Here is a 72,089-nt window from a genome sequence, read left to right as displayed (position 1 = left end):
ATTGTTCTGTTTGCTTGTTTGATAGGATTGAAAATTCTTTTGCCGAGAACAGCTGTAAGAGGCCACTGAAGCTCACTGATCCAACCCTCTTTTACCTGGCAAGCTGATGACTGGGCAGGACAACAGCAGTCACCTTATCTCAGCACATCCTGAATTTAGCCAGGTGCTAAGTATGGCCGAGAAAGGAAGGGGCAGAGTTAGATCGGGAAGCCAAGCTTTAACTGGCAGAGAAGCACGGAGTCAAGGGACCAATCCAGGCTGCAGAAGCTCACACAAATCATTCTCCTCAACAGGAGAAGGGGAATGGGCAGGAACAGCCACGCCTGGCTGAAGGAGCACATTTCATTTCTTCCACAGAAGTACCTATGGGTAGCTCTTCAGATTTTTGGACTATAGTTCTCACATCCACGGTCAGACCTGAAATTAGATTTGCTGCAAAAAAAAGTGTATCGCTTTGTGTAAATTTCTCATTCCCTTGGCCTGCTTCTTGTAAAGGCACTCTTGGGAAACGATTTGAATCAGCCAGGTTTCAGGGCATACTGGCTGGCAGTTATAGGCTAGAGCCGGGCCAGAGACAAAAATATTTGTGTCTTGAGAAAACTATTGCACTTATTGTACTCAGGAGGTAGAAAGTGCTCTTCCCTGTCCTAAATAGCTCTCTATTACATTGGAAGTCTCAGCCAGAGGATATCAAAGAACCTTATTATTCCTCTTCCCAAACCCAGATCAGTGCTACCTTGGCTCCATCTGTGATTCCACAAGTTTATTATTGCATTAAATGTAGTAGTAATTTCTGTCATTCTTGAACTTGCAATCATGCACTGTCATGGGAAGTCCCTGAGTTCTATTGTTTTGAGTGAAGGAGACAGTATTATTTTCTGGTAGGTCATCCCTTCTTTTCCTAAACCTTTCTCCCTAGGAAGTGCTTAAAGATGGTGGCTCTTCTGATCAGAGCTTCAAGTTTGGCTTGGGTGGCTGCCTGCACGGTTGGAAGTAGAGCTGAGCCTTGCCAACTCAGCCTGGATTCTGGCTGCTGCTGCTGCTTCCAGAAGATCTGAGCATTCCTGTGTTTTGACATGTTAATTTTATATTTCTTTATCTAAATGAGTCACTGACAGTCACTTTTAGAAGATGCCATACAACCAAGGCATCTTTTCAATACTGTAAACACAAATTCCTTTTGTTGTATTATGGCTTTTGGTCCAACAGGATTTTACAGCACTAACCCACTCTGCAAAACCTGCAAACAGATTATAAAAGTCATCTTCACCTCTCGCTTCTGATGGGTACCTGTAATTGTCCTAATAGAAATAATAAATAGATAAAATAGAAGCCTATTTTAATGAAATATACCAAGATGGAATTCATACCAAATATATGTTGAGTATATGATGAATGCAAACACAACTTATTCATAGAACAAAATAGTGTGCCCAGGTACACTCAGAAATGAAGAAAAGAGGAGCTTCAAAATATTACTCAAAATTGTATAGCAAGGACTGATATTTCTTTTTTAATTAACTAAATACAAAAAACAAAGAAAAAATACACAAAATTATAAAGGAAGGAAAAAACCTGAAACAAAAAGAAACAAAAACAAACCTTCAAAACATATACTTAGAGACACTCATATATCAATAAACTGAGGCCATGATTCATTACAGAGAGAGAAAGAGAAAAGGATGACAACAGGACTAATATTTCGAGCCAGAGGGCTGTTCTTCAGAGGGCAGCTGAAACAGCTTTCTCAAGGGAGCAAAGGCAGCATGCCTGCCAACTGATGAAATTTCTGTGGCGCAAGCTTTCCTGACTTCCTTGTGCTTTTTCACTGGCAAAAAGAAGTATCAAAGGATACTACACTCCCCCACTCAATAAAATAAATTAAAATTAATTAACTTCATCTCATTGACTTCTTGTACCATATACACCCCATGAGCCTTGTTTTTCCCTCTTCCCACCTGGCTTTGGCTTTCTTTTTGGCCAAAATATATCCCCCCCCAAAAGCCCCCCCCCAAATTCCATTCCACCCCTTCCTGCTTTGCTGTACTAGAAGTTGCAGCTGATATATGAGGGACAAGATTCTCCCTGCAGAAAACCACAGTATAATTAGTGAACATAAAATACTATACTCCCCCTTGAGACTCTGTCCCCAAGGGGATATTTCTAGCCTCTAGAAGGCTATAGTTTCTTTCAGTAGACACTCAGTCCCCTGCATGATTGGAACATGGTTAATATTTTAAGAGTGGGAGGAAATCACACGCTGCTTTTCCTTTTCTGGCAGGGCTTGTTTTGAATTTGGGGTGTGGACTGTGCTCTCTGCATAGTCTTCAGTTGATGTTTCCCCCTTCCCTGAATTCTAGCACAGTCTTGCAGCAGGGTCACATTCCAAGAGAAAGACCCAGAGAAAGAGCAGATGTTGCAGTCTGAAATGTTTTAGCAGACTGCATGGATAGGAGAGGGACAGGGAGACCAGGAGATCGGTGGGGATGGGTGGGGGGGGGGAGCTCCATAGCAACTGCCCAAGTCTTCCCACATGCCAAGTGCCTTCTCTCAGGACTGTCAAGCACTGGTGGAATCTACCCAGCAGCAAAGTGATAAGTCACGTCAGGGATGCTGCAATATGCTGGGCACCTTTCCAGATCTATCTTCACCTCCTGGGGTGAGAGAAGCTGTTAGTCAAGCACGAAGTGTGTATTGCTCACCACCCACTGATTCTTCAGGCTTTTGAATCAGGGGGCACTGCAGAAGGATGAGTAACAAATGCTTCCCCCTTTTTTAGGCCCATTGGCATCATCTACCCCATAGCCTTAAAAGGAGGTAGTGATCCTTAATCACTTCCCAACAGTGCTGTCCAGTCGGACCAGGCAAGCATCAACAATGTGGCTCAGTAGCTAGGGTGGAGGTAGAGGGCAGGCATGAGAAACAGTCTGTTGCAACTTGTGCTTCTGTTTACAGGAATCTGGGATGGAAGAACAAGAGACAAAGGTGCACCACAACAGAATGTGTGTGTATTTTCACAGTCCTATTCATGCCATGGGTGCTTGTGTGCTTGCATATCCTCATGAGTTTACATACAACGTGTGGGACATGTAGGATACCTAATTCCTAGACAGAGAAAGAATTTCTGCAGTATATTGAGAGGCATACAAATAAAATTTGTTATCTCAATGTGCCAAAGATGTTCTTGTACAGGTAGTCCTCATTTAACAGCCACAATTGGGACTGGCAACTTGGTCATTAAATGAAGTGGTTGCTAAGTGAAACATCACAACTGTATGATCTTACTTCAGCTTTCCTTTGCTTTACAGACCTGTGAAGGTTGTAAATGCAAGGATTGGTCATAAAGTTACTTTTTCATCACCATCATAACTGCAAATGGTTGCTAAATCAGGTAGTTGCTCAATGAGGACTACAGGTTATTCTTGGGTTGCAACCACTCATTCAGCGACCATTAAAAGTTACAACAGCACTAAATAAGTGATACTTAGAACTGGTCTTCTAAGTTCCAGCCATCGCAGCACCTCTGGGGTCATGGGAGGGAGAATGGATCATTGTTCCAGAATTCTTGATGGTGGAGGGAAGGCAGTTGGGAGCTCACAAATAGAAGGAGCAAATAGTATAAATAGGAACAGGGGAATTATGTGAGAGAAGAGAGGAGGGGGAGGAACACACTGATATCCCTCCTCCAGAGAGTAAATATGGAGGTAAGTTTAGCAACTGTGAGCAAACAGAGCTCCAAACTTGGTAAAAGCAAAACACTGGAACTAGATTTTAGGTCAAATAGTTCCTAAAGAAGAAAAAAGCTAAGCTTGCCAAAAATTAGTGTAAAGGTAGCAAGCCAGCAAAAGATGCTTTCTGGTTTATTACATAGAATGGCAAACATTCAACTATTTGCTTATTGGTCATAAGTCATGGGTTGGTGTTTGGTGCAGCGATGTTCTGGCTGCCAGGGAACAAGCCTGTTCTCTTGAGATGAAGGTGGCTGAGCTAGAGATGCTTAAGGAAGAAGAGTAGTGTGTAGATGAGACCCTCTGGAATGGGACAGCTTCATCAGAATCCCAGGACAATAGCTCCCTTCCTGTCAGTGAAAATGGGAGTCTTGGGGAAGGGCATCAGTTCAAGAATGAGGGAGAAGTTCTCATAGAAGGAAAACAATCCTTTGAGATGAATCCACACCTTCTCATACTGAGGGTGCTTTTCCAGGACTGAGGGTAGAGGGCTTTGGGTTGTGGGTACATTAAAAACACAGAAGGATGGATTTGTGACAGACGTGTAAGTGCATGGTGTCTCTCCTGCCTAATGTGAAGGTTGCAGACATCACGCAAGGCCTAGCTAAAGTACTGAACAGTTCGGGGGAGGAGGCAGTGAGCATGATTCAGGTTGGAATTGTACTGGGAAATGAGGTCAGGCAGACCCGGAAGCCAAATTTAGGTTCTAGACAGCAGAATGAATGAAGCCCAGGATGACCAAGGTAGCATTTTCCAAAAATGCAGAGTTCATATGCAGAGTCACCTAGACAGGCAGAGTCTCAATGTTTGGAAGAAATAGGGGTGCCGGGGGGAGAAATTTAGATTTATTAGGCACTGAGGAATTTTGGAGATAAACCAAAACTGTAAGAGAAGTGGGATTCACTTGAATCCAAAATGGGACCCAGGTGTCTGCCCCTCTAGGTAGAGCAGAACAGGAAATCAACTCCACAGGAAGACTAACACTACTTTTTTTGAGACTGGTTATAATAATAGAATCTTGCAAGTCTGATTGTGCTTTACCTCCTCCTCCTTCTTATCGTTCGGGGAATTAGGGAGGCATCTGCCTGAGCTGCTTCCAAATGTTATCTCATATTTCTGGACTTAAAAAATGTTTCAGCCCCTTTTGCCTAGGTAACCATTCCTGCATATCCCCAGCAAGGTAATCTTCGTTACTCCTTACACCAAGCTGCTCTATTACCAAAAAGATGATGGAGCAAATTTTAAATTACTTCTGTTGGGCAACATCCAATTCAAAGAATATAGACTTGGATGTCCAGTGGGAATGAATAGGGTTGAATGACAAAGCATGTATCACAAAGTTCAACACATGTATGAAAGGTGTAGAACTTGCATTGTGACATCATGATACACGTTTCATGATTTTGATGAAACCTCCAGATTCTTGAAATGACATTTTAGCTTGTATACATGTAAATAAGAGATTTTGCAGACATCACTAGGTGTAGACATTTCAGAAAATACTGTGAGGGAAAGAGACAGTGTTAGAAGTGGATTAGTGGTGGACAAGACAATCTGACCATGAAAGATGGAAAGACCAAGACCATGAAAAAAACTCAAGCCAACGACATTTGAAAAATGACACAGTGCATAGGTGTTTCTATACCAATGCTAGAAGTCCTTGAAGCATGATGAGGGAGTTAGGTGCTTGGTTGTGAATGAGTAGATAGATACGGTGTGTACAGTATAACAATACTGGTGAAATGGAGAGAATAAATGGGATATATCATTCCTGGATACAAATTCTATGGACAAACTGGGAAAGATTGGGCAGGGAGGGAGATGTTGCTCATTATATCAAAGAGAATATAAGGTCTAATATTTCAGGAGCTATTAGAAGACCAAATTACTTCACAGAGTCACTATAGGTGGCAATAGCTGGCATAAATATAAATTAAACCTATACATATGCCATCCAAATGTTGAGGATGATCTTGGGATGATGAAAAAGTATAGGAAGGCATTGCAAAGAAGAAAAAGGTTTTATAATGGTGATCAATTGCTCTCACATTAACAAGATTTATTCATGATTTTTAAAAAGCTAAAATTCTAGATACCCTAGGCACTGGCTTAGGACATTTGTTGTTATTTATTTATTTATTTATTTATCATTCATTCATTCATTCATTCATTCATTCATTCATTCATTCAATCATTCATTTACCAATGCTTGGACCCAGCCATGTTATCATCTCCCAGGACACCTTAATTAGTCAAGAGGAACATGGATCTAAAATGCAGATGGGTGTACTCACGGACCCCTGTCTAGTTCCTCAGGACCAACAGGATCAGCTTCTTCCCATGTCAGATTCAGTCAATTCCCCAAGACCTGCATAATCAGAGTCCAATTCTGAGTGAATTCAAGTGATTTTATCTAATAGATGCCATGAAAAATCCTCATAGCAGCCTTCCAGGTGTTCTTCCAACTCAATCCTACCCAGTTAGACCAAGTCACCTTAAAAAGGGCTGCCAATAGACCCACTTATTACCACAATGTACTCTTTAGCCAAGGTTTTTACACATGTCCGATCAGATTCTCTCATCATTTTCCTCCAATGTTCCTCTAAGGTTGTCAGAACCTGCATCACCCAACTGTTGTTGGTTTCCATTATATTGCAGTCGCTGGGAGTTGGGGTGATTTGTTTCTGCCACTTGTAACTAAGGAGGGGGGGGTTGCTGTTAATGGTTGAAATGGGAGCTGGGAAGCAGCTTAACCATATATGGGCAATTTAGACTGGCCTGATTGCCGGCAAGGCAGCTGGGGCCCAAAGAGCCAGGAAGGGGCTCGGGTTGGAGGGGGAGGAAGGAAAGAGGTCACCACCAGGTGGAGAAGATTCGTGATGCCAGGCAATAAGGGGAGGGGGGATAAATAGAGGGAAGTTTACCCAAGGCTTTAGTTTTAGCAATGTTCTATTTACAAGCTACATGTACCACATAATAAAGAAGTATTTTTCTGAACCAAGCCTGGTTGCGTGAGAATGCTTCAGAACAGGGAGTTGGACATTGTGGACTTGACAAAGGCTTTTCTTCCATTGTTACATCTCCCAGAGCCCCTCTGAAAATCAGGGAACCCTCTGGGATCTGCAAACAGAGAGATGCCACGCAGGCACAATCTAATCTAAGGCTATCACCCCCTTCTCATTCCAACTGAGGACTAAGGCCTCTGGCCGAGCTTCTACCAGATCCTTGGGAACTCCACCAAGCACCCTCTGAAACCCAGTCAGGTCTCTCAGGTGCCTGAGGAAGACCAGATGAACAGGTCCTACTTCTCTGCAGTGAGGAGCAGGTAGGAAGAACTCCAAAGAAATCGAAGAGTGACAAGGACCAATATAACAAGAGACAAACAGAAACGGCCCCTGAGTCCAGATCATGTTGTACTGCTGTAAGACAAAAAAATAGATCCAACATATGACCCCCTCATGTGTTGGGTCAGGTCTATGATTGTTATTGCACCCAAGAACTCCCAAGCCACTCCAAACTCACTACCCAAGGATGGCAGATTGAAGACCATAAGCCTGGGAGACTCCACCACCAGCTGAGCAACCAAACTGAGTAGCTCAGGCAGGGATACACCTCTGCAGGGAGGCAAGTACAGAAGCAGCAATCCAATCTGTTCCCAGACAACAACCTCACAAATAAGATTTCAAAACCAGTTATCTGCAGGGCAACGCCTCTGAAAGCTGCAAGAATCTCCCAGATAATCCCCACACCATAGGTGCTCCACCACCCTACAGTCCTAGTCCTTTACCCAAGACGGTAAACTCCTCAGCAATTTCAGTATTGAGAATGATACTCACATTGATCAGACTGACGCTCATATTGAACACTGGACTGTTGCTGCTGAACAGCTGATCGCTCATGTCTCTGCAGCTCCCCACTGCTGGGCTCTCCATTGCTTCTCCACTGGTCCTGGCCAGATCTGGAGCGAAATAGCTGGTTGCACAGCTTTCAACCAGGTGGCTGAAATGCACCAGTTGCTGCTGTGATTACCACCAATCTTGGAACCAACCAGAAGGGAAGTAACCTTGGATTTAATCCTAAGTAATGACCATGATCTGATACAATATATAGTAAAAGTGTTGTAGACCTGATAAGACCCAATGATCATAATACTATTACATTTAGCGTACATGCAAGTAGGAAATTGCTAGCATGTCCCACAGAGTCATGCCTGACTACAAAGTGGGAAACTTCTAAAAAATAAGGGACTGGTGAAAAAGAAGCTGAAAAATTAAGAGGGCCAGATCTTTCTCTAAGACATGGAGGCTATTTAAAACCACAATAGTTGACACTCAACTGGAACGAATTCTATGATGTAAAAAAACAAGACCAGGAAGATGCCAGGATGGGTCTCTAGCAGTCCAGAGAAAGCAGTAAAACTTTAAAGTTTCATTCAGTTATGGAAAGCCAGTTCTAATGAGAACAAAAAAGAGCACAAACTGTGGCAGAAGAAATACAAGGTGAAATTAAGGACTGGAGAAACATATGGCAAAATACAATCAATATGAATTTTAAAAAATATTTGAAGTAGAAAATTGATCACCAAAGTTGTCGGGGCATTAGTTGACAAAGAAGTAAAAAAGACGCTCAAGGCAGATGTCAAGACTGTAGAGAAACTGAATTCTTTGCATCTATCACTTCTAGAGAAGATAGAGGACAGATATCTGAGCCAGTAATCAGCTTTTCAGTAAGGGAATAGGAAAAGCTAAAGCAGATTTAATAGCACAAAAATACGTTCTGGGACATCTTGAGAGACTACAGAGTAACATATTATCAGAACCAAAGGTATCCATCTAGAGATCTTAAAGAAATTATATGTGCAAGCTCTCCTTCCTAGTGGAAAATGGTAACTTATTCCTCAAATCAGGTTCAGTGCAGGAGAAGTGGAAAGAAGCCAGTGCAACAGCCATTTCAAAAAGGGTCCAGGAAATTACAGGGTGCTCAACTTAATATTTGTTCTGAGCAAATTGATGAAAATAGTAATCAAAGAATAAAATAAGCATACCGAAGAATAAACTTTGCTGAAGGAAGATCAGCATAAATTCTGCAAATGCAAATCCTGCCTCAATAACCTGATTGAGTTTTTTGAGCGTCAGCAGCTATGTAGATAGAGGTGACCTGTCGATGCATATTTGGACAAAATGCTTTTGATAAAGTTCGTTGTCAAAGGTTCTTGAAGAAACATTGCAGAGGTTTCTGCAAGCAAAAAGTAGGAATAATTGGACCATTTTCTCAATGGAAGGAAGTAAGAAGTGAAACCTCTCAAGGATCTTTACTAAGGCCCTTGCTTTTAATGCATTTATGAACATCTTGAGTTAGATGCAAGCAGTGAGCTTGCAAAATTTGCAGCTGATTGAAACTATGCAGTGTAGTGAAAAGCAAAAGTGATTATGAGGGGTTCTAGAAGGAAGTCTTTAACTGGGTGGATGGTCAACCAAGTGGCAAATATAGTTTAATTCAAATAAGCATAAAGTAATATTCACTGGGGCAAAACCTCCAAAGTTCACTAAAATCTTGATGAAGTCTGAGATGTCTGTAACTACCCAGATAAAATATCTTGAGGTCATAGCAAATATTTCAGTAAAGACATTAACTCAGCATGCCGCAGCTGCAAAAAAGAAATTCCATGCTAGAGGTCATTAAGAAAGACATTAAAAATAAAACTGCTGACACTGTAGTGCCATTATACAAACTATAGTATATCTACAATTGGAACAGTGCAGAAGAGGACAACCAAAATTATTGGAGGCTCTAAAACCTGCCCTAGGAGAATTATTTGGGAAGCGTAATAAAAATGGCAACTATGGTGGGTAACAAGATTAAGGTCTACAAAATCATATATGGGAGAGAGAAAGAGGGCAGGGAAAAGTTTTTCTCCAGAACATCCAATGAAGCTGACTGGAAGAAGATTTAAAAGACATACAAGAAAATACCTCTTCACACCCGTGGAATTCATTATCATGGGGGTCACTAATTTGGATGGCTTTAAAAGGGCACTGGAATAGTTCATGAAGAACAGGATGGTTCAATTCAATTTAATTCAATTCAAGGGCTGCTACTCTTGAAAACTCAGAGTTACCATCTGATTGGGAGCAGCAGGGAGCAATGGCAGGAGAAGCTGTGTCTCCATCTTCCATTTGTAAATATCTGTTGGCCATTATGAGAAACAACATCTTCTTCTTCTGTTCTAATCTGGTTCTCAAGGGAAGTATAACCCAATACAGTGAATTACCCACTAACAACATTTCTACCTTGTCTGGTTGTTGTTTTAATGTATTGCCTTTCATTTAGTCAATTATTGATTCCAGTGACTGAGTTGCTACTTCCATTGCTTCCTTGAATATGATGAAAGTAGAGCTGTAAAATAGGTCTGTGCACCAAATTCAGACAAAAATCCAGTTCCAAGTAGATTGGGGTAATTTCTGACAGATCGTCATTTCTGTAAGGAAAATCAGACAGCTCTATTCTACCCTGTCCCAACTCAAAACAATCTGCAAAGCTCCAGCATGCTACAAGTGGTATCACACCACGGGAGAGGGGACTTCTATGGTATGGAAGTTTGAGATGGATGGTAGCTTTTAGCCAAGGTTGCTTGATCTTGAAAATGTAATCAGGGTGAGATCTGGATAGTACTTGGACAGGAGACCACCAAGAAATAACTAAGGCTTTAGACTGGATTGGAAAATTGGGGGAAAAAAGTATTACAGAAGTAATACACACATATCCATGAAGTCACTTGGAGAATTTACTTTGACTTTTTTATAGTATGGGAAAAACCTGACCATCTCTCCTCCCTCTTTGATCTAATTATTTTTTCCTTCCTTTTTCCCTCCCCCAAACATTTGCAACATGTGTTGCCGCCACATGGAGAAGAGAAATCGGAAAACACACAAGGGGCCAATCTGTGATCATCTCTTGTCCTTGGCAAGGCAAGAGGGATCCCTTACTATAAAGTTAAATAGTCTGCTTTTGGCAACCTTCTGTCCAGAAGGTTGCACTGCCCTGCAACAGGAAAGGAGGAGAACAACAGCGAGCAGCAGCAATCGGTCTAATATCGTATCACCTAAAGTATAGCAGCCCCAGAACAGGGGAAGGGCAGAGATCTGCACTGAAGTCGGCACAATGTGGAATGATTTTGAAACTGCAGTCAGTCCCACTACGTTTCCTGTACCTACACGACCCTGGGCTGGGGAATGAAGCAGAGCTTTACAGTACTGGAGGTGTGATGATACAACCAATCTACTTTGCTAGTGACAGAGGCAGAGCAGTCCAGCGGTAGAGCAAGAATCCAGCAGGCAGAGAAAATGTGTGCAGCCCTCTTCTCAGCTTCCTGTTCTCTGCACCCCTCCCCGAAGCAAGATGCTAGTTTGACTGAATGGTGGAATCTACCGAGTTCTTTCTGATCCAGACTATTCAGTGCCATCATGCACCATCTGCATCCACTCAGTAGCGCCCTCCCTGTAATAGGCAGCCAGGAAAAACATTGATGACCTAGCTTCAGAAAGCACCAAAGCAGATAGCGCATTTCTGATTTTCTGATAGCGCAATTTCTGATATTTGGAGCAGCCAGAATGCAGCGCAGTCCATCTCAAGGGACACAAGTAAGAAGACAGCAATGTTTTGATCATGAAGGCTGGGTATCGATGATCATCCCCCCTATGAAGGTCATGGACCAGTCTGAAACAGCAAGAGAAATCAGGATGCCTAACAACCAGATGGCATATGGCTGGGCAGCGGCTCACTCAATTACAGTATATGTTCAGCAATGGGGGCAAAAATATGCTGAGCTGGATTTGAGGCAGGATTTGTGAGCATCAGCTGCATTGCTCACAAGCTTCACTCAGTATAAAGGATGTGCCTGATAAATACACACTGGAAGTTTGTAGGTCACTTCTACCATAGTAACAAGAGCAATCATCTATTGCAAGAGAAGCAGCAGAGTTATGCCTCCTGCAGCACTGTCTTTTCTAGGATGCAGGAGAGGCACTAGGTGAAAATCCACAGATCTAATGCTGGAGCGGCTGAACTGAATGAGATAAACCTGAGTTGGCCACTTACCATGCACTCATGGGATATCTTCCCCCAGATGCTGTGGTGCTCAAACCACTGAAAAATCCTCATCCTGAGCATTTGTTTCCTTGCCAAGTGATTCCAATGTTCAAACATTTAGGGAGATAAGTGAGTATCTCTCCAAATACAGCGTCCACTTTGGGGGGAAAATGCATGAAGTTGTCTACTAGCTGAGGACCAGCGTAATGGAGCATTCAGAAAGAACGTAAATATTGGCCTCTCCAGGATGGATATTTGTGGGCCTACCACCAGTACCAGATTATGCTAGCAGAGAAGGTGAGAGATTATCACATCAAGAAGATGACAGCTGCATCCCATCCCAGAGCCATGGCCCAACCGGGACCCACTCTTCCAATCAAACCAGAACTCCCCTGGGAGAGGATGGAGCTTGTAGGTTATGGCCCTATATTGTGGGCAATTGTGATATTGCACTGTAGCTGCTTCAATCAGACTTTGTGGAAAATTTCATAATTTCTTATGGTTTCTGCCCATCCCACCAGATCTGATAGGATGGGCATGCTCCGGATCCTCTCTATGAAACAGTGTCATCTAGTGGGCCCCAGGAGACATGCCTTCTCTGTCATGGGAATCTCCTCCTCCTAAGACTAGAGGGACTCGCAGAAGATCATGAAGACCTGGTTTTTCCCCCGAGCATTAGAGCCGGGATGCTAGTGGAGCCCTCTGTATATGTTCTGGTGCTGTGAACTGGTTATGCAGTGCCTCAGTTATTCTATCATGTTTATTTTTTAATTGTATTTTCATTTCATTTGCAGGTATTTTATCATATTGGGTTTTTTCCCCTTGTATATTGATTGTTAGCTGCCCAGATTTATTTATTTAAGATGGGTAGCCATGTAAATTTTCTACATAAATAAATGCATAAATTTAAATAAATAGTTTCCACTCCTTGGGCTCCCTACCCTGAGCCCCTCAGAGTGAAACTTGCCTCATCCATGAAGTTCACCCATAGCTGCCTACACTCTCCTCTAATACTTTGTCATCTGCTTCTTCCCAGGCCGTTCCCGCATCCAGCTGTCGGCAGCCTCAGGTGGTCTATGCATTAATCTGGATTCAAGTCCATGCATGACAAACCCTACTACATTTTCAAGAATTTAGAAATTACTTTTTGTTTTTAATAATTCTGAGGGAGCTGGGCAGGTGGATCTCAATCAAACTGTGGGTGTTAAGGATTACCTGGAGTTTGGGAAAGGCTTCTGAAATGGTCTGAGCAACAACAACAAAAAAAGACTTCTGAGGTCTGAAGATGAAAGTGAAAAGTGCAGAGCAGGAAGCCTGTGATGAATCACACTGGACTTGAGCAAGGGATTGTGGTCCAGTGTGGGGAGACAGTGATGTCACAATGAACAGAAGGAATGGGTTGGGGCGGGCAGGCTTTAGAAGTGGAATCTTGGAGCAAACAAAGCTCTTCCCTTTAGGCAGTGCCAACTCTCTGGAGACTTGAAGCAAAACCTGCATGATAATGCTCTGACGCTTTGTGCACTGTTTTTCTATAGAACTGTTCAAGCTACTGTGAATAAAGTGAAAAGAGGTGTGGCTGCAGGTGGAGGCCAGACTATAGGTATCCTACCCTTTTTAGTTAAAGAGCAGATGGGGGTACAAGGGAAAGGTTTGCTCTTTTAACTCTGCCACTGAATAAATTATTACAAAAACAAGTAGTATTGGGGTGTTGTTAAGCAGATGACCGAATTCCTCCAGCCTGTTCCAGAGATGCAGGATCATAAAACACAGAACAAAACAAAAGGGAGAGAGCATGTTTATTTCATAAGCCAGTTAATCTCCAATGTTCTAGAGGGTGGATAATATGGATATTCTCCATTTTCTTTTTACAGTTGATTTGACTCTTCAAGTTTTAGATAATCCATCAGCTACTGCCTCTGGGCAATTTCGGTTGAGGAGTTATATAAATAGGCCAAGCTATAATCGAACTCCTCTGCTCAGTTAAAGAATAAATGAATGAACATTTCCCTGAAGAGGAAAGGTTTTGTTTTTGTTTTTAATTTCCGCAATTGGATTAGTATAAACAGGTGGTCATTGGTGGCGCCCATTACACAGATGATCAGATTTATACATCTTTGGCTACACTTTTTGTTTATATGGACCAAGCCAGGGTCAACCAAATGGTTCCTGCAAGTATTGTGGTCCCTTGATCCTCTCACACAACATCTGCAGGACTCCAAAAAAAACCTTTATATAAATAAATGAATTAATAAAACAATCCAAATCTCATAAGTTTGCCAAATCTCATCAGATTCTGCCTTGGACTCTTGAGACTTTGAGTAAGGACCTCAAAACCTTGTGAGACCTGGTGATCTCTTGGGTTTTTGATAATTTTAAAGGATATTTTAATTTTGGTATGTGCGCCAGAATCTACGGTACCCTAATTTCTTCTGTCTGACCAGGACTCTGATGACTTTTCCAGGTTGCCCAATTTTGTGCCACCATTTGTGCCATCCATCCTACCTATGATGAAAATACGAATTTTATTGTATATTTATTGTATTGAATTTTATACAATTTGTTTTATTTTATATAATTTTATTGTATAATCACCCATTGTTATCTGTATTATTGTTACTTTATTTATTTTATGTAATTTTATTGTATTTTATGTCTACTTTTTTAGTTTTATTAATTTTAGGTTTGATTGATAGTACCCTCATAGACCACAGGTTAAGAACCATTGCTCTGGAGAAATAAACAGGACCAGTATGGTCATATGTGAAGCTGCTGTGCTTCGATGTAGAATATCTTTGGAGGAGCCACATCATGTGATATAGCATTTCAAATTAAAAATGAGTCCAGCCACTGTTCATTCAACAGCAAGTCATCAGGTGTCCAGTATAGAAATAGATGACAGAATAAAATGAGAGACTGAAGCACATAACTGTTTCTCCAGATATGGGTTCCCAATCTTTTGTATCATATTCCTTTGCTAGTGTTTTAGACACTCTCTGATTCTTCAAGTTCTCAGAAGATCCTTATTCCATATTTTTTTTAAATGGAGGATCCATCAAAAGGCATTCAGGGAACACCACTGTTCTCCTTTATATTCGACATGTATGTATGTGCATGTATGTATGTGCAATGTTCAATTCACCTAAAAAGCAAAACTAAGCATAACCTCATATATGAAGTCCAACTTATTAAATAATCCTCCATATAAGGCCCTTAGCAATATAATGCTTATTCAAATAGAAAGAGAAGTTCTTCAGACCATTGTCTAATTGTCAGAGAAGTATCCTTCTAATCCAGAAGTATCCACTTTTTTCCAATCATGCAAACACTCTGTATTTAGTTTTGCTATCTACTCATTCCCCTTCAAGATGTTAATTGGATTTAGCAGCATGGCACAGTCTGGTTCCTTACTCCAATTGATTACAGGCACTTCTACACATGCACAGCACATGCACAGAAGCTACTGTTTGCATGACAGATCTGCTAACTAAGATTCCATCCTGACTCTCTATAGAAGCAGATCATGCAACTTAGTAAGCTGCCTTGCAGTTTTGAGGCAATGCAACACACTTCTGTGAGGCTAAATACCTTCTCAAACGCTTGCCCGTGATCAGCTCACTTTGTAGTACACAAAATGTAATAGTTTGATTGAATCAATCATTCAAATCTATAGAAATATGACAGAGAGATGGGGAAATGGTTTTCCACTGATGTTGATGTATCTGACATTCCAGTTCCTTGCTCCATTGTTCCCTATATTCTTGAACATTACAACAACCATTTATAAGTAGGCATATCATTTCGTAAAAGACAAAAATCCCGCATATTTAAATATTCTATTGCTTAATAGGACTCTGAGCCATTTAGGGCTGCCTGTTCATATACAAACATCAAAAGATATTTTATCTGAAGATGTCACTCTGCACTCTGTGGCAATTAATACTTAAATTTCTTGAATAGCAAAAGTTAATAATCTGGTCCTATTAAATGAATGGAAATATACACTCCACATTCTGCCCAAAATCTGTGATGTTTATCAACTACAGGCAGATTTCTGGAGCCCTCGTTTATAGCTTTACTTAAATCCCTGGATAATCTCACTTGTTTCTTGTGGAATTTCACCATCAAGGAAAACAGTGTATAACTCTGCAGGACTCCATAGAATAAATAGCACAAGACCAAACAGTAATCTATCTCGGTAGCTAAAGAAAAATGCAAAAAACATGTCTTTAGTCCCCAACCGTAAGATCACATCCATGATACTAGAGGCAATGGCAAAGAAATCCAGAAGAATAAATATGTTCACAGCCCCCTGTCCCTTTCCAAGCTCATCCATTTTTCAATAGCTCTGTTGCAGTTTTAGCAGAATAAAATGAATAGTTGGGGAGAGGAGAGGGGAGGGGTATACAAAGGAATGTCTCAATATGAACAGTGGATAGGGCAGTGATGTTGGTTGGACCACCTTTCAAAGGAAAAAAGACAAATATCTAAAAGTTTTTCTCCCATTTTTCCCATTCTTCCATTGTTTATAGCACCTGCTCTACCAACTAGTTTTCCTATATCATGGTAATGCTACTAAATACCAGGCAGTCTAGAATAAACAAGTGCCTGGATGAAAGAGCCAACCTAACTACCAATACGTTGCTCTTCTTCAACTCTTTTCACTTATGTTCTCAGTGCAGCACACCAATGCAAACCACATAAAGAAAAGGAACAAGAACGTCCTGCCTACAAACATTTAAGCAGGAGGCCCAGATGATCTCTCTTCAGGTGCCTTCACTGCAGTGAACATGTTCTGAAACCAACATGCTCCTAATTTGAGGAGGTACTAAGTAACTAATTAACTTAGATGAGTTATTGATATAATTTGGAATTATGTGTGAATCATTGTTCCCCTATATTTCTTCTTTCTCAATAAATTCCTTTTTAATATCTAGTTATTTTGTTTCATTAGTTTTATATGGAAAATTCTCATTAAAGCCTCTCCAACATGCAAGGCTGCATGGTTACACAATTCCCCCTTGTTCAGTTCTGTATTTCTGCACTTTGGATGGGATGATCCAAAGCACCTCCCTAGAACTGGGCTGAAAGAGGTCCTGGACAGAAGGACTAAGAACTTCCCAGCTAGAATGACTAGCAAACTGCTGAGGAAGTTCCACCTAATTGGTGGCTCTGAAGGAACCCTTGGAAGAAGGTATGTTCTAGGGAGATGTTCAATTATTCCCTCTCACAACTTCTTATAATATTTTGGTTCTCTCATGGCTGATGCTCCAAGAAAAACAGCTGCTTTCTTATTGCCACACTTGCTCATACAAAGCACAACTTCTCACTAACCTGTATCTTTACATCTTCAAGGCCTCCATCTTAGCACGGGCCTTGTCTCTGCATACACTACCAGAGTGGGGATTGTTGGTGTCCCTTTTTGCAAGCATTACTGTTGAAAGAGCTGCTTTTTGCCTCATCTAGTTGTTTGCATTTCTTCAACAGCCTTCGTTTACTCTTTGACAGAGCTTCAAGAACTAAGGAATGTGATTTGAAATTATATCATTAGAAAGTTAAAATATTTTTTCATCTGAGATATTGCAAAATTCTTGCTCTTTGCCATTGCAAGCTATTCCTAGATATAACATTATCAGAAATCTATAAAATAATCCATCTTTTTCCAGAATCCCAGAATTAAATACAGCAGATGGACCAATTCATAGCATCAAATAAACTACAGGTGGTCCTCGCTTAACTACCACTCATTCAGCGACCATTTTAACTTCGGATGACACTGAATGAGTGGTACTTATGACTGGTCCTTGAAGTTCTGGCCATTACAGCATCCCTGCAGTCACATGATTACAATCTAGGCACTCGGTGTCCAACTCATGATTACAATGTTGCGGCATCTTGCAGTCTCATGGTCACCATTTGCAACCTTCTTTGCCAGCTTCCTACAAGCAATGGGGAAGTTGGCAGGAGGTCGCAAATGGCAACTGTGTGATGTCCTCATTTAATGACCAAATAGTGATTGACTTAATGATGGTAACTGGGAAGTGCGAGAACTGCCACTGCTAAGCGATACGGTCATGTGACATTGTGCTTTACAACTACGTCACTTAGCGACAGAAATTCAAGTCCCAATTGCTGTTGTTAATTGAGGATTACCTGTATTTCAAAAGCAGCTTTGTTTTCTTTGTGTCCCAGACACTCCATCAGTTTAGTGAGATTAGTTATATTCAAAGAAGAATTGTCACATTCAGCATGAAAAGGAGTGTAGGGGCTGGGGCAGGACAATTTTAAGACATAGGAATTGGTTTAATAATATTGGTACCTGTGGTTCAAGAAGAACAAGTTTCCCTCACCTTTTCCAAGTACGGTTACTTTGGGATGTTGCAATTTTAATTAGCCTATAAGCAGAGGTCTCTCAACAAATATATCCTCAATAAGATTTATGAGTGGATAAATTTTGCTTCTAAACAAAGAACCACCTTCAACTGTGAAACTTAGCTGAATTTTGTGCATGACTAGATTTCAAAATCCACCTTAAAATGACGATGGGCCCTGAAATATGGGAGCCTGTGTGCATGTGTGTGTGTGTGTTTGTGTAATTAATATAGTTATTTAGCTGGCTAATAAGCATAAAACTACTGCCCCCCCCCCAAAAAAAGCCAAAAATCAATAGTGGTATCGTAATCACATAGATTTAAATGGCAGAGAAGGAAAATACATACATCTCAGCAAACTCAACTAATTTTTGGTGGCCCGGAAAAATACAAAAGCATTTTTCTTCATAATGAGAGGGTGCCAAGAGAGTCTTCATGAGAAGGATATTTGAATGGCAGGCTGCCACAATCAAGGAAGATCCTCTCTGTTGAATTCTTAGGGCAGAGACACCTAGACAAAGTTCTCCTAATGTTACCAGACCACCGCAAAAAACAATACTTTATTAATGTTATTTATCATTCTCCTTCCAAAAACATTCTAAGGGACCTTCAGGAAAAGGCATAATGCCACTTAGCCCTTCTGAGAAGCATGCCATACTGGAAAAAGAAGTTCATTCTTTTGGCTCTTTCTTTGACCTTCACAATGTTGATCTAAAGTTCTTCTTGAACTTTGACTTCAAGGGGATGTATTCGGCTCAGTCCTCGGCAGGATACAATTTTAATCAGCCACTTGCAAACTAGTTTGGAAGTACTTCTAATTACACCTGCTCTTTCTCTTACCCAGAGAATCCATACATGCCTCCAATGAATGGGGAGAGAGAGGAATAGCTTCCCACCATATCTTACAGCAAATGAAGCACTCTCTACAGACCAGTACCTGTTTCTGCTTTTTTCTTAATACCGTCTCTTACTCTGCATTCAGATAATCTTGCTGACATCATAGATTCAGGCTCTGCACCAAAATGCTAGTGTGAATGTAGACTGTCTTGATGTTATAGAATGTAAAGTGAAAGATCAAAGTGTTATGTTGTTTATGACAGTTTCCCCCCCCCCCCCCACATGCCTTTTATGGAGTTTAAAGATGGTTGCTCCAGCTTCCGGTGTTAGAGGCCATAAGAGATACAATGGAGCAACATCACCACCTAGTGATACATCTCCTAGCTTTTTTTTTTTTTTAGCTTTCATTTATTTTGCATCACGGTAATACCTGGAGCACAAAATTTCCAGCTATTTCTAAGCAAGTTGCTTGAGCTTGTGACCATGTCTCCTATGGGATCCTGGATGAAAGATAATTTAAGATTCCTTTCAATCTTTTCAGTCTTGATGAATCAACTATGCCACAGGAACTAAAAAGAGGGGATACGCCCAGAGTTGCTCTCTGAGTGAGTTGGGCAGTGACTAAATTTGAAATATAAATAAATAAATAAATAAATAAATAAATAAATAAATAAAATATAAATACAAATTTGTATTTATGCTGCCTTTCAGTGGCATTTGATATTATCTATTATGGTATCTTTCTGGCATGCTACGGGATGAAGATGAGACTAGAAGGTAAGGATAGGAATACTATTCTATGTGGCTTTGTTTGTTCCTCACAGTCAGTTCTAGAAGGAGATGCTGTTTTATACCCTTTCATTGTTGTGGCAAGTAGTTCCTACTGTCTTATCTGAGTTTACACAAAATTTCTGGAACAGATAATCTAGAGATTTGTAATACATTCTCACAGATACGCAGTTGCAGCTCTTGCCCTCCTGTTATGATCATGCCCCAGATAAAAGCTGTCAAACTCAGCACAATTCTACTTATTCCTATCTTGGCCAGAAGGCACAAGAGGATGCCAAGCCTGGTGGTCTGAAAAACTCTCAAAAATTCCAGAATTAATAAAATCATACATCCTGTTTTTCTCCTACCTTAAATCATAGAGGCAACTGATAAAGGCAGTCACAGTGCTAAACAAGTCCTAAAACTTGTATAATTAAATAATCGTCAAAGTTGACTGACTAGTGTTTGTTCAACTACTTTGCCCAAGAAGTTTTTTGTTGTTGTTTTTTTGCAATTGACAGATAGCTGGAACAATTTTTCAGGAACAAATAGCTGTCTTGAAAAGTGACCAAATGATCACCTCTTTAAAGATAGTCAGGGCCACCTCTTTTTTCAGTGAAGCATTAATTACCATACAGATTATAATACAGTGGTACCTCGGTTCACGAACTTAATTCGTTCCACGATTCTGGTTGCGAACCGAATTGGTCGCGAACCAAATCAAATTTCCCCATAAGGTTCAATGTAAATAAGGTTAATCCGTTCTGACCCCTACGAATGTGGTCGCCAACCGATTTTGGTCACCAACCGAATCAAATTTTCCCATAAGGTTCAGTGTAAATAAGGTTAATCCATTCTGAACCATATGTATTTTTTTTAAAACCACAAAAATATGAAACAAAGTACAGTACAGTACAGTACAGTATGAAGAGAGAGAACACCAACCTCGCTTGAGGCGACTTCTGGCGTGGAAGACAGGAAGGCGGGTGGGGAGGCGGTTATTGTTTGGAGGGAGAGTACCCCTCCAAAAGGACATCGGGGAGATCTCCTTCAGGGGTTTCCTCCCTTCTTTGTCTCTTAGCTGCAGGCTGAGTTTTGGTGAAAAATCTGTCACTTGTTTTTTCCTGTGCTGCATAACCCTCTGGAAATGAAAGACCAGTAGTGGCTTAATCTTCAGCTCGGCGCTTGCGTTCGCACACAGCAAAAGGGTCAATCTGTCCTTCATGGGCTTGTGCCCCAGCAGTGCCTTTTCCTCCTGCGTGATGTAGGTTCTGTTCGGCATCTTCTTCCAGAAGAGCCGTTTCATCGCAGTTGAACACTTGCTGAGCGACGTATCCTTCCGCCTTCATGAATTCCGCGAATTCTTTCTTGTAGGCTTCTGCAGCAGCCTTGTCAGAATTGGAAGCCTCACCATGTCTTGTCACACTGTGGATGCCACTTCTCTTGCAGAATTTATCAAACCAGCCTCTACTGGCTTTAAATTCTTCACTTGTTGCGCTTGTAGAGGGTTTTTTTTGCAGTAAATCACTGTGCAATTTCCTGGCTTTTTCACAGATCATAGCTTCACTAACACTATCACCTGCCGGCTGTTTCTCATTCAACCACACTAACAAAGTGTTCCAGCACTTGTGTCCTCTGCTTGGTTAACATTCTTACTCTTTTTGCCACATCAGCTTGTTTGATGGCATCTTTATTCTTCAAAATAGTCGAGATCGTCGACTTTGCCATCTTGTACTCCGAGGCCAGATCAGTCACACGAATACCACGCTCATGCTTTTCTACAATTTCCTTCTTCAATTCAATGGTTATTTTCTTCAAAACCTTATTCTTACCATTCTTGCTCTGCACTTTCTTTTTACCACCATGCTTGCTCTGCACTTTCTTTGGAGCCATGCTAAAAAGCACAACAAAAAGCTTCACAGCCAGTGTCTGTCTGCGACCACGATCTCGCCTACAGGAAGCCACGACCACATGTCAGAGCAGGGAAGATGGCCACAGGTTGTGTTTGTCACCCGATGCGGAGTTCACGAATGGAAGCAAAATTTTGCGAATGCTGCTGTTCGTGAACAGAAGTGTTCGTCAACTGAGGTATTACTGTACTCACCTTACTCCTGCCAAATTTAATTTAAGACATGCAAGAAAGCAGGAAGTCATACTCCCTCAATCATCTTGACCACATCCTCAAGGTGCAGCAAATAAAATCCATCCCCATAAAAACTGCATATCAGTGCATGGGATGCTCTCCATAAATTAACTGCTGAACTTGTGGTGTTCAGCTCAGAAACAATGCCAGAACTTTTGGAGTTGTGTGAAATTATGCTGGGGCTGAGCCTGAAGAAGTCCCCTGATCATTTGAAAAGCAAGCAAACCTTGAAGGTAAATTAGTTTCCCGTTATGTTAAGGTCAACAACTGGTTTACAGCTAAGCAAGTACAGGTAGTCTTTGCTTAATGACCACTCATTCAGCGACCAAACTTATGATGATGGTGAATGAGTGGTACTTATGACCAGTCCTTGTACTTACAATGGTTGCAGCGTCCTGTGGTTACGATTGCCATTTGCAACCTTCACTGCTGGCTTCCCGCAAACAAAGTCAATGGGAAAACCAACAGGAAGTCACAAATGGCAACCACGTGATGTGATACAATGATGGTGCAGGTTTCACTTAACAATGGCAACTGGAAGTGCTAAGCGGCACGGTCACATGACATTGAACTCTATGACTGTGTCACTTAGTGATAGAAATTCTGGTCCCAATTACCATAGTTGAACAAGGACTACCTGAGTTTGAACTATCCCTCTATCAAACTGAGAAATCAAGCTGTAATACCAAATTGGTTATTGGTTTAAATCACCTCTTTAGAATTCCTTGAAGAACTCCAAAAGCAGAAATACACTACAAGGCTACAATAAAATGACATAGGTCTCAAAACACAAACAATAGTTTTTCAGAATACTCTGTAAAGTATAGCATTTATTTAATATATTTATATGCTGCCTTTCTAAGCAAATTGCTTCTAAAATTTATGACTAGCATTCAAATTACGTTAGTTGTTAACAGGAACAATTTTGAAATGCAACATTAAAAAAAACAACAGCAGAGCCAGATAACAATGAAATCTCCAACTCAGGTGTCTGGTTAAATTAAAGTTGATTTTTGCACTTAAGACCCATCTCTCAATTCCAAAAAAAGATGCAAATGGTTTTCCTTATAAAGAAAAAGAAATGGTACCTTTTATACATAACTAAGAAGCAGCTCGTTGAAATACAGAACTAGTGGCAAGCCTAGAAGGAGCACCATAGATTTTAAAATACCTTTTTAAAAAAATATATTGCCCAATGGTTTAAGAGACTGACTCAAGGCTCTTGAGTCCCAAAGAACTGAAGCAGCCTATCTGCGTGTCTGCCAAATGCCTCCCTTGGAGCAGCGGGCAGATGACCTCATCCTTAGCCGCCCTTTGGGCTGGAGGGGTCATCCGATGCGCTTCCAGAGCCCTTGTGAAATGACTTCTCTGGGGCAACCCACTGTAACATTTGGGGCAAATGACAAATCTCCCTACCTTGCTTACACACCTACTGTATACGGCCACAATATAATGTTCTCGAATATATCATTGCTATTATTCTAGAGGCTGCAATTTTTTTAAAAAAGAGTTCTTTATATATATTCTTTGTTATTAATTGTAACAAGTCAAATCATTTGTCATTATTTTACTTTTTGCAGCAGCAGTAGCCCAAGATGGCTGACTGTTTGACTAGAAAATGTAGTTTCATTGCATTTTTGTACAGCAATTCATATGAAGGCAGCCTTGAATTTAACCCATAAATAAATGTGAAAAGCATGACATATTTGCGGGGGAAGGCAGCGAGAGGGAGGATTTGTCCTTGCCTTGGCTTTTCTCCCTTCTGCAGATTCCTCACTCCAAAGTCACGGGGAACCATGACCTCTCAGAGTTAGCCTTGCCATTATTGCTCAGCAGGCACTTGTTGTTATTGCTATTATTATCTATTTATATCCTGAGTGTCAGTTAGTACCTCCTAGTACGTGAGAGAGGCAACAGTGTGTCTCTCTCCAAATAAATAAATAATTTTTTTTTTTTAAAAAAAGGTAGTCTCCAAATGAGAGAGCTGTCCTTGCATACAAGTACGTGAGCGTGCTGGGGGCAGAATTAGGCTTTGGTGGAGTTAGTGGTGCGCTGGCCAAAATGTGCCCAGGCTGACCGGCACTGTCCTTACCCTGCAGGGAATGCTGCATGTGGCAGGGGTGAAAATAAAGCTGGTAATCTAATCTAAACCTTCTCTATTTTATCAGAAAGCATTATGTGAAAAGTTTGACTGGCCAAAGCCATCTTGGGCAGTAGAGTGTAATATCTATGGACCTACCTAGTGATGAACATATGCATGGAAGATTTGGCATGTAAATGGAATAAAGAGTAAAAAGCATGATCTAATCCATGGAAGTAAAAATAGTGTATGTGAGAAATTAAGAGAAAGAGGAGGTAATAAATAAATACATCTGAATGAAGCTGGTCTAGGAAGTGAAGGGGTAGAGTGATGAATGAATGAATAGGTTAAATGTATGTCATCTAAGCTCATTTATTTAGAAAATTTATAACACCATCTATCTTAAATACATAAGTCTTAAATGTAAGGGTATAACAAGCAATTTTCAAGAAAACAGTACAAATGAACCTCATAACCAAACAAGGAGAAAAAAGGCTAAACAAAGGGCCTCCCGCAGAGTGACTGGAATTAGAAATAAAAATGATGAAATTATTTGCTACAGGACTTGAAATGAGGGAATACTGGAAGGAATATTTTACAATGGGTGGGTGGGAATGTTAGTGATATCTCAAAGAGTGGAACTGAAATGACTGCTATCAATCTTACTGTCCAAGAAAAAAAAACATAGATGAAAAAGTCATAAATGCTGTGAGAACATTGAAAAACTGGAAGACTGCAGATGTTGATGGTATAACTGGAATAGTGCTAAAAATATGTATTGTAAGAAGAACTGTGACCTGAGAAAATGTGTCAGCCAAGACCTTAATTCTCACAAAGATAAAGTGGGGGGTGGGGAGTGCTTTCAGACTTGCAAGATTCTGTTACCGTAACCTTATAATAAAAGTAGTATTGACCTGCAACCTGGTTTCCTAGTCCGATCTACTTTGAAGGGCTGACATCAGTCTTGCAAGTCTAATGCATTTTCCCCCTCCTTCACTTTATTGTCATGAGAACTAGGGAGGGTCTTGTCTGAGATATTTTCTTAGGTTACAGTTCTGCCCCAGACTCAGGTTTCTTTTATCTGACTGTTGTCTTGGTAGTGGCTTTTCCCCGTTCCTCAGGATTCCTTCTGTCCATTACATGTATGTAGTTTGCTTATATAGAGACTTTGTGACTTGTTTAACAAGTAAGTGAAGATTGCATCTGCGCCAGATGATTGGAATAATGCTATTATTGTTCCCCTATAGAAAGAGAAAAGTAGCAGGAATGAATGCAAAAAACTACAGGTGGTCCCTAGTTTATGAATGAGTTCTGTTCCCAAGGTCTGTCCCTAAGTCAAATTTGTATGTAAGCCAGACCAGTATTATTGTATAATACTGTGTAAGTAGTATTGTGTAATTAACTCAAACCATTGTATATTTCACTTGAATTATTGTGTATTTAACTCAAATTTTGCTACAGTAGGCTCCATTCTTAACTATGGGTCATCTGTAAATCGAGCATTCTTAACTCAGGGACTACCTGTACTGAGTATTAGTTTGTTAAATGAGCCTTGAAAGGTTGGTTGCTGGATGCAGTTAGGAGTGGTATATCATGAAAATAAGGCATATTTGAGAATAAATGGAATGCTAGCAAATGGTTCAACGCTGACCAGGGAGTAAGAAAAAGCTGTGCAATGTTTGGATGTTTTATGTATTTTTTAAAAATGTAAAAGAGATCACTGTGGAGATTTCAGTAGTGTATTGGTTATGGATGTGAACATGTGTGTATTTTTGTATAAAGATAATCCTTTTTTGTTGGTGGAGAACCCAATGATTTGCAGTGAATATTAGACAGATTGTATAATGCAAAATAGGAACATTAATACATCAAAGATCCAGGTAATTGTGTTAACCAAATGAATGAAACAATTGCAAGATAGATATAAATTGTGAAAAAAATAGAGCAAGTAGGTGAATTTGTGTACCTTGATAGAAGGTTCACTAAAGAAGGGGATAGAAATGTTTTGAGGCATCCAAGTGTTGATAGAAAGGTAGCAGGTAGTGTGTGCTCTGTTAGATGGAATGAATGTTTGTCAAAGCAGCAGAATGGTTGTATCTAAGAGTGTTCTTCTGCCACTTTATTGAAATAAATATCTTGGGAGAAACATGAAACTATGTTGAATGCCATGAGAATAGGATATTTAAGTCAATTTAGTACAAGAAGAAACAGAATCATGAATGGTGAGTAATTAATGAATGTGGACTGAATACGCATCAAAGGAAGGTGACTATATTAAAAAGTGCATTGAAGTGTTTTGGTCATATACAGAAAATGAATGAAGACTGAATCACAAAACAAACAGTGCATGGATGTGGTAGATACAAGGATTTAAAAAACTATGAAGAGGCATAGTGAGTGGTATTGGTATAAACCAGATTTAGCTATATTTCCTTTTCTTACCTCATGCCTTGATTTCTTTGGCTTAGTATTTTTTAAATTCTTTTCTATACTTTGCAGAACATTTCTTACCCAAAAGGGAATTGCATGATATATATATATATATATGGATGGATGGATGGATATTGACAATGAAGATATTGAAATGGTGGGCAGCTTCTGCCTTTTAGGATCAACTATCAAGAGTAAATGAGCTAGCTGGCAAGTAACACATTGCAGAGTAGCACTTCGTAGAGTAGCAATGAAGGCCTTGGAAAAGATATTCAGATGCTTTGTAGGGATACCTCCAAAGATCAGAATCATGCAGGCAATGGTTTGACTTCTATGGAAGGAAAAGTTGGACTTTGAAGAAGCAGGATATAAAGAGTACTGATGCTTTTGAACTTTGATGTTGGAGAAGATTCCTGAGATCATCATGGATACTGAAGAAAACAAACAGAAAGAGCATCAAACAAAGCAATCCAGAGTTCTCATTCAAGGCACAAATGACCAAGCTCAAATTATCCTTCTTCAAGTACATTATGCAAAGATCTAGCTCTCTGGGGAAGGCTCTAATGCTGGGAAAGGTAGAAAGAGAGAGAGGATAACCCATGCAAGGTAGGTAAACTCAATTATCAGCAATGGGCGTACCCCAAGACCTGAAGGTTGGGACAGATCCCTCATGGAAAAAATCTATCTGTGTGGTTGCTAAAAGTCAACCCTGACTTGATGGCACACAGTCAAGCCACTCTCAAGAGGAACCTCACATAGCAGATGTAACTGCAATGCAAACTTGAAGGTATCAAAATATGGATTACTGACTAAGTCTAGTGTCATGGCCTTTGGATATCTCCTGGAAATGAGGAAAATGGCCAAGTATGAGGTGTGGAGTTGGGACGAGAGGGAGGGAAAATTGTTTGGGCCATACCAATACTACCATGCTTGTGACACATTATTATATGGAATATTTCTGTTGGAAGATATTTTCTCCAACCCTATTATCCTCCAGATTGCCATCTTCCAATGGCCTACTGTAGCCAATTCAAAAGGTGGCAAATGTAAAATTGAGGAAGAGTTCTGGACAATGTTTTTTTATCAACTGAGTTATCAAGCCTGTCCCTTCTCTCCCTCCCGTCTGCACACCCGATGGCAGAATAAATGCTGCATTTTAGAGTCACTTGATTACATTCAGCTGTGTTCAACATCCTAGGGGGCAAACTGAGCTATGCCTGCACTTACCACTCCCTAGCCATGCAATTGCAGAGCGAACATCTGGAAAAAATGCAGTGTTCTCTATGGCCAAGTGCACTGTTTTGCACTGATCAATCCTGCCCAGTTATCTTGCAACTGTCTGTATCAATAAATAGCACAATGCAGCCATCCTCCATCATGTCAAAAACAGTCCTGATCAACAAGAAATGCTCTTTGTTGCTCCTGAAACTGAAGATGTTTGTTATGCCGAATGGCTTTCAGTCAGACTTGGGTTACTGCAGTCTACATTGTTTGTTGTCATCAACCTGGGCTTTGGCTTCATGCCTGTTTAATTATAATTCAGTTTTGCACAAAAGTATTCTTTTTTCACCAGTATAATAATTGGCTACTTTTTGGGGGAGAGGAACAATTTATGTGCCAAAAATTGCATGAGGGAGAACGGATAGCTCCTCCTTTCCACTGCTTCTTTTTTAAAAAATAGAAATGTTAGTTTTTAAAACTTGCTGTGAAGCACAGCGACCCAGAACCTAATAATTTTTGAGCCCTCTAGTACCATGTCTTCAATATTGCCTCTGAGCAGTTAGAATATTTCAGAAGCCAAAGAATAATCTAAAGACCCCATTTTGGTGGACAGGGGCAAAGCCACTGTGAATTCTGTAAGGTGATGATTTTGATCATGCAAGAGTTTCAGTGACAAGGTAGTGTTTGACTTGTCCCTCCTGACTCTCCAGGAGAACCAGAGTATGGGAACGGTAAGGTGTTGGACTAGGAGCAGCACCTTAATAAGATGGTGGTTTGGGACCAACTACAGAGTGCCTTAGAAAAAGCAGATTATCCAGTTTCTTTTCAGTCAGGATTCAGGCTGGGGTATGGGACAGAGACAATACTGGTCACTCTAGTTGATGACCTACGTCAAGGCCCAGACATAACATCTCTGAATGCTGGGGGAGGTTATCTGGCAGTTAAAGGTCGGATATCACTACAGATAGCCCTCTACTTACAACCACAGTTGGGACCGGAATTTCCATTACTAAGCGATGCAGTCATATGGCACAATGTCATGTGACTGCATCGCTTAGCGACCACAATCCCCATTGCTATTGTTAACCTAATTCTACCAGTCGATAGCTGAGGACCCACCCCAATCCAAGCCATTCCGAGCTTGGTTCCTTCCAAGCCTGAGCCTCTGTTCTTCCAAGGTAAGGGAGTGCCTCGTCTTCAACTCCCCCCAACTGCCTATTCCCCCCCCCATCTCTGCCCTTTTGGCCGCCCTGCACCCTGCCTTGCAGAGCAGCAAGCAGTCCCAGAACTGTGCGGCTCTGGGGCTGCTTGCCACACTGCAGCTCGGGCTTCTTGGTGCGCTGCAGCTCCAGGGCTGCAAGAAGCCCAAGCCACAGCGCAATGCAAAGCCGGAGCCCCAGCCCAGCCCAGCAGTGCAGCACAAAGGGGCTGGTCAGTGTGCCATGACTCTGGGGCTGCAAGAACCTGAGCCACAGCACAGTGCAAAGCCATTTGCAGCGCAAAGCCCAGCTCCAGCCCAGCCCAGTCACCCTCACCACCTTGTACACCCACGCCCTGCTACCCTACGCTTTGCCACCTCAACTGACCTTCGCTGTCTTCTTGCTTCCGCTGCTGATGAGGCATACCCAGCCTGGCCCTTCGCAAGGTAGCTGCTGGGCACGGGAGGCCATCTTCCCCAGGAATCGCGAGGAAACTGCCATGCGCAACCTGGGGAAGAAAGCTTCATGCAGCCGGCAGCTGCTTCGTGAAGGGCCAAGCCAGGCATGCTCAGTCAGCAGCAGGAGCAAGAACCCGGCGAAGGTCAACTAGGGTGGCAGGGGCCATGGAGTGCAGGGGGCGAAAAGGGCATAGATGATGGAGATAGGCAGATGCGGGGAGTTGAAGCGCCCCTGCAGTTGTAAGTGCGGGCGGGCTGCCAAGTGCCCAAATTTTGATCATGCGACTGCAGAAGTGCTGCAACAGCAGCAACTTTGGGGATTGGTCATAAGTCCCTTTGTTCAGCGCCACCATAACTTTGGTCGCTGAATGAATGGTCGTAAGTCGAGGACTACCTGTAATACACTGATGATACCCTGGGTATCATGTCCTCAGGCTCCATTAGAGATGCTGCTGAAATTTTTTTTCAGTGCCTGGAGGCTGTTAAGATCTGGATGAGAGACAACAGGCTTAAACTGAACCCTAGTAAGACAGAGCTACTCTTTGTACATTGAGGTTCCTCCATACTACCTGTGTTACCTCTGGATGGGGTTGCACTGCCTCTGAAGCAGCAGGTCTGCAATTTGGGTGTCCTGAACTTGAAAACTCCTTAATCTCACAACATGTGAACAGACTCAACCATAGTTTCAACTGGGAAACTGAGCATCCTAGACCAAACTAAATCCAAAAATGCTACGGAATTCCTGGAAGCTTGGCATTCAAGACAAATCAGCCATCAATGGACACATAGAAATAAACCATATGTATGCCCATTCAAAAGAGACAATAAAAAAGCTAAGAAGGAAACAAAAAGACCAGAACACCTTCCCTTCAGCAGCCAACACCCAGATAAGCAGGGATTAACACCAGGCAAACAATCAAACAGAAAACAATACCTTAACCAAGGAACTACCAAAGAGAAAACCACACTCCCACCAACACTGGCAAGGCAAGTTACTGCATATAAACAGGGAGCAAACCCCACACTCACTCGCAGTGATGATGTTACCTAGTTGGGTAATGAAACGTCAACGGCAAGCAAACAGCCAAGCTCAGAGAGCACCAAGGACTCCACAGTTCAACCCTGAGCTACTATTGGGCTTATCCATATTTCTTCACTTACACCATCAACACCTGCAGTTTTACTACTTCAGCATTCATATGGCATTTGTGACATATTTTTTATCATTTTTTTCTTGGACATTACTATTTATAATAATTTTAATCCACTCTTTGATGTTATCAGTCATTTCCATACAACTCTCTAAAATATTCTTCCAGCATTCCCTCACTCCAGCTTCACCCCTAGTCATGTCACAATTATCAACCTACCTTCATATGTACCCAAAACAAGTCATTTAATTGCAGTTATTTTCATTTCTATTCACTCTGCTGGAGGCTCCTTGTTTAGTCCTTTTTACCAACCACAGAACAATTTTATTTTCAACCAAAACTAGTGGTTTCTCTGCTTCTTTTAATTGTATCTTGTTTGCTTTGACTACATTCTTCACAATGTTTTTCTTCTTTTTAAACACTTTATACATCTTATTTTTTGTAGCAATCATACATGTTTTTTCTCATCAACAGCCTCTTTCACACCAGCATTCCACCTAGCATACTTTTTCATCCTTCTCATTAGCATAACTAGCATTCTCTAATACATTTTAGTTTGTTCCAAGTAGCTTTCATACAGGACTCATACTGTCTCTTCTTACAGTTCTACTTTCGTTTCCATCATTTTTTTCCCCTTCCATATCCATTTCCCCCCAACATCCACTTTTGACATTATCAAATAATAATCTGTCCCCCACTCAAAACTTATCACTCACTGTTGTGCCCTGCCTTAATTCTTTTGATTTTTCATCAAGAAAAGCTTATGCTTTTGGATTGACACATATGCCCTTATGCTTAAACAGCCATATGTGAAAGAGACAAACCAATGGCCCAATCACTTTTCTGTTGTTTTGTTCCCACCCATTTGCAACAGTACATGTATATTGCCCCTAATCTATAGTTCTTGCACATGGAGCAAATTCCTATGGACTAATGCTTAGGCTACTATGCAAAATGGAATTCAATGTAACCTTCACAATCTGCATAATATGTTTTCTTTGCCATCCTCTGTATGTTCAAAATCTGCTTTGGAAAGTTGTTGAAAGTCCACAGAAACTGCAGGAAAAGGGCAAGAAGGGTTCAGCATCTCCCAACCTGTAGCTTTCACTATTTTTTATACGAAGGCTTCTTGATAATATACATATACAGTGGACATTTCCAAATATTTAGAGCAACAGTTTTGAAGACCGAACTTTCTCAGTCTGTAGTACTGTATTTATTAAAATGTTACCACTTTACCCAATTTTTATCCCTTACGTATAGTATATCCCATTCCAAGTGAAGTGAAATTGTGTGATGCTCAATTAGCAAATTCATTACCAGGATTAACAGTCTGACATATGAACTCAAGACAACCAGAATATCATCATGGAAGTTAATGCTATCAGAACTGAAATTTGAGTCAAACTAATCTATTTTTTCCCCAGAAGTACAGCCTTTAATGACAAATCCGTGAAGATTCACAATACTCAAATGCAACCATCAAAATGCAAGAAAATTGAAAAGAAATGCTTAAAACAGACAACTAAAAATGAAACCTATTCACACAGTTATATGTAATGACTGTAGTAATCAGTTTATTACACAGATTAATCATTCTTGAACGTACAAGCTCCAAGGGAGCAGCTGGGTCTTTAAATATACACAAGTCTGTCAAATGAATTTTTACCCTTACATCCAGAAAGACCTAAGCCATTAAAAACTTAAGAAAATAAGAGCTATTAGCTATGTTAATTGAGAAAACACATACAAACCAAAATTATGAAAGGAAGGGGAAGGGGGAGGGGGAGATTTGAAACAAAATCAACATCACTTGATGCACTAATAGCTCCAATGCATTTAAATGCTGACCAGTTAAACTCAGACTTTTAAACACAGGATGTGGGTACAATTTGATCTTATTGGTCATACATTTACCTTAGTAGGTCCTTCAGAATAAAATACAGAACAGCTTCAAGTTCTTCACATCTTTTTTTTCATTACAGTTATGAGTTTAAAAGGATTCCATTTTTTTAAAAAGCATCCTCTTTGAATCATCAAAAGTCCCCAGAAACACAAGAACAATTTATTCTTTCCCCTCTCCCTCCATGTTTGGTTTTAGTACCCAATTTAATGTCTTAGGAATGCTTTTATGCTCACAACTAGACTTTGATAGAAGAACTGGCTTTTCACACACATTTCTTTGCTAGGAGTCAATGTTGGTATGGAATACAGTATTTCGTTGTTCCAAGTGTGTACAACACGCAGCACTGCTGTATCAGGTAAACATGTGCACAGGGGAAGATGAGGCGTGGGCTCATAGAAAGCAGTCAAATGGAAATCAAAAGGACTTTCTCTTTCAGAGTTCCCCTATCTTTATTTGTAGAGGTTATCCAATAATTTCTTTAATTACATCGCATACTTCTGAGTCCATTCTCGAGCTATTCTGTTGTACCTGTATATATAAAGAAAGATGATTAACAATGGGTAAACTTCACCAAATAATAGGATGTTTCACTAAGTTCAAATTTCTAGAACTGAATCAATCTTTGCAAAAAAAATTAGTCAACATTAAAGCAGCTTATAAAAATAAAATTCATTTCAACACTGTTCTTACAATAGAGATAGAAATGTTTCTGATTTCTCCCATCAACAATTAAGAATATTAAAAAAAAGAATTCACAAAGCCCTGCATGCTGCCTGATGAACCTTTTCTAACACACAAAAATGCACATGTGCTCATTGACATACACACGTACTGTATTTTACATTTTTGATTCCACTTTCTTTACCTCAGTTGTGAACTTCATGCAATGCACTTCACAGGCTGCAAAGTATGAAATCTAGTCATGTTCAATTTCTTTTAATATTAGTAAAAGAAAAATGTAAGGATCACTTTACAGGTTAACCATCTGCTTGAATTTCCACTTCTAAAATGATTCAAAATAAGAACAGTGAGTTCCAAATTCTGACATACTTGCTTATCACCTATACAATTCTCTAACTCTCTAAGGACTCAGTGTTGAAAGATCCAGAATTCCAAAACACCCACTTTCATTGTGCTCAGGCCTAATTTTTTTCCTTTTCAGGTGATTCTTAATTGCTAATTGTTGCCAATTTCAGTTAGCAGAATTACTGTTCAGTGGTACAGCAGCAATGTCACAGGAAGAATAATGTAGTTGTAACAGTGCATGGAAAATTATTTCTTTGAAATGGAACCAACAGAACCTCAAAAATTTCCCACTAAAACTAACAGGAGTATGTAGTATTTTTTGTTCACCTACCACCACCTGAATCATGTGTCTTGTGATAGAAGTTTAAGTTGTTCCTCCCTCTGCAGCCTAAAAGCAGAAACTGAAAGGCCTAAGAGAGGCAATTGCAAAATAATAACGTGTAAAAGTACAGATGACAATGACTAGACTTTTAGTGGACTAATCAATCCAGTTGAGGAGTAAACCTTATTACTAATAATTATCAAATATTTTAAACCTGAAAATACAAAGCTGCTAACAGAAGTAGATGTTACTCTTGAACAAGAAGAAATGTCTTTGGTGCCAAGTACATAGTCACAAATTAAAATAATCTCCTCATTCTTTTAAAAAAAAAAAAAACTAACCATTTCATTCTTAGATATTCAGATGTTTGACTTCCATACTCACTTTTCTCTATCTGTTTTGTAGATCCGTGCAATCTCAGGCACTAAAGGGTCATCTGGATTGGGATCACACAACAGAGAACAGATGGACAAAAGTACTAGAAGGAATAAAACACAACATTTAGGATTTACAGCCCCTAAAAGATTTTACTGGTCATTCACCAAACAGTATTTCATTTCATTTCATTTCATTTCATTTCATTTCATTTCATTTCATTTCATTTCAATACCTCTAAAGAAGATGTAAGTCAATCCTTTTCTTTTGGTTTCATAGTTCGGATGGGATAGTCAAACATCTTTCTATTTGACAAGCTGTTTCTAACAAATGTCCCCCCTATTCCTGTACATACAGTACCAGAGTTAGACAGCCTGAGTTTGCAAACTAATGCAGAAAGCAAACAACCATGGTCCATGCTGAAGTCTGAAATAGTGACAGTTTTGCCAACACAAGATCAAGCACTGATCACTATTTATGAAAGTTTCTTCTGATTTGGTATAAAGAATGGGTTAAATTCATCTACTGTCCAAGAAGGCAGGAAAATCACATGGCTAAAGTCTCTTTTTCATTCAGCCTGTCAGTGATAGGACAGATTGGGACAAAACAAGGAGAAGATAAGCTGTTGAAAGATCTTATTAACTTTAGAAAATGAGAGAAGGATCCTGTTTCAAAATAATCACTATAGAAGTCCTTATGAAAGACACATACATTCTTGGAAACTGAGTGGACTACCAGCCTGGAGAACTACCTGGCCAAAATGATAGCTATGAAAAACAGAGCCTTCAGAGACATCAAACCAAGAGAAAAGGAATCCAGAGATATGAATGGTATAGCACTCAGGTCTTTGAGAACAGTAAGTAGGTTCCACCATAAATATTTGTATACCTAGGCGGTTTAAGAAATGAAGAACTCTTTGAATTCCCTCTGAGTATTTGACAGTAGAATGAGATCCAAGGCAATGCTTACCTAGTTATGTAAAGACGAAGGATAATGCCATGGTTTGTCTACACAAGATATCTGGTTGAAAGCCCCATCTACAATCCATGTTGGAAAAAGGAAACTACTTGTGTAAGGCAACTGCCTTGCATTCGGCATTAACAAATAAAGGTCCCCAATGGGTCTCATATGTTTTTGGATCAGAGAATACCTCTTATTAATAATTCAGGATATCCTAAATTAATGATTCAGGATACTCTAATGTTAAGTTAGATATTTCCCAACAACCAACCAGCTAGTTGCAGCAATTTAGGCTTCATGTGGAAAACTGCTGGAGTAGGTGGCAAGATACTGGGAGGACCAATGACATGGCCTAAATGCTGAGTCACTTCTGATTCTCTTCAGCACCCTTCCAATTAGCAGAAATTATGGGAAGATACTTGGGAGCCTATTCTGTCAAAGAGGAAGAGAAGCACCCATAGTGGCTGCTCAGAGTTTGAGTTGGAATCAAGAAAAAAACATGAGACTTACGACTTACTGTTTTTTGAGAGAAGCAAATTATTTGCTAGGGAACTGAATGCAATTTCCTTGAACCCAGTTGGTTCTGGGTGCTTCAAAACAAATTCCCCTTGAGCCAATAGTTTTTTCTACACATAAGAATTATATTGCCTCTTTGTGTACCAACTGTGATCTTTGTCTCCTTGGTGGGAAAAATAAGAGCTCAGTGTGATACTGACCATGCATATCAAAACATGTTTTTGCCTGATCTTTCTGGAGAAATGCTGGAGTGCTACATAGACAGATTTAAGTTCTAATCAGTTTGTGTTGTGGGAACTCTCCATGGGGGAACATCATTCCCTGGATATAGTTCCCTCTTGGACAATGAACTCCCTATCCTGTAAGACTGGTATCAGTTGCTATTGATTCTGGCAAGCTCTACAAAGGGAAACCTCTTGAACAATTATTTTGTCGAGCACCACCAGAAAAGTGAGATTCAGACCTCCGTGAAGAAGACTGGAGTGCACTGTGCATCTATGAATTTGAAAAGGAAGCAGAAGCCACTGGAGTGCCCAACTATGAAGTTGTATGTTAAAAGGCTGAAACAGGATACTAACAGTCCCAGTGTACTTCCAAAATGCATAAGCAGCTCTTAGTTCTTTTTCCAAAATGGGCAGATAACTTTCTAAATCTCTAGAATTCTTTTGGGAAATTTGTCCTTAAGTGTCAAGACAGTTCTCTAGACAGGGAATGCTTTTTTTGAAGAGGAACCCAGGTATCTCTGCACAACGCATTGTCTTGGCCAAGTCAGTAACAGTCCTGAGAACTGTTGTTCTGCTAGTATATGTTCCATGGCATCTACATGCAGCAGTTAACTGCCTCTTCAGTTTCTGGCCTCACTGTAAGGTAGCAGTGCTCACTTCCCAGGAATCTCTGGTTGAGGCTTCTGAGACTGGGAGGAAGTACTTTAATCTTCCTAACAATGGTTAATGGGGGTCATCAGAATGATGGCTTATCTTGCTTGTTTGGGAACTACTGTCAGATAACTGAAGGATTGGAACAAGTAAAACAGAGTCATGGTAGTGAGATGTGCAGCTATATAAAAAAATGGAATGGACCAGAATTAATTAATTAAATTTATATCCTGCCACAATCAGTTCAAGAACATAAGCGGTACACTGCTGGATTGAACCCCTGGCCCATCTAGTCCAGCAGTCGGTTAAGAAAGATGGCATCAAGGCAGCATCTCTTATTAAGAGCTCCCTCTAAAGCCAATTTTTAATTTTTAACTAGCTCTTTCATTTTTATTCCATTCCACTTTATTTTAATTTCATTTTCTTTTTATTCTTGTTCTGCTGGAGCCCTATATTTTTACCATTTCTGCTATGGGGAAAAGGAAGAGGCAGCACTCACATTCTGCTTCTCAGACTTCACTCAAGCCTACCAAACAGCTCAAAGTTGACAGATGTCTAAAAAGCAAACAGCTACTTGCTATAAGTAACCAGCCCCCCATCCCTCCCTGATAGCCTCTCTAACAGATATGACCCTTTGGAATGGGATCTATAAGTGGAGATAGAGAGCTCCCAACGTTTAGATCTTTCTGCTTCTATGCCTGAGGAAGCCCCCACCCTCACAGATCACAGCCATCTGTCTAGCTGCTGCAAGGCTTATACAACAAGGGTCTGAGGACTTAAAAAATGAAAATGTTACTCGCTTTATAATCAGACAATGCCTACCGATGGCACAAACAGTATTGCCAATTTTTGAGGTTCTAACCACAGTTAACAACAAAATAGACACTTTAAAAGAGACTTTTCTTAAGCTTAAATACAGTCATCCAAACACTACTGCTGTGTCACTCAAAACAAGCACATCCAGAGACAACTGTGGCTCAAAACAGATAATAGTGGTAGAAAGGTAGATCCTATTTTGGAACGTAAAAAGATAGTGAGGAATAAATTAAGAGATCTAAACCTACATCCAGGGGAGTGTGCAAGGCAAGTACCACCCTCCCAGGAAGTACTGGACGAAAAGCAATTAAATCATAACTGTTACTTACAGCCAAATCAGATCACTCTACAAAGCCAAAATAACACAGTAAATAGAGGAAAATGAGAATCCAGAAGTGTTCTCTCCGTTAGTCAGCTTCTACACTGTGAAAGGCAACTGATTGATTTGCAGAAGGTTGAATAGCTTCCATCCAGGAGAGACTCTAAACAAATCCTTCTAACCTTTAAACATCCTACTATTGTCAGCATGTTGTTCAAAATGAAGCCTTTTGTGAGCAAGTTTGAGATCTTCCCATTACATGTATTTCACACAGAGGGAGTTAGCTCATTAATAACTCAGCTTGGCAATAACAGTGCTTTCAAAGTTTAATTGTAACAACATAAAAGTAGGTAACTCCAAGAATGTTCTATCACCACTGTCCTTGACAAGAGACAGCCTGAGTAAACAATCTGTACCTGCCACAGCAACTCAGTTTTCTGAAGAACCCTTAGAGACAAACCTTATTAACTCTTTAAGTACCTCGCCAGATACTGAATAAGTGGGTATTATAAAAAGGCTTGATGATCTGAGGGAATTATTAGCAATCACACATAAAGATGCTAAAATTTTAATAGAGCTGGTCACCCCAACTGCTCAAGAACATAGTACCTATCTTGAGAAACCATCTGCTGGTTCACCTCCTATTTTAACATGGAATATAGACACAGAAAAGAACAATAAAGTGTCCTTGGGAGTAGTTTCTGCCATACTTTCCCTTCTTCCTGATAAATACTACACCACATGGAAAATGTAAGAAATGGAAACAAAATTGAGGCTGATAGACAAGAGAAAGCACCATGCAGCCCAAATCTTTGTGAGTTACTAAGGTTGGCCATGGAGTAGGATGGAGTTACAAGGAGGACACCCTTAGCATAATACTTTTAAAAATAGACACAAGCCCCAAATCATTTATTAGGGCTACAGCTCACAAAGCAGTTCAAAATGGGTTAAGGAGAGAACTTGAGGCAGGAAAATCAACATCACCTAGGGGTAAGGCATCCCTTCTGGATATTGATACTATTCTGAGTTGCCAACCTACAAAAGTACCCCACCCAAATTGCTGATCACCTCAAAACCTGTCGGAATTCATACAACAGCAAGGCAGTGGTGAAGGTAGACAAATTTCAAACCAGTGTGTTTTTTTCCCAACACCGAAGGAATTTTGGATAACATCACTCCCGCTGAATGACTGAAAGACTTATGTTTTTTAACCCAAAATTCCAATACTTTCCCAATCACCCACACTGATATTAAACACAAGGGTTCTATCCAGTTACTGACTTGGAATGTCGCTGGTTGGAAGAACAGAGCAATAGATGGGGACCTGGTGGAGTTCCTCTCTGACTTTGACTTCATAGCACTCCAGGAGACATGGCTGACCACAGATGAGGAAAAGGTTCATTTACCAGATTTTAGATCCTGGACTATTCCTGCAAGGAAATACAAGACTAAAGGGCGGGTATCAGGAAAACTGACTACACTTGCCAAGGCAAAGCTGGGCTCGCAAGGACAGGAACTGGTCCTCAGAGATGACTCTCCCCATTACTTAGCTGTTAAATTTTCATACAAATTCTCTAGAGACCCCAAAAGAAATACGGCAGGCTCACAACTGGTCTTCTTGATCTATAAATGTAACCTCCACATTTTAGGAGATAAAGAACCTGGTTTTATATATTCTTTTACATACCATTCAGGAAACTCTAGCAGTGTTTTAGACTATATATGTGTTACATGAAACAAGACTAGGCTGTTTTCAGACATCCAAGCCCATGTGAGGGAGGATAGCGATCACCAACCACAGTCCATTTCCAAGGCAGATCTGATACTAGATTACCCATGCCTCATGATAAGAGGCTACTAGCTAATCTCGAAGTGAGGTAGAATAGAAGGCTCAATTGGGCTAAGGTAGATACTAAGGCAATATCCACCTTTCTGAACTCAGAATAGGCCCAGACTTGGAGAAACTCAATTTCTTCTCCTATCCAAGGTCCAGATAAAATCTTGACTCAATACAGGTAGTCCCTTAAGAACAAGGTCCATTCCCAAGGTCTGTCATTAAGTTGAATTTGTAAGTAAGCCAGAACAATATTATTGTTTAATACTGTAGAAGTATTGTGTAATTAACCCAAACCATTGTGTATTTAATTTGAATCATTGTGTATTTAACTTGAATTTTACTACAATAGGCTCTGTTCTTAACAATGGGTTGTCTGTAAACCAGGCATTCTTACCCAAGGGACTACCTTTATGCTGATCTGTGTCTTTCATTGAGAAACTTCTTAACAGGTAAACTCTCCACCAGAAATCAACAGCAAATAAGTTCAAACTGGTTTGATTCTAACTATCTACGTACCAGAAAGTTACTGAGGACAGCGATGCACCAGGCCCAGGGACAACCTACCATAAAAAACCATGCTAAAATGTTAGATAGATCTGAGCAGAATCACTTAACTGGATTTTTCCAACCTTCAAGTGGTGAGGTACTGCCACCTATTGGTCAGCTTGAAGTTGAGAAGATGTGCCTGATTTTATTGCAAAGGCAGGGATAGTTAAGGCTGGAGAACTCCTTCCCAAAACATTAGAATTAGGATTCTTTATGCAAGGTGGGACACCCAACATCAGATTAAGAGTCATGACAGCATGGACAGTTTCAGAGCGCTTTACTAAGCATTAAGTACCAAATTCCATTGGCACACTGACTTTTGCAAGTTAGACTACTGTACACTAGGTCCTTGATTGTGACTTAAAGTTTTGTTTGAATTTTTTGTCACTAGTCTGACTACTCTGATGTAGTAAATAAAAATCCTTGCAAGAACTGTACTCTAGAACAGTCTTTTCCAGGAGCTATCAAAAGAGATGCGAAGTACAAGAGATTAGAAAAATGTACAGCTTTTGTTTGGAGAATCAGAGCTATCAGGACTGAAATGTGGCGATACAGGGTGAAAAAACACATACAGTATGTCTGTCTTGGGCAAAGGCAGGAAAAAAAATGAGAAGAGCATGGAAGCACTAACAGTTGACTTTAACTATGTGATTTTCTTTCTTTCCTAAGCAGTAGAAGAGTTTAACCCATATTTGGATGCCTCCAAGCACCAGAGAGTAAGAATTTCTATTGTATAAGAGTTGGAGTAAGGAAGGAGAGGGTGTTACATGTCAAAGATATTTAAATAAACAAGGTCACAACTGTAAAACTAGACTAGACCAGATCTTAATAGTGCCAATAAAAGTAATCATTTTTAAAGGTAAATAAAACAACTTAATTCTATAAATATATACAGATAACCAAAGCTTGATGACATCACTGTCTGACTGAATGTCCCAGAAACTACAAGATTTTTAAATTTATATTCTTAACATATTTTTTCTTTAAAATAAAACATAACATTATAATACAAGATAAAACAATTGTTTTTTTTCTCTAGAGTTTGAAATTTGCTTTAAATTTTAACTGTTATTAGGAGAGTATACATCAAATATTATGGTATGACAATGAGTTGTATAATAGCTGTACAACATGAGTCCTATAATTCATACGTGTAGTGATTAATATAAGACCAACGTGCAATACTACTGTCATATTACAAGCTTTAGAAAGCTAGAGAATTACAACCAACAAGAACAATTTAGAATGCACATTTTATATGCAACAACTGATGGATAATGCTACTGCAATTCTATTAGATCCTCTCCACAAGTTTATCTGAATACCTGAAAGCTTAAAAATGAGTCAAGGATTATGCATGCAACCCTGCTCATGCAATCTGGAATCTTAATAAAGCAAGGTTTGAGTTTGTTCAATGAAATATATTCACATCAAGACTGCAATATTTCAATCAACATGCCTGTATTTTAAGCATACATTTTCCTTTACCTAAGCATGCACACAGCAGATATGCATATCACAGCTCATTTACAGGTCTCATCTATATAGTCTTGCCTTTCCCATCCTTTGTAGATCAAACAAATTTTAAATGAGTGGAATGCTATCAGAAAATTAGGGGTGGGACTTTTCCCACTACTATACATTTTCTACAATAAATTTGCAGTATAATGAACTGATAAATTGTCAGTCAAATGGTTACTGTCAGAATTTCAGTGCTACCACATTTTGGTTTTTCACTGTAAATCATAAAGTAAGTAAGTGCCATCATATTTTTCATAATTCTGAAAGAATATAAATATGTATTTTAAGAGTCTTGCTTCAAGCTTGGATTTTGCTCTAAAAATCAAAGAAAACTTGGTGGTTGCAAGTGGCATGCTTTTGGGGAAGTAGATTTCCTTAAACAAATGAGTATCTTTAACCTTTTAACAAGACACCCCATAACCACACTCCAGAGCATGTCAAATCTGTTTTCTTGGTCTTGCTAAAAAAGTGAGTGTCAGTGTCTACAGAAAGCTTGGCCAAAGAAATTAGTGTTTTTTTTTTAAATCAAAACATTAAGAAAATGTTAGAGAAGAGATATGCTAATTGAAAGGGATGTTAGAGATTAGCTGCTGTCTTTCTTCTATGATCTATGGCTGAGCCTCAAAGTATTTGTTTGCCAACTCAGAAAAACTTCTGCTTGTTCTCCCTAACGATGGTGTTAATAAAAGATTCAAATCTAAATCAATTTTCCACAGTAAGAGCAGAACTCTGTTCATACTGTTTTTCATGATGATTTATTTTAAAGTTTTCAAAAATAACTTTAAAGTATTTTGCAATATAGGGGGTTAGCTATATTGAGCTTGACTATAAGCCATCTTCTCTTGTGGCCCTGGGTGAAAAACAAGGAAGCAATAGCTGGTCCTAAGTTTCCATATTTTCCAACAGAACGTTTCAAGTAAAGTTCTCTTGTTCTGAACTTGACACAAAATGCATTTGTGCCGTTTTGTGCACACACGTACAACTGTTGCTGCGTTTTTTAAAACAATTACATATTTTGAATATTTGATAATAAAATAATTACTAAACAGAGTTTAGAATTTATTTTAACAGAAGATTTAACGCACAAAAATACTCTTTATTGCTTTCTTTCTCTTCTAATTTAATATTTCAATTCAAGTATTTCTGGTTATTAGAGGGTTTTTTTTAAAAAAAAAAAAGATATTCAAACAATTCATTTAATTAATACTGAATGCTTACAATGTTTTATTTGCAAAATAGAAGTGAAACTTATTAAATTAGATCCTGCTTTAGGGCAGGGGTTGAGTGCTGCATTTGGCCTTTGCTAGACCAAAGCTCACAAAACCAGAACAAAGAAATACATGGGACCAAGACAAAACTAAATTGATTTGACATAATTAAAATCTAATTCCATAAACTTTGGTGGAATCAGATCTAGGTGCTTTAAATTCTGAGTTGGTTGCAAGTAGGAAATTGAACAATAAGGACAAATGCATATTCATCACTGTCTCTAGAAATATATATGTTGTTATATATCATGTTACTATTCATGTCCAATAAAAGCCCATTTGCTTACCTTTTGAAATAGTTAATGCTGGAGACCACTGCGACCGTAGAATATCAAGACAAATACTGCCATTACTGTTAATATTTGGATGGTAAATTCTTGTTGTAAATGCAACCTGTTAAAAATAACATATTTTCTTGGTTTGCCATACCCAGCATAAGATATATCAACAATGTTGGTATTTAAAAAGTTACTCACCTTAGGCGGTTTGAAGGGGTAATCTGTTGGGAAGTGAATTGTCAAGAAGAACACCCCACCCTGATAGGGACTGTCATTCTGAAAAGACAAAGCTATTAGAAGATGATATGAGACATTTACCTGTATCATACTTAAAACTGGAGGGTTACTTACTGGTCCCATTATTGTTGCTTGCCAATGGAACACTAGAAGAAAAAAGAAAGCAAAAGCTTGACTAAGATACTTAAGACTGAAGTTCCTCTCATTACAATCTTAGCCACATTAAGCCATAATGTGGCTTAACGGCAAAGTAGCGTGCTAGTATTCTGATTACATTTAAGGGCTCCTCCCACATGCAATGCAGCTCCTAGATTATGACCAATTTCATCCATGGTCTATTTAAAGTGTATCTTGTAAGCTAGGGAGTGAGGCTACTTCTTCTAGGAACAAACAGAAATAGAAGCCAGGGAAAGTGCCTCTTCCTCTGGCAAGTTCTGAAAAGAAGTCATAGTCCATGTTTTTTGCAACATGCTAAAGAAACCAGGGACATCTGTTGTTTACTAATGTCTGACTTAGAGGTGCCAGTGAGTGCTATCAGACTAGTATATTCCAGCACACTGATGATTTGTTGCTAAACCATGTTGTGACTTAGCATGATGTTAGCACTGTCTCCCTGCCACCATTAATAGGTTTTGCTGACCCGGCAATTAGTACACATGACACATCTTAAGTATATGGGGCAAATGCAGATCCCAGGCATCAAAACTGCTCACAATTTCAGTTTAAAGTCCGGCTTATGTAATGCTATGTGAGATGGGTGGCTATATTAATGTGAAAAACAAACACACCTAATGTAGGCAATATCCATGAAATGTATCTTCCCATATGCTAAACTACCACTGAAATGGCAATTAAAGTTCAGTTTGAGTCACAATATATGTGTATTTTATTCAATGCTTGACACTGCATGTTCCTGTTCTGAAAGACAGAGATGACTGCTTTTTGATATATGAAAAGGTAACTCCTGAAGAAGTGCTTTTACACTACAACTCACAACGGATTTGTGATTATAAACATATCCAGACATCTCCAGTTACCCACTATGCTTGCCTTTATAATACAGGTAGTTCTCACTTACCAACCACTCATTCAGTGACAATTTGAAGCTGCAACAGTGCTGAGTGATACTTATGACCAGTCCTCGAAGTTCTGGCCGTCCCAGCACCCCCCGTGGTCACGTGAGCGCAATTCAGGTGCTTGGCAACCTGCTTGCACTTGACAGTTGCAGCATTGCATGGTCATGTGATCACCATTTGCGACCTTTCCCTGCCAGCTTCCCACAAGCAAAGTTGATGGGGAAGCTGGCAGGGAATGTTCCAAGTCATTCTGGTAAGTCCCCACCACCACCTTCCTGTGCTAGCACGCATCCGCACCCTTTCCCTCAGTCCTCCTGTGCTTGCATGCACCCGCGCTCTCCTTCCCTCAGCCACCACGCTGCAGCATCCCCTCCCATAACTTGCACATGGTCTGCACTGGGTCTCCCAGGGCCTCCCCCAACCCCCTGCAGCACCCCATGGTCCTTACCTGGGACTCCCACCGCTTCCTCTGTGTCTTGGGGTTACAATAGCAACCAGGATTACCTAGATTATTGTCGCTGAGATGTGATGTGTCACGGTCATGTGATATCATGCTTTACAACATCACTCAGGGACAGCAATCCCAGTCCCAATTGCCATTGTAACCCGAGGACCACCTGTACAAAATTAGTTTAATGGGGACAGCTTTAAGATATAAGGTTGTGATTGCTCAAGATCAAAATTAGGGATTCTTCTATAAGTCTTTTAAGAAGAGAAATTATCTAATCTATTTTACCTGCCTTAGGAAAAGTGGAAGTAGATGGTTTCAGTGCTATTTATTAACCAGATGTTTTGGTTCCAAGTTGATTGAACCAGCAATGGGTGATGATATGTGTTATTATGGTATATGCTACTCTGATGGCACTAATTGACTTAGAATGTTTTGCATTTTTAAAAATAATCTAATATGAATATATTTAGGTTACTTCTCACTGCCCAAGAAAATTCCAATTTGAGCTCTTTTCCTTTTACAGGTACTTACTATCATCTCCAACAGGCCCTGCTGAACACTGTGCTGGAGGATCACGTGCCAGATCATTCAGCTCCTAAAAACCAAAGTCACACTAGATTAAAATACAACCATTTTATCTCCCTGTAACCGCGAGACATGTAGTATACTATAGCATAATTTTATTATTAAATTTTATTAAATACAAATTAAAGAGAATTAATAACCTAATTAATAAAACAATATTCTGAGGATTACCTATATATAAGTTCTTACTACCCTCTCCCATCACCTCTGCTTAAAAATACAATGGATATTACAATTTTGGAGAAACAACCCAAATGATCCCATAATGCATTAAATAATTTGCTCCAATTTCAGCTGTATCTTACTATCAGCATTTCACATTTACGCATTTGTTTTTTAACCCATCTTTTCTCTAAGGAACTCAAGGGGGCATCTACTGTTCTCCTCACCTCCCCCCCACCCCCCCACTTATCCTCGCAAAACATTTGCAATGGCCCTAGCAAAACTCTTCTATCAAACCTCATGTCCCTTTGATGAATATCAGATCTGCTCAGACTCTGGCTAGGCAGGATAGGCTGTGGTACCTGGGGCACAGCCTGGCGGTGTGATCTGGGCTGAGTTTTAGCCAGTGACCCCTGAAGAAGTGGATAGGGTTCTCTGGGTTGTCAGCTTGGCACCTGTTTACTGGATCTGGGCCCCTTCTGGGTTGTAAAAGCAGCCAGGGAGGTGACCTACAGTTGGGTCCATGCTGTGGTGTCAACTTCCTTTCAGGAGAAGGTGATACCTCCTCCCTTGGAAGAGGTATTGGTGTGCCCACTGCTCAAGAGGCCTTCCTTGGACCCCAATGGTTCTTGATAACTATCATCTAGTCTTCAACCTTCCCTTTCTGAGGAAGGTTGTTGAGAAGGTGGTTGGTCTGGAGGAAGTGAATTATCTAGGCCTGTTTCAGTCAGGTTTCAGGCTGGCATTTAGCACTGAGATGGTTGTGCTTGTGGATGACCTGTTGCAAAGCCAGGATGGAGGTGGTGCTCCTTGACTTCTCAGGAACTTTAGATACTGCAGATCATGGTATCCTTCTGAGCCAGCTCCACAGGATGAGGATAGGGGGAACCACTTTACAGTGGTTCTCTTCCTTTCTCTGGTACTGATTTCAGTCAGTTTTGGTTGGGGGGGGGATCACTCCCTAGGCTCCTCCTTTATGGGGTGCTACAGGGCTCTACCCTCTCTCCCTTTTATTCAACATCTAAATGAAACTGCTGTGTGAGGTTATCCATCAGTTTGGATTTCGGTATCATCAGTATACTGATGACACCCAATGAATCTTTCGATTATGGACTGGCCAAGTGAGACTGTCAAGGTTCCATTACAGTGCCTAGACATGGTGCAGGTGAGGATGAGAAGGAAGTGTCTCCAACTTATCCCTGGCAACCCTGCCAATGGATGTTTGGGCCACCCAGATCTGGACGGTGTGGCACTTCTCTGTTCAGGAGTGGTGTGCAATCTGAGGGTCTTCCTGGATTCACAGCTCCTGCTGGTTGAGGAGGTGGCAGCTGTGGCCAGGAAGGTCTTTGCATAGCTTCATCTACACCAGTTGCACTCTCTCCTAAATTAGGAGGCCCTTCAGACAGTTATTCATGCCTTGATTACCTCAGGGCTTGACTACTGTATCATGCTCTACACAGGGCTGCCCTTGAAGCTTCAACTGGTTCAGAATGCAGCAGCGCAGGCAGTGATACCTCAGTAGGCCCATGTAACACGTGAACTGCATGAGCTGCACTGCTTGTCAGTTTGCTTCTAGGTGCAATTCAAGGTGCTGGTTATTATCTATAAAACCCTACACAGCATAGGACCACGTAGAGTTTCAGAGTGCTATCTCCCATAGTATCTGCTTGACCAATCTGATCCAGCAGGCTCAGGTACACTCCAGGTTCCTTCAATTAAACAATGCCACTTATACAGACCCAAGAAACTTGCCTTTTCTGCTGTAGCATCTGCTCTCTGGAATGAGGTTCCATTTGAGATATGTATGGCCCCCAACCAGCTGGTATTTCAGAAAGCCTTGAAGACCTGACTCTTCACCCAGGCCTTTGGCAAGGGTGACTGAAGCCCCTTCAGGGTAATCTGGATTTGCTTTGGTTGCTGCCTTGGTTTGTGCCATCTTTTGTTCTTTATCATTGTATTATTTTATTCTACATGTTTTTATTTGTGAACTTCCCAGAGTTGCTAGGAGTCAGCCAGTGTAATGGATGGCATGAGTGGGGAAGATTCTGGAATGGAACTTCAAGGTTGTCAGGAGGGGGGAGAGACATTCCAGGGCAAGCGCCTCCTCAGCCCTCAACAAGAATGTGGGAAGATGAAGAGGATGAGGCTGGCCCCTCCACAGTCTCACGGGGTTTATCCACTAGTTGCTATAGCATAGGTTCAGTCTGGCGAGATTGATGTCAGGTTCAGCCCAAGAACAACAACGAGGCAATCCAGTACAGTTCAGTTCCTTTATTAGCTCGCACCTGATAGACAGAATCTCGCCAGACTAAACCTATGCTATAGCAACTAGTGGATAAACCCCTCTAGGAAGGGGCCAGCCTCATCCTCTTCGTCTTTCCACACTCTTGTTGTGGGCTGAGGAGGCGCTTGCCCTGGAATGTCTCTCCCCCCTCCTGACAACCTTGAAGTTCCATTCCAGAATCTTCTCCACTCATGCCATCCATTACAGCCAGTGTAAATATTTAATAAATAAATATGGATTTGAAACTGATCTTCCCAGTCCTAGTTCAACATTCTTATTATTATACCATACTGGCTGGTCAGCCAACAAATCATCTGAATCTCTGTTCCCAATAAAATGCTGACACCTGACATTTCCCACAAGATTCTTCTCTAAATAAATGTAGCAATCCATGCTTCCTATACAATGAATTACCATTTCCACTAATTTTGTACATTTAAATTATGAACTGCGTTAGTAAATTTTAAAACTACTTGTACACAGAACTATTTTTTCTGATTCTTCCAAGAATCTGATACAGTAGTAGAACATCTCAAAACCATTCCCATCAAATTATATTTAACTTTCACAATATAAAATATTTTGGTATTTGAATGTTTATATCCTTATTACTACTCAACCATCTGAATTCCCATTACATAAACTGTATTGAATTTGGTTTTTCAATCAACATTTTAAAAAGCTCACAAGCTTTCTTTGAAGTTCTTTGTTCTTTAACACAGGAATACAAAAGTGCAACCATGGGACTCATACAATACATAGTACTTGTTTGCACCCAAACCCAAACATTCAATCTATATTTTTTCATATTCTGGGTTTTAACAGATTTTAAAGGACAAAAAAATTATTTAAGCTTTGCAGAGACTTAAGGCACATTTTCATCCTTAAAAAAAATCATTCCCTCCAGAATAGAGCCAAATCTGAGACACACTTCTGGATTGCAGCCATTCACAGTGCCGTGCGGCAATGCCAAACTGATAGAAGTTGTTCACCTATATTTAATGTATGGAAGCTATTTTATATCATGAAAATGATAGCTGAATATAGTAGACAAATAATTCCTACTTTCAGTTATGAAATCTAGCCTTAATAATGCAAAAATTATAAATGGACATATAAAGACACATTCTATAGAGATGCATGGCATTTTATGTTGATTTTTTAAAAATCAACCTAATCTGCAGCTTCTGAACATATACCTTTTTCAAATGTTCAACACTTGCTTCCTCTACATACAAGTTAAGCACATACAAGTTATTTTAATGTAGTTAAAATATTAAACTACATTAACCCCAAAATGTTGAGAAAAAGTACAATTTGGTCAATACAGTGGTTAACTCTTCTCTTAGTTAACCACTGTATGCTACAAAAAAGGAAAGCATCATCAATTTTCAAGGAGCCCTGAAACTCTAAAATCTAAACAATTGTGTGGTATTAATCTTTACAGTATTGACTAACATATTTCCCAGATACAGACTGGGAAATGCTGAACTCTATAGATTTCTGCAGCTAGTCACGATGACCAAAAAAAAAAAATTAACATTAACATGGTAACATATGATGCAAAAGCCACCCACTCATACTTGTATTCCAACACTAGACACAAATATGTAAGTCACAGATTTCAAACTGTGATGTCATGATACACACTTTGTCGCTTCCCACCTAGATGCAGACATTTATGCTCCTTTCCCATAAGACCTGGAAGTTACACAGATTTTTGTTTAAGCAGAATTTATAATGCAGTTTTACCCTCCTTGGTTTATGACCTTCAAAATAGCTAGGTTGTTATGTAATCAGAAGCACCACATCTCTCTTAATGCCTAGCCAGATACAGAATTCAAGTTTCCCTGCTCCAAGCTGAGCATCTTTAACCATTACACAAAAATGGCTCTCTCATCAGCACTTACTTCTCATTAAATATACATGTAATCCTTGGGGTACAATGGCAACTGGGACCAGGACTGCCATCGCTAAGCGATGTGGCTGTAAAGTGCAATGTCATGTGACCTCATCGCTTAGCAATGGCAATCCCGGCAGTCCAGGTTGGCTTCGTAACCCCAGGACCATGCAAGGATTACCTGGATATTCAATTTATAAAACACCCTAAAAATCCAATTAACAAAGTGCTATTGCAAAACACCTAATTTGAAATACCTTCTAGGAGGAGATGGTGGTGATACAGGTAGTCCTTACTTAACAACAATAACTGGGACCAGAATTTCCATCGCTAAGCAATGCAGTTGTAAAGTGCAATGTCACATGACTGCATCACTTAGCGATGGTAATCCCAGCAGTCCCAGCTGCCATCGTTAAGTGAGGATCATGGATTGTTAAGCGAGGACCTCATGTGACCACAACTTGTGACTTCCTGCCAGCTCCCAACAAGCAAAGTCAATGGGGAAGCCGGCAGGAAGCAGCAAGTCGTGGTCATGACAAGCCTTTCCTTAGGCAGCTCATAAGCAGGCCGGCGGGTGGGTGCTACAGAGTGCAGCCAGGCAGGGGGGTGGATGCTGCAGTGTGAGCGCAGACAGGTGTTGGTGAGTGCTGCAGCCCCATGCAAGTGCCCCTGGGTGGTGGGGCAAGCACTACAGCGTCTGGGCAGGCATGCAAGTGGGTGGAGTAGTGCAAGTGCAGGTGGGGGGTGCTGCACCGAAGTGCAAGTGTGGGGGTGCAGGTACTGTGGCCCAGAATGCATGCAAGTCCCAGTCGTGACGAGCCTTTTCTTAGGTGACTCACAAGCAGGCCAGTGAGTGCTACGGAGTGCAGCTGGGCAGGGAGGTTGCTGCGGCACAGTGAAAGTGCAGGCAGGTGGACAGTAGGTGGGTGCTGCAGCCTGGTGCAACCATGGCCAAGTGGGGGAGGGTGCTGCAGGCGCATATGCAACAGAATACAAGATCCCCAGAATTTTGTACTCCATAGCAAGGCTTCTTGAGAGAAAAAGCAGTGGGAGCGGGAGCAACTTCCAATCTTCCTTGCCAGTTTCTCCATTGACTTCACTTGCGGGAAGCCAGCAGGGAAGGTCACAAATGGCGATCATGTGACTGCAGGACACTGCAACCAACATACATGCAAGCTGGTTGCCAAGTGCCCAAATCATGATCATGTGGCCAGAACTTTGTAACTTTGAACAGTTGATGAACAAGTGGTCATAACCCAAGGTCTACCTGTAGTAGTGGTAGTAGTAGTAAATATCAGGAGTACCTTTTATTTGGGGCAAAATCCAAACAAGGGGTATTTTACTTACACTGTTCCAGACAGAAAGCTCTAATCTATGCTATTTCAATTCAAAACATTCTGTGAAGTTCCAGTTCTAATTTGACCTGTGCCATATCAAGCATGACAAAAAGGGAGGGGTTTTTTTCTTAAAATATTTTTGGCATAAATGCTTTGTTGGGGTGGGGAATACAGGTAGTCCTCATCAAGCAACCACAGTTGGGACCAGCAACTTGGCTGTTAAACAAAGCAGTCCCTAAGTAAAACTGCAACTGTGCTTATGATCTTATTTCAGCTTTCCTTTGCTTTACAGACCTGCAAAGGTTGTGAATGCAAGGATTGGTTGTAATGTTACTTTTTCATCACTGTTGTAACTGTGAGCTTTGAGATTAAATCACATCAATCATCCAATCAGAGCATTTTGGGAGAAGCAGAGATATCTTTAAGAGAGAAAAGCTTAATTTTACCATTTGCATCACTATTTTGAGCTTTCTTAACAAGTGTGCCTTTTCTTTTATGGAAAAATCGGTATGAAATATAAGATTTATATTCCTCTTCAGCTCCTGGGAATCAGCTGTACCACATTCAAGCAGCATTATTCCTACTAGTAGCTTTTCCTTTGTGCAAATCCCCTTAACCTTACTCTCGAGAATTTATCATGGCTATTCCTCATTACAAAAGCTACTCTCACTGCATACTTCATTACATTCTCTCTTGAAACAAAATAATTATGAGCATCTATCTTGAAAATCCCAGCGTTGATTTCTATAAAATGTGGAGAGTCTCCACCCTATAATATAGCTTTCCTGTTAATATAATTCCATAGTGATAAGAAATAAAAAAGATGTAGGCACTGTTATACATTTATGTTTCTCCCATAATAGGACAGTGTTTTAATTTTTCCAAATTGTGCTCTGAAACTGGGAACAAGTCAGGCAACTTCTAATCACCACAAAGAGCTATTTCCAAATCTTTAAATTCAGCCCTTGAAGCAGCTAGATAGGCTTTTCCAGCAAGTATCCAACGTTAAACTGTAATCTAAATATCTGCTTTCCTTGGAATGAGTAATACAGATGACTGAACATCTATTTTCCTATGTAGCGACTTACTTAGCTTTCCCATCTTCATAGCTTTTGAATCTCAGCTATTTATCCTTCCTTGTGCAGGGAACTTGGAATCTGTGGAAGCTTCTTTTGGAATAAGGGCAAAACTAGTTTCAAAAATATTCAGGATTACAATTACATGTCATCACATCTGACTATACAAAGTCTATAAAGCCTTCAACTACATACATATCATCACATCTGACTATATTGTACAAGATATAGCATTCACAGCAATGTTCACAGCATTATTCTTATCCTCTCTTTTCCTTTTATAATTCTCAGCAAAAAATCACAGAAAGTTTGGACAAACAAAAGGGAAAGAAAACACAATCAAGAAATATGCCTCTTCAATGGTTATGCTAAGACAAGCCACACAAAAATATATTACAAAAATCCTGTTCTCTTTGTGAAGGCAGGATAAGAATTAAGATAGAAGAATTTATCTTCTAGAGAAACAGGAAGTTTGTTTGATAAATCCTTCATTAGAAGTGAGATAGGAACACTCACACCGTCCAGGATATTCCCTTCCACTGAAAAAGAGCTTTTAATTAGAAGAGTCTGTCCCTTAACCAGAGTTTTTTAAAATTATTATTGGTTCAAAAATATTTAATAGTAGGATTTCTATTTGTTTTTATATGGTGACAGAACTGGTCAGCCACTGATTTACAGGAGGCATGAGTCATATGAACACCTATCAGTGAAAAATATTCCTTCAAGATATCATGCACAGAATTATATGACCAAATAACTAGGAGAGCTTGCTTATGGAAAGGTCTGGGCACTATTTCTGCCCTTATCTCTATATAACACACAGAAAGTACAGCATAAAATGGAAGTTAGCTGCTAACTTCCATTTTATGCTGTACTTTCTGTATTTCTTAGCTTAGCTGCTAACTTTTTATATTGCTGTTTTTAGATAAAGAATGAAATAAAAACCAATTCATTATTAAAAATTTCTAATTTTAAAAATAACAATGATTGAATGAAACCATTCATAATTATGCATGCACCCCAGCATCATACTCCAGTGCCATGGAACAATTCACAGAGAATTTGCACTTTTTTTTTCTTTTTTCTTTTTTGCTAAGAAGAGCACAGGACCAAGTACAGTGATCACTTTTAGGTTCCTTTGACTTTGATATCAGTGGAGTTAAAACAGAATTATCAAAGTCATGTTCTCATAAAAATGGGGATCATTTGTATAATTACAGAGAATTGTGTGTTACCTCCCACTTTTTGACAGAATGGGTGGCCTATACAGCTGAGGTATGCTTTGCTTTATGAACACAAGTGTGAGTAGATAATTTTAGCTTATGGCCCTCACGTGGCTCCCAAAGGTTTTAGGACCGTTCCTGGAGCTAGGGCCAACGGTCATCAGTTTCAATAACCCAGAACCTTCTGTGTTTTTAAGAAACAGAAGGACAAATATGCAACTGGGCATTTAATTAACTCCATAGCCAGAAATACTACACTGTACTGGTATCTGACTACAAACTATTATTAAAGTCTACACAAACTATAACCAGTGATGCAAATTAATGTGTCATGTAGCATTCAAGTCAATTAACAAGTTCATTGAACTGCTAATACTCTGCTCAACCCTTTAGGTGCTGACCCATACATCTGGAGGGCATCAGGGTTGAAGAAGCTGTTCTAGACCTATAATTCTGGATGATCTTTACAATGAGGAAGATTTTCCAAACATTTGCCACCCTCCTAAATCCATTTAAGTATGGTTTAGCAAGTTCTGACTATTTTGTAAACAAAACTGGGAATATGCTATATTAATTTTAATGGTTTTATAAATTATAGCATAATTTTTGACAATCTAAAGTAGTTGCACTGAAATCATTGATTTTTTAAAAAACCAAAATGATGTTAAGCACTTTAAGTGTTGTACTAAAAATCTGAACATTACCTGGAAATTATTTTTATTGGACCAACATTTAAACATGACAGTCTAATAGCACAAATCTCCTTGTGTAATTAATATTTGATGAGAAAAAATGAAGGGATTGAAAATGCCCAATAATTTTAGCACACCTGAAGAGCTGTGTTTCCTAATGGATAACTAACCAAAAGAGATTACCATTCTAACACTGCTTCCTATTTATTATTTCTGGTAGGTGGGTGTTTTAACATTTCTACTGAGGACATTCTAAATTTGAAATGCTTTCACCTCTGAACCTTTCAGACATTTCTAATAATATCCACTGGAAGTCAACTGAGTAATCTCAGTTAAGCAGTGCAAGTGCCATTTTGGCAGTAGACACAGGATTACAAATGGTTAAAATGCCCCCCCCATAGGTACTCTATGATCTAGAAGTGTGCGCAACACTAATTCCACTGAAGTTCCCAGCCTACCCATGGAATTAATTAGTGGCAGTAAGAAAGAAAACAATTATTTCATTTCCCCTACATACCCCAAAACCTGATGAAATGTTATCCCAATCATAGTAAATAGGCGTACAGGTAGTGCTTGAATTATGACTGCGATTGGGACCGGAATTTCCGTCATTAAGCAATGCACTCATAAACAGTGACATCATGTGACCGCATCACTTAGTGATGCCAATCTGCGCAGTCCCAGTTGCCATCACAACTTCAAGACACGTGGGTCATTAAGCAGGAATAGATGGGAGTCCCAGTTAAGGAGCACAGGGATGCCGCAGGGGGGTGCGGGAGGCCTGAAAGGGCTGCTGCAGGCTGTGCATGAGTTGGAGGAGGAGGGTGCTGAGGTGCTGTGAGAGCTCAGGAAGGCCGGGGAAAGAATATGCTGTGGCTCAAGGGCTTCTTGGAGTGCCATGGCTCTGGGGCTTTTTGCAGCCCCAGAGCTGTGGTGCATCAGGAAGTCCCTCTGCCCCAGTCTGGCCCTGCCCCAGCCCAGCAGCGCAGCACAAAGGGGCTTCCTGGCATGCTGTGGCTCTGGGGCTGCAAAAAGCAAAACGCCCCGGGGCTGCAGCAAGCAAGGAAGCCCCTTTGTGCCACATGAAGCCCAGCCCAAGCCTGGCCCAGCAGTACGAGGTGCTGTGCCCCAGGAAGCTCCAGCCGCTCCAGCCCAGTCCCAGCCAGAGTTACCCTTGCCACCCTGCACTCTGAGCCCGCTGCTGTCCTGCACTCTGCCACCCCAGCTGACCTTTGCTGTCTTCCTGCCTGTCCTGGCCCCTTATGAGCCAGCTGCTGACCACGAGGCCATCTTCCCCGGTCTCGAGAGGAAATCGCTGTGCACAACCCTGGGAAGAAAACCTCGTGTGGCCAGCAGCTGCATTGCGAAGAGCCAGGCCAGACATGCTTGGTCAACAGCGGGAGCAAGAAGATGGTGAAGGTCAGCTAGGGCAGCAGGGGTGCGGAATGCAGGGGGCCAAAAAGGCATAGATGGGGGGAGACAGGTGGGTGGGGGGAGTTGAAGCGCCTCTGCTGCCCTAGCTGCCCTTCACCATCTTCTTGCTGTCTTCTTTCTTACTACCACTAAATAAGTGTGGGTAGGCTGCCAAGCGGCTGAATTTTGATCACATGACCGTGGGGGCGCTGCAACAGCCATAACTTCGGGCACCGGTTGCAAGTCCCTTTGTTCAGCACCGCTGTAACTTTGAATGGTCACTGAGCAAATGGTTGTAAGTCGAGGACTACCTGTAGTAGATTCCTTCCAGTTATAATGTAGTTATTCTCATCTCCCACCCAGATCCCAGAAGAATAGCAGAGCAATGAGTATGGAGTAGCTTTGATAGTAAATTTCTTCACTCTGCCATAGACTACTGTATACTTCTTACAGTTGCTCTGCTCACTGCCAGTTGAACTTATATTGTGTTAATCAATTATGTCAGTAATTTCACAAAAAAATATGTTCCATAATATTTCATTGCTATTTTTGTAAAAAAAAAGAAAAAAGTGGAAAACTCTGTATCACAAAATTCTTTCCCTTTCACATGAATAAATTTATTTTCTCCTGTGAAAGTATGTGTCTATGTAAACAACCTTCTAATTAGCATGGACTGATTTTCTAAGTTTAAACCACAAAGAACAAAATCAGTAATTTAAATTTCAAATTGGATCAGTTTAGTTTAATACTTCTTGAACAACGTGCATATTATTTCACTGCTATTTCACTGATTATTTAAAGTATTTATATCCTGAGTTAAGTATTCTTCATCCAGAGTTGTTTACAGAATAAAAACAAAACAATTAAACACTACAAGAAATACACAAGACCAGGAGAGGGCAACTTCTGGTAGATGGGGGGCTGCCATTTTATTTATGTAGGGCAGGCTACAGTGGGCAGAATGATGAAACAATATCACAAACAAAGCGGATGGGACCAGGATTTCCAATTGTGAGGGTTTGTTTTCATTTTGGGGGTGTGCTAAGCCTAAAAAAGAAGCTGCCACCACCTCCTACTTAAAACCAGCAGGAAATAACATCTAGGTTTCTAAAAATTTGGAAGCACGATTTCATGAGGCTTGAGAGTTGCCCACCCCTCTAGGCATATAACATGGTAGTACTTTGGCACAGAAGATATAATTATAAAGTATAAGAAGTGAACATAAAGAAAAGAACTGAAGCAATGGTTGTATTTATATTTGGCTCTTCCTTCACAAACACTATAAGGACACAATCACAAAAATGAACACATCTGAAATCCTTCACAGATGTACTTAGAAAACAGTCCCCTCAAACTGAGAGCTACATGTTTCAAAATCAACTGTCCAGAATTAAGGGAAGGGATATTACTTACCAGACAACAGTGCTTGATGGATCTTGTCTTACTCTGTGACTGGTTTGTAACACCAGCCAGTTTTTACTTTTGAATGAAATAAACATCATTGAGGTGGTGAGAATTTTCAACCTTCTCATACCAGCCATGGCATAAGGCTTCTATATATATAGTCATTCACATTTAAAATGTCTAAACAATCAATTCATAGATAAGACCAGTACCACGTATAATTTGGGATATGCTATTCTCAAGCAGGACACCAAACATATGCAGGAGAATTAGTCTGCTTTGGAAGAGGGGCACTTTTTCATAGAAATGAAAGGATCTGCCTCAGAGAATCAGAAATCCATCAATTACACTGGCACAGCAACCTTTGGAAGCCAAACATTACAAAGAACATGAGGGCACAAATTCACCAAGTGGGTGGAACAGGGATTTAGGGAGAAATTTGTGAGAGGTTGTTTTTTAATTGTGATATATCTGTTTTTAGGCTTATATGATCTCTTTATGTTTCCAACCTCTAAATCAAGGGACACAATGCCATGAGTTTTCAATACTCATAGACAAATTATACAATTACATTCCATCTCAAAAAATCTATTGTAGAAATTGGCCTGCTTAATAACATTGTTGTGGAGATTTTATGTTTTTGTGCTTTTTTTGTGTTACATTTTAAGTTACTGTAGTTTTGAGAAGGAAAACATATTCTCATTTTCCTTTGTTTTATTCATGACCAACTTGAGTTTTAGAAAAGGACATACCTGCCTTCATATTTTCTTCTTTCTTGTTCCTCTATCTTTGAATTTCTCTCCCTGCTTTTCCATTGTTATTCTAATCCATTCTCAACATTTCTGGATCTCCCCTCCCCCCTTAAGAGATACTGAAGAGATTAAGCCTCTCAGATGCAGTCAACTAAGACTGACCTTTGCCTGACTACAAACATGCATTTTTTAATTTCTTCCTATTTATACTTCTCAAGGTTTCTTAAGAGCCTACAACTTAATGAATCGTGTCTTGCACTGCCCATGATTGCTTCTGACAGTTCAGGTTCCTGACCATTCGAAGCCCATCAGAATATTCCCTTAGCTGCTATTTCTATGATTTCCTCTCCTTTGTTTTCATTTGCCTATTGTCTTTAAGGCTTACCTACGTACAAGAAATTATCTAAGGGGAAGGCAAGAGACAGGTGCCTGTGTTACACTTCTACCAATTCTAGAATTTAAAATAAAAGTGCCATTGCTTTTTACTCTGCCTGCATGTGCTGTTAATTTTCCTAATGTCTAATGGTGATTTTTGCAGACTACTGTAATTGTCAAAATATTTTAGCTTTTATTTTTAAACTTGGTGCAAGCAACCTCAAATGCTATTTTTATCATAGAAGAGTGGAAACTATTTTCTATGCATAGAATACCACATTTCAAGCAACAGTCTTATTATATCAATTAAATTTGCAGTAAAAATGTGTGCTAATATATTGTGTGTTCAATATGAGATAATCTTTTCAACATAAAAAGCTGTGACCTCTACTAGCCATATACTGCTACACTACACTAGGAATGCAAAGGCCAAAAAAGAAAAAAGAAAAAGAAAACACTGGTTTCTTACTGGCATCCTATTATGCCTGAAAACAAACAAACTGGAAATCCTAAAGAAAAAAATTAAGTATCTTCCAAAGTTTTCTTTCCAAATAGATGTTACAAATTAAGCTACGAATTACTTAAGATCTGAAATTCAAAGGTAACACTGTAATATTAACATTGCTACTCCATTCAATTAGGATACTATATACACAATCCTATAATTTTTCTGGGGAAAAAAGCTGCATATTTTACAAGAAACAAAGTATCTTGACATATTTAATGCAAGAATTTTCAAGCATATTAGTCCTGGAACATGGTGGGAAACACTATGTACTAAACAATCAGACTCCTTGGTTTTCGTATGCCTCAGGTTCCTTCATCTTCTACACCAAATGAAAAGCTGAAGATTTTAAAATACACACATGCTACCAACGAATGAATCAACACGTGAAAACATTGAGAAGTTTGTTCCATTCACTTTCTGAATACCATGAAGCTGAAAATGAAAGTTCAGAACAAACAGCTATGGAACTTGCAGATACAAATTCTGATTAGCAATATATTTATTCAATATTTTCCATGTTACTATTGACAGGGAACAGAATATAAATTAATTTTTAAAGGGGCAACTAATTTACACATTTACACTACACTTGTAGAATGGAAAAAAATGCTTCAGCAGTACAAATTCCATTCTTCCTCCTTTGGTGAATTATAGGAAGATCAAACTTTTTTTTCTAAAAATATAACTTTCTTCCACATCTGCATCTAAAATGTTCTTAAATCAAAATAAACTTAAAACAGAAAGGATGGTTTTATTTCATTCCCATTTTTCAACTGTAAAATTCAAAATACCTTGCATCTTAAAATCAAGCAATCTGCTGCTCCATTTCTCACAATGAGTATATACACATAATTTTTTAGATAAAGCTTTCCTAGGGCTTCCCTTATGACAATTTTTCAGATTGTCTAGGCATCTATAGGGGAGAATGAATGAACCAATTACTCTTGCAACTACAGTCTGTCAAGTACCCTCTAACATTTCAACATATTTCTTATTTTCAAAGCAGAAAAAAGAATATGCTGTATGTATTAATCCCTCAGTGGAAGGAGCTGTATGTGTCCCCTCCTTAAAAACACACAAACTGTTCATACGAGGCAGAAGAAGCTCCTGGGAGTCCCTATTTCTTCCAAGCATCACAGAGAAAGAATCTTAAAGCAGAGAGATCAATATGCTGCTGAGTGATACTTCTACCAGATGGCCAGAGTAGTACTTCTGTCAGCCAATCCAGCTGGACACCTGCACTTATGCAAACTTGGGATAAGCATCTTTAGGGCAATGCCTTGGCTTCTTTTCTGAGGACACTTGTTATTTAAATTTCTTTTGCACAGCTTCCCTTGGCTTGATTAAATGCCATCAGGTCGGTGTTGACTCTGGACAGATTCCCTCCTGAATAATCTGTCTTCAACTTGGCCTTTTAATTTGAACTTTTTCTGAACCTCACTTATCTAAACCTTTGATTACCAGTAGGAGAAAAAAAAAATCAGTATTCTGTGCACTTTTAACTACAAAATTAATCCAATCAATATACTTGAATAGTAATAATGAAAGTCCTAAAATTTCTGTCATGAAGTTTTTTCGCTGGATACTAAAGATGAATAGGACAATAATAGGACAGACCCTTTCTCAAGAAGTCTACTGATTTTCATTATTAGGGCACTTCTTTATGAGCCAATATAAAATGTTGAGATAAAGTTTTCCAACATAAACAGATAGGAAAACAAATTTAAGGTAACATTTTTTTTCAAAAGGAACAGAAAGAAAGAAAAAATATTCACATCTCTCAGAAAATCAAATCAATGAACTAGGCAGCACTGCTTAGAGCAAGAGGGTAAAGTGAAGGAACAAATAAAAACAATACTGGTTTTGATGTTTTAGTGCTGCCTGACCAGCCAAGAAGATATAGATGATCTCTTCCAAAAGCAAATAGTAGATGTTTCAGTGGCATGAAGTAGTAACAATGGAGAACTTTCATTACCTTAACATCTGTGGAAGACAATCTCTCCCAAGCATGGTCCTTCCAGGAAATTCCTGACTTAACCCACTGATCATTTTCTTCTTCAAAGGGTAGAGGAAAGAATAACACTTGACACTAATCAATAAGACTTAGATGAAGAACCAGAAGTATCAGGATTATTATTGGAAAGTGGAATGGAGGGGGTTTTGGCCTGTTTGCAGATATTTTAGAGTTTGTTTTTTTTAATGAGATACAAGCTTTGTCTCTCTTCTGATTATTTAAAATTGTTGCATCTTCCAATTTTTGTGCTTGTGTTTTTTGTGGAATGTCCATGAGGGTTCTCTATGAGACATTGAGGGACAGCTGCAGTTTTTCAGAATACTATCTGTTTCTACTTGTGGCCAAGCATAATTATGACTTCTATAGTGCTTTATGAAGGAAAAAAAATGTAGTTTGGAGGTCAGATTCCCACCACTCATTTTTGCTTGGGAAGGAATAGTATGCAGAAAGAAGATGGATGCCGAGGAGAATGAGGAGTCTGGGAATGAGGGAGAAGCAAAAAGAGGAAAGGTTAACATAAGGTGTTCTATTTTTAAGATGTTGTCTTCTGTTAGATTAACAACAGAATTGGGCAGAGCACAAAAACAAACAAGCCAGGAATCCAGGTTCAGAAAAAATGGTAAATCAAGGTTAAAACAAATCAGGATTCCTAAGCCAACTTCATTCCATTGTTTTAAATTTTCTTTGTTGATAAATAGCCATGATTTTCTGTCTAAGATGGGCTGAGACATTCAAACAATCACAATAAGGCAAGACAAATCCTGGTATAGTATTTTGAGCAAACCAGGTCACAAATCAGAAAACTGTGACTCAGAAATATCCTAAAAATTCTTCTATCAAATTCAACAAATAATTGCCATGTATCTAACGTTTAAAAAACATCAAAATACAGTTGATTGCTTGTCTCTTACATAAAAGCTTATTCTTAAGTTCAATACTTCAAGCATGGCACAGAATTAACAAGTCAATAACTAATGTGTGACTGCTCTTTAGCAGGTAGGTAAGCCAATTATATGCACTAAATGAAATCCAAATGTACATAAAAAGCCTTGCCTAATTCAGCAAGCTTTCATGGATCAATATTTCAGCCCTTCTAATTTAATCTCTTTAAATACATATCTGTTAGCTCAAAATTAGGAAGACAAAAAAAGTTCATAACAAAAATAAAAGAACAATACGGTATCTTAGTTTCTTATTATCAAATGCTTTTAGGTTTTATGACTGGACAACTACTAAAGATATTAAGAATATTTAAACATCAAAAAAAATCAATCAAGCTCCATTTTTACCAATTTTAGTGTTTCTCAAATGCAACAAAATATTGTTTAAAAAGCCAATAACAATGCACATTACTATAAAACATAACATCATCAATGCCATTGCAAGATCACCCGGGAGTCTTTACTCCCAGCCATAGCAACCTTAAAGCAAAAGTAATTTCCTAAGCAAGGGCTTTCAACAGAAGCAGCACATTTTCACCTACTGCTTATTCTAGTGTGGTGATCCCTGTGAGTACTGTATGTTATATAAGCATGCATTAAATTATTCTGTATATTACCTCATGTTTATTACTCCCAGTGACTACAAATAAGTCTAAAACCAAGAGCCTAGAAGAACTTTTAGCTGATTCCAGCTACATCCTGATGTATTAATATTATCATCTGTTTGAACAACAAAAAAAAAAGAATCAGCTTGGAAAAAGTTAGAACAGTGATATCATCAAAATATTCTTCTTGGAACTATAGCAACTAGTTTCTATACTTACTTCTTTTGAAGTAAACTCCACTGAGTTCAGTAGAATTCACTCCTAGAATTGCTTTCCAGGATACTCTTGTTTAGTATTTTGACACCAAATAAACTTTTGATGCAGCAAGACACACAACCGCAGTAATGGAGATAAAGAGGCAAAAAGTTGTAAGCATGAAAGCAATAGTGGGAGCAACAACTATTAACATTATTAAAGGGGGCACATCACTTGGGTAGTGCGGGATGCTGAAGCAGATCCCAGGGTCAGCTCTCACTGGCTACAGCGCTTTCCCTTTGTTCGTGCAAGTCAATGGAACGGTCCCTTCCATCGATCCGCACCAAGCAAGATGAGGGTACAGATCGTCCAAAATAACTTCTGAGAAAGGATGCCTAAACGCGCACCTGTGGCTACCAGCAAGCCACTAATTCTGAACACGATTGCTTCGAATTGTTTAGGACAGATGACTTTCGAAACGGTGCCCCAACCCTGCTTCTGTGATGAGAGCGAGAACTTTTTGCAAACCTCCCGTAAAGACCTTCCAAGTCGGCCAGCTGCGCCTTGTATAAAACCACGCAAAGCCCTAGTCTAGCGGGGGGTTACTGTGTTCTTGCCTGAAGACCTACGGCAGGGCAGTTGTCCGAGAAAAAAAGACCTCCCTTCCAACAAAAGGTCGCCTTCCTTCCCGTCGCGGCTGCAACGAAGACACCGACCCAGGCTGGGCAGCCAGGGAAATCCAACGCGCCCAAGAAACGCCTTCGGGTTTGGAGTGCCACCCCCCACCCCACGAGCGAGAGAGCCGCCCAGGCCATAAAGGGAGCGCGAGCGGAGCGGGCAGCGGCCCAGAGGTTCGCGCGCAGAACGCTGCCTTCCAGCCCTCCCCGAGATGCCCGAGTGCCCCAGGCCAAGCCGGGCCGAGCTTATGTAAAGCGGCGGCACTGAGGGATCCCCGCCAGCAGCAGCATCGCCAGCATGACCGGGGCCTCCAGCCCAGCCCCTCGGTGCGGCCTTCAAGGGCGGGAGGAAGCCATGCCGAGCTGGTCCTCGCAGCGGAGGGGCTTCCGGGTTGGCCTTCTGCCGAAGGACTCTCACCTTGTGGATTCTCTTCAGCGCCATCGCGGCGGAGCCTGTTGAGGGAGGCAAGCAGGAAGAAGGAAAGGAAGGAGGGGGACTATTTTCCGGCGGCGGAGGGAGCGCAGAGGCTTTTCGGCGGAAGCGGGAGGACAGGTGTGAGTGCCGGCCTGGGGGGAACCCGGTGTTCTCTATTGCTTCCTTTCCCGTTGCCCCCGCCTCTTTTGCTCGCCCGTCGCCCTTTCGCTGCCTTTCCCCGCCCGCTCGCTTCTCACCGACGCTCTTCCCCCTTCCTCTTCCCACAGCACGCCCGTGCTCTTTCACTGAGTGACTGCCTCACAGAGCGGGGACTGCTCGGTACGCATCACTCCCCGCGCGAAGTTCTTTATGACGCGATAGGTTAATAGGATTCCTCCGCTATACAGAGTCGAGCGACAAAAGTCACGCATGCGCTTTTGACTGTTGTCCGGCTTGGGGTGCGCGAAGCAGCGCCGTGGTTTTGCACCCGTCGGGAAGCGCGAGATACGCCGCGCGCCCGGGAAGAGCCGGCCCGACAAGCAGCTTCGGCCGCGGACAGATAATTGTCCTGAAAAGAGGAAGAGGGAAGGAGGGCGGAAGGATATTCTTTTCTAGGAGGAGCAAAACGAGAACTCGAGATATTACCGCGAGATTGTGGAAATAACAGGAACTCTGGCTGGTTGGAGCAAGGGGGGGGGTGGTTCGCCAGTAGAGCTCCTGGAACTTGCTCCTCTTTCGTGATTTGCACGAATTGACCCGTTAATTGTCTGTCACTTAAGAAAGAAAAGGACGCAGTAGCTCTTTCCAAAGTATTACTGCTGCTGTTGTAATGTATGCATAACCAAAACACAATGCTTTTCTTCTGTTATGCGCCTTGGGTGCACATAAAACATACCCCTTCGGTAAAACAAATATGGGCGAACTAAGATTAATCTTGTTGCACATTTTTCTGGACTCGTTGGAAAAACCAAGATGCTGGGTTTTTTTAAAATCTCAAAATACATAATTATATCTTGGATGAATATATACACTTTTCAGCCCAATACCTAATTCACATTCTATTTAGGTAATCAAGCCACCAGACGTGAGCCTGCCAGATATCTTAATCAAATTACTATACCAAAATTTAGAAGAGCTCTAATGCTTGCAGGTTGCAATGTTTTGTAGACTGCAGGTTTGGAAAGGAGATTCCAGAAAATTCCATACAAGAAGCACTGTTCTTATTGCAAATCGAGCTATTGCAACAACAGCCCATGTGTTTCTGTATTGCCAATCTTACCATGAACTGTGACACAAACTTATTACACCTTTATTACCACAAGTTTCACATTGCACTAATTCTTTTTACCTTAGTTACCTCTTAGCTGATCAGTCATGTACTGTACTCTCTTCTAATGTTACCAAATTCTGTTTAATAGCTGGCAAGACCTGTCAGGACCTTGCCAGGAACAGCTCAATTTTATAATATTTTTTATTTATCTTAATTTTACTTATTTTACTTTTAACCCTATTTTATCTCATTAATCTTATTTTAGTAATCTATTACATTAGTTTGGTCAATGACTGAAACTTCGACTATGAATATTAAATATAACAAATTCCTGCTGGTTGGGACTTCTCAGAATTGCAATCTCAACATATCTGGTGAGTGCCAAGTTGTGGAATATCAATAAAGAAAGATGTTGCATTATAATGTGTTTTCAGTTTAGTTTGGAAATGAGCACAGATATCAAATATTTTTCAAACTGAAATATAGCAGAGCATACTGAGTACAAGGTGCATGCAAGCTCTCCTCCTGCATTTCCCTTACTGCTAAAAGTGGGCTGCTAACTTGAAATTTATTTATTTATCTATACAATTTAGAGCAGCCCCAACTTCACAGGACTGGGTGGCTTACAACTTTAAAAACAGGAAAACACTAACATAAAAATATAGATTATGTGCATTTGGAAAAAGAAAAATAACAAATTAAAAAAAAATACAGGGGCTTCACACCCAACCTATTCCAAGGCTTGGGAGAAAAGCCAGGTTTTCACCTATTTTCTGAACTTCTTCAGGGTGGGAGCCATACGAATCTCTGAGGGATGCTGTTCCAGAGGGCAAGTGCTGAGACAGAGAAGGCATGCTTCCTAGGTCCCCGTACATGGCACTATTTAATTAAAAGGGCCTGGACAGCATGCACTCTGACTGATCTTACAAGATGGGCAGAAACTATCAAAAATAAGCAGTCTTTCAAATAAGCCCCTATGCCATAGAGGGCTTTGTGGGTGGTAACCAGCACTCTGAATTGTACCTGGAAGCCCGCTGGCAAATAGCAAGACTCACAGAAGAATGGTGTCACATGGCGTACCACGGCATACCCTTTAACTGCCTGTGCAGCCACATTCTGGATCAGCTGTACTTTCCAAGTGATCTTCAAGGGCAGCCCCATGTACAGCACATTGCAGCAGTCTACTTGCAAGGTGACTAAGGTAAAAGTTGAATAAATGAGAGGGATATAAGGGATGTTCATCAAATCTGCAGATAACATAAAGCTGCTGGGGAGGGGGATTTCTAACACCTCAGAAGACAGACTCATGGTTCAAAATGATCTTGATAGATTTGAATATTGGGCCATATGCAACAAATTCAGTTAAATGGCAAGAAATGGCAGGGGATCTAAACTTAGGTAGGAAAATCCAGATGCACAGGTACAAGATAAGCAGTACCTGGCTCAGCTGTAGTAATTGTGAGAAGGATCTGAACATCCAAATAGACCACAGATTAAGCATGACCTGGTGTCAGCCCTTCAAGGTAGTCCAGACAAGAAACCAAAACCATGAGTACTAACACTACCTTTATTGTAAGCTTACAGCAACAGAATCTTGCAAGTCTGAAAGCACTGCCCCCCTCTTTTCCGGAGAACAAGGGATGGTCCCTTCTGAGATTCTTACTCCACTCCCATTCCTCCTTTGGACTCAGATTTCGTTTATCAGACCATTGTCTAGGCTGCGGCTCTTCCTCCTTCCCTCCCAAGGTTACTCTCACAGCCCATTACATCCAGCAATGTGCTGCAGCTGACAAAAGAACCAGTGCAATCTTGGGCTGTATCAGCAGAGAGATATAATTAACAGGAAGGGATAATTCTACTCTATGCGGTATTGGACCTGTTCTGGCCACCACAGTACAAGAAAGGAACTGGAAAGCATGCAAAGAAGAGAAATAAAGATGGTGAGAGGCTTGGTGGCTAAATCCTATGAAGAATGTTTAAAGGAACTGTGAATTAAACAGGAGAAAACAAAGGGGAGATATAAGTTTTCCAATACTTGAAAGACTGTCACAGGGAAGAATGTGTGGGTTTATTCTCCATGGTGCCCAAAGGTAGGTCAAGAACCAATGAGTGGAGTTTTACAGAGGGAGATCCAAACTTGAAATAAGGAGCAATTCCATGACTCTGAGAGTTCCTAAGCAGTGGAATAGCCTGCTTCCTGCACTTGTAGGTGCTCCAGCACTGCAGGTTTTTAAACAAAGGCTGGACAGCCATCTGCCTGGGATGGTGTGAGGATTCTTGCCTTAGGTAAAACATTGGACTAAAAGACCTCCAAAGTCCTTTCCAACCCTATAAACTCTGGAACAATTCAATTTTTAATGTGCATCAAATTTCATAATGAACGTCAGTGGGATATTGTGCTGATAGGTCATGTGCATGGAATGCCTTTTCATGACATGATATATTAAATATAACCTATATTAAGGACAACTATTGAACTTTGGTGAAAGGGCCTAATATGGTGGGGAGCTGTGTTTTTCTCCATAGCGCTGCAGTAATGATCATGTCGCAAGTCCCCGATCCAAAAGGTTTTTATCTTCATAAGACTTTCTACACACCTCAGTTGTGCTTATTCATGGCAGGCCATTATGATAGTTTTGCTAATGTCCACCATTGCTGCTGCGTTATTTATAGAGTTCTCCACAAGCTCTGCTGTTCCAATTGCTCTTTTTCTTGCCATAGTTTAGAGCAACTTTTCTAATTCTCGCCAAAGACCCTTGTGGCTGGAGAAGATGAGAGACAGCCTGAGGATTCTTACATGGCTTGAAGATGGCACAAGTTTGAGGAAGGCGCTTCTAGTTTTTAAGAACAGGGAAAAAATCTATTGTGCTTTATAAAATGACAGATGTGTATTTCAGAAGGTTTTGTGGTTTATTTATATCTAGTTTTTGCAACTCAACCCAATCCACAAACTCTGGGCAATTTACAACAGAGTAAAACAACAGAAAAAAACTATAAAATTAGTACCTCCCACACCCCCAGATAGTCACTACTAAACAGTCAGCACAAGTTAAAAGCTTACTGTCATCTATCTGACTGTAGCAAAAAAGTAATACAGTACTGTACAAACAGTGGAATTAAAAGGTAACATGATTCTTGTTAAAAGGTAACATGAAATTCTTCCAGTTATGTTTTCAATGTCACTACACTCTTTTCCTTTAAAATAAATTCAGCTTTATTTTCTGATCACACAGTAAATATTTAGAATTTTTCACATACAGTATCCACATCAGCACTATCATGCACACGTAGCAGGCTGGTCTCCAGATAATTTTGAAATCCTTTCTATAAGTAAATGTTCAGGAATGTTCTGCCAGCTGAATGAACAACAAAAAGGGTAATTGCAGACTCTAAAGATATTTTAGCTCTGGGGGATTCTGGAGGGGGAATGGACAGGAGTGCAAAGGTAAGACTTTAAACATTTCTCAGATAATATTCCTTAAACATCATGGCCTTTTGATCATGCTACTTTTTCTTTATACCTATGTGTAGATGGTCATATAACACACATACTTATCATCTATGGAAAACACACTGCATCTGATGAAATTACACGATTTATTTCACCGTATTTGCAACCTACCCCAATCCATAGACTCTGGGGAACCTGTAACAGAATGACAATACAGAATACAAAGCAATAAAAAAGTACAATTAATAGAAATAGAATGCCACCAACACCATTCAATCCTGATTAAAATAGGATGGCAAAATAGCATTGTTTTTACAAAATGCTAGGAGGGAAGTGACTGCTCAAAACTCCCGAGGCCAGGAGTTCCAAAATCCAGTGGCTGCTACAGAAAAGAACTGCTGTCTGCTCTGTATCCCCCACAACTCCAAGCAGGCTTTCTGTCTCTGGACAGGCAGGTTCAGTTATGGTGAGGCAGTGCCTGATGAAATCCCATATATGGCTTTGTAGATCTTCACCAGCACTTTGAATTGAGCCTGGAAGCCTAGCTGGTAGCCAGTAGTGTTACTCTACTATGACAGGATTGTCCCATCATTTTTGACCAGCTGCAGCTTTGGGGCCATCTCCGAAGGCTGCCTCAGGTCGGAGCGGCACCACTGAAGCACCGTGTCCCTGATTCCCAGCCCTTTAGGCAATCCAGCAGGAAACCATTGCCAATGGTATCAAATGCCACTGAGATGTCAAACAGGGCCAAAGCCAGAAAACACTTTTGTTGAATTCTTAAAGAATATTATTTTTCTGCAGATACAGAGAACTTTTTGAAATATCCTTCCATATTAGAGCATGAAGGACTGACTCATTCATTTGCTGTCAATTTATCACATATCTAAATCTAATACTATTCAGAAGTATGACAGAATAGTTTTCTTACTAAAATGCAATACAAAGACCATTTGAAACTATGTAAATGGACAAACACCATATTGACCTGTCTTTAGTAATATGTATATTACCAAATGTCTGTGTGTTTATTTTATACGCACACATACATACACACAAGCTTCTGAAAGAAGGCCCACCAGATGGCAGTGTAAACTAAGGAAAGGCTGCAGTGTGATATCCTGTGCCATCAGGTAAAGGAAGGGGACAGTCTTCTACTTTGTTTTCCTTGTCCCTTTTGATTATTTCAAGGCTTAACAGAGGAGCTTAACCCTCACCCAAATTCATACAGAGCCCAGGTAGGACTTTACATGGAGAAAAAAAGCACTCAAGAATAAACAAACAACATTGTTAAGGTCCACACTCATGGCTCCAATGAGCATCCTCAACACAGCATTCAGGCTCCAGACAGGGATGTCCAAAATAGAAGCAAGGGCGTGGCGGTTAGTCTTGATATGTTGGCTGAAGATTACACTTTCCTCTAATGACCTGGTTCCACTAATATTCTCAGACAACCGCCTCTCACCATGGTTATCATCAGCTAACTAGAAACGGGTGTTCTGGGCTTGCCCCAGATTTGCTCTTAGCTTCTGGCTTTGACCAGGCGAAAAGACAGTTCTCCAAAGGCTGAATGATGGTGAGTATCACACGGAAGCCAGCATTCTCTCCCAGAATACCAGAACCCTGATATTGAAGGCAGATTCACTACAACTCCATTAACAGAACATACCTGCCCATGTGACTCTGGAGAAGTAGAAACTATCCAACATAGGCTGCTTCACTGCAATTTTTACAGGAATTTACATAAGGATTATATATTTCCTCTGCTGCAACACTACCAGGAAAGGCAGAAGAATACTACACCAATCTTCTCTTCTCACACTCCAACGACACTATTACCAATACAGTAGTCAAATTCTGTGTAACTGCAGTGAAAACACAGCAACATTCAGTGCAAATGTGATAAACATTCCAGCTTGGACCTATTTTATTAAATTTACTACCTCCTCCCAACTTTTTTTCTGAGGATGAGAAAAGAAGTATTTGGGGAAGGAAATAATTTTTGCTCAAATCAGAAATGGGCTCTTTAACTAACACATAACCCTGAAAATTCCCCTGTGTCCCTCCTTTGGAAGTATAGCATCTTGCATTTTAAGTCATAAGCAAGTTGTGCAAAGAGTTTATGATAGGATTTGTGTTAAGAGTTTGTATTAAGAGTTTTTTTAACACATAATCTCTGTCATAGTCTGGATCAGCCTTTCTTGTCTTGCCCCAGGCCAGACATAAACACATACTGAGAAGTAGGTGCAAGAAGTTTTACTTAGGATTTAGTAAATACAGGTAACAGCAGGCTAGACATGTGTGCAAACTCACACACAGAGCAGCAAAGTCCCAGATCACAGAGAGCTTGCCTACAATGAGTTCCAAATGGCCAGAGTCCAAAGCAGGGGGGAGGGGGCAGAAGCACAGTCAGGTTATGGTCTAGAAGTCCAAGAGTCCAAATGGGGGTTGTCAGCTGGTCCAGGTTCCAAGGCACAGAGATTTCACAGGCAACTAGTTCAGAAGGCAAATGTTGTTCCCAGCAGAGAATGCTGGGCAGGGACAGCTCTTAAATAAAGCCTCCATCAAGAACAGGCAATCAAGGGCAGGAACGCCCTTGCCATGCAAGAAGTTTTGCAGATACCCTCTGTTCTGCTCTGTGCTCAGCTCTATGTGCTCTAGGACTGGGAGGAGGTCTTGTATCCAACCCCTCATCTTCTCCTGCCTCCAGCTGACTTGAATGTTCCTCCACCATGCCAGCTGGAGGCAGGAGAAGATGAGGGGCTGGATCCAAGACCTCCTCCCAGCCCTAGAGCACATAGAGCTCAGCCTTGATTGCATGGCCATCATACTTTCACAGCTGTTTTTACATCAGGAGGGAAATCTCTCTTTAGCTCCCATACACCTAACAGGCTAAAGGCACAGAGAAACATATCAGTTGGGACCACATCAGAGAAAAATCTTTATCCACACTCTCATTTTCTTTTTTAACAGAAAACATGCTGCTGTTACACCAGTGTGAATACGATTACTTTTAGTCTGGCCTTCTGTAAAGATTGCTGCCATAACTGAACAGCTCTGAATGTGCTGCTGTGTGCAGGCTGCCATCAGATCTGTAGGGCTTTTAATACCCATTGCTGGCCTGAGCCTTCATTTGTTCTTGAGTTTGATTAATTAGGGATGGAAGAAGGTAGGAGGTCATTTAATTAATCCACAAGCCTCCAAATTTCAGACCCCTTGCAGTTTACTCTAAGAAGAATATACCACCCTTCATTGTTTCTCTTTTTCTTAGTATGGTAGCATCTTTCTATTCAGCCATACACTTCAAATGATGGAAACTCTGCAGAGAATGATTTCCAACTAATTCCTCAGATTAGCCGATTTTCTCCTGACCAACAGGAGAACATTGTTTCCAATATATCTCTTACTGAAAATGTAGATGAACCCTCCTTTTCTGTGATCTATGGTGGGGACATAAACTTGGGTAATTGTCATATTAAAGGATTATCGGCAACGTCTAATTGGTACTATTCAGTCAATTACTGCATTGTAGCCAAGTATTGTTCTTGCTATATCCTTTGTGAAAGCAACGCTGTTCCTTCTTTGGTTTTTGTGTCCTGTAATAAACAGTGTGATCCTCTGACTGAAGTCAGTATGTGCTCCTTTGATTATAAAAAGCCCTTTGATGGTGTCATTGATGCCAAGCTGTGGAATCTGCTTACAAAATGGGAATCCCAGAACATCTGATTGTCCTCATGCAAACCCCATACACCGGTCAGGAAGCCACAGCACAGACGGAACATGGCAAAACAGAATGGCTCCAGATGGGCAAAGGAGTGAGACATGGCTGCATATTCTCCCCTTATTTATAGTGAATATATATTGAGGGAAACTGGATTGGAAGAAGATAAGAATGGTTGTGAAATTGGAAAAAGAAACCTCAATATGTTCTATAATGTACATCTACCTATGTTGGTGACATTACTCTGACAGTTGAAAATGCAAATGATCTAAAAGCTCTAGCAATGAAAATC

General features: G+C 40.3%; 1 protein-coding gene across 2 annotated transcripts; it reads right to left on the bottom strand.

Annotated features, from left to right (window-relative positions):
- Positions 1-32,021: 32,021 nt before the first annotated feature.
- UBE2D2 (ubiquitin conjugating enzyme E2 D2) lies at positions 32,022-63,609 on the bottom strand. 2 transcript variants are annotated; one of them, XM_088131601.1, is made up of 8 exons: positions 63,362-63,609; positions 62,291-62,383; positions 45,332-45,395; positions 43,388-43,419; positions 43,235-43,312; positions 43,046-43,151; positions 34,110-34,203; positions 32,022-32,905 (listed from the first exon to the last, which is right to left on the bottom strand). In XM_088131601.1, coding segments are annotated over exons 3-8 (357 nt in total). In that variant the 5' UTR covers positions 45,333-45,395; positions 62,291-62,383; positions 63,362-63,609; the 3' UTR covers positions 32,022-32,859. The 2 variants fall into 2 exon arrangements, with proteins under 2 accessions (XP_087987727.1, XP_007429009.1); XM_007428947.4 differs by lacking the exon at positions 62,291-62,383.
- Positions 63,610-72,089: the final 8,480 nt, after the last annotated feature.

The sequence above is a fragment of the Python bivittatus genome, unplaced genomic scaffold, assembly GCF_059951505.1.
Source record: "Python bivittatus isolate LINGU-HERP-01145 unplaced genomic scaffold, Pbiv_v1 ctg000960_np1212, whole genome shotgun sequence".
Lineage (NCBI taxonomy): Eukaryota > Metazoa > Chordata > Lepidosauria > Squamata > Pythonidae > Python > Python bivittatus.
This window is presented reverse-complemented; position numbering and strand designations above follow the sequence as displayed.

What these genes read in the sequence shown, in the direction of transcription:
- UBE2D2 (XM_007428947.4), bottom strand. Translation starts at nt 63,385, where the DNA reads ATGGCGCTGAAGAGAATCCACAAG. An exon ending in AGGGCCTGTTGGAGATGATA is followed by an intron (nt 43,420 to 45,331) that starts GTAAGTACCTGT and finishes TTTTTCTTCTAG; the next exon opens with TGTTCCATTGGCAAGCAACA. An exon ending in ACCCCTTCAAACCGCCTAAG is followed by an intron (nt 43,152 to 43,234) that starts GTGAGTAACTTT and finishes TATTTTTAACAG; the next exon opens with GTTGCATTTACAACAAGAAT.